Source organism: Vitis vinifera, chromosome 1 (assembly GCF_030704535.1).
Source record: "Vitis vinifera cultivar Pinot Noir 40024 chromosome 1, ASM3070453v1".
Lineage (NCBI taxonomy): Eukaryota > Viridiplantae > Streptophyta > Magnoliopsida > Vitales > Vitaceae > Vitis > Vitis vinifera.
In genome coordinates, this window is record NC_081805.1 from 8,685,982 (window position 1) to 8,758,070 (window position 72,089).

Sequence of the window (72,089 nt, forward strand, 5' to 3'; positions counted from 1 at the left end):
ATTTTATTTTATGAAAAAAAATATTTATTTTGTTATACAATTAAATTTTATGGTTAAAAATAATTACTCAGGAATTTATAACAATAAACTCACCACAAATTATTTTTTATGAAAAAAAAAAAATCTTCTACCACAAAATACTATTTTCTTAACCACAAAATAATTTATGGCAAAAACATATATTTACTATAGTGTATCCATGTCATTTACTGGTCACAGACTCGCAGCTTCGATCAAAGTAAAACTGTAGGGGCTTAGGAATTTTCGGTGACAATGGAAATAAATTTTCCTGAAATATTTGTAGACTATTAAAGTCTTGCATCCTTTTTAAGGTATTAAAGAATTTTCATAAATTGACTTGAAAAATACAAAAGAAAAAGGGGGTCCTACAGTGGTTAAAAAATATTATAAAATTAATGCACTTGCATAATTAAAATCAATGCTCCCAAAATGCCCTTCTTACTCGCTCGTAGAAAAAAGGAAGACATGTTTAACCATAAATGTTACAAAGAATATTCGGATTCATAAAAAATCCATCAATAATGAATCTCCAAAGATGGATTAAAAAAACAAAGTAAAACAAAGAAATGATAATGGACCGCCAAAGAATGGCTATTGGACAATAAGAAGGGAAGGAGAACATATGGAGTAACATGTGCTACTATGACAAAATAAAAGGTCTACAATTCTTAAGGATGTACTTATTTTTCTTAATGATGAATTTGGGGTTTCCAAGTCCATTTCGAGGTGGAGGATGACCTCCAATCACTTCTTAAGGGTTCCTAAATGAACACATAACCATAATAAGGGATATGAAGGTTTCGGTTTCTCTAGGAATGAATGTACTTATTTTTCTTAAAAATGTACTGATGCTCTAAAGTCTGTTCTGGGGTGGGATATGACCTCCAATCACTTTTCAAGGGTTCCCAAAAGAATGTATAGATCATGATAAGAGAGATAGAGGTCTTGGTTCCCTTAGGAATAAATGTACTTATTTTTCTTAAAGATGTACTTAAGGTTCCAAAGTTCGTTCTAAGGTGGGGGGATGGCCTTTAATCACTTCCCAAGAAACCCTAAAGGAATATTTAGACCATGATAAGGGAGATAAGAGTCCTTGTTCCCCTACAAATAAATGTACTTATTTTTCTTAAGAATGTACTTGGGATTTCAAAGTCTGTTCTGAGGTAGGATACAATTTACAATCACTTCCTAAGGAACCCCAAAAAAATATATAGACCATGATAAGGGAGATAAGAATCCTAGTTCCCCTAGAAATGAATGTATTTATTTTTCTTAAGGATATTCTTAGGTATCCAAAGTTCGTTCTAGGGTGGAGGACAACCTCCAATCACTTTTTAAGGGTTCCCAAAGGAATATATAGACCATGAATAGAGAGATAGGGGTCTCGGTTCTTCTAAGAATGGATATATTTATTTTTCTTAAAGATGTACATGGGGTTCCAAAGTCCTCTTTAATGTAGAGGAACACTTCAAATCACTTCTTGAGGATTCTTAAAGGAATATATTGGTCATAATAAGGGTGATTGGGGTCTTGCTTTCCCTTAGAAAAAATGTACGTATTTTTGTGAAGAATATACTTATTTTTGTTAAGAATCTACGTGAGGTTCTAAAGTCCATTTTGGGGTAGCAGAAAGCTTCAAATTACTTATCGAAAGTCTCTAAAGGAATATATAGGTCAAAATAAGAGTGAATGGGTTTTGGTTCCCCTTAAAGAGAATGTACTTATTTTTCTTAAGGATATATACTAAAAATCCATTCAGGTCGAGGAAATGCCTTAAACCATTTCCCAAGGGTCCCTAAAGGAACATATAGGTTATAAGGGTTATTGGGGTTATGGTTCCCTTGTAAAAAATGTACTTATTTTTCTTGTGGATATATGTGGGGTTCCGAACTCTTTTTCAAGGTAAGGAAACACCTCAAATCACTTTTCAAGGGTTTCCAAAGGAATATGTAGGTCATAATAAAGGTGATTGGGTTCTCAATTCCTTTTGGAAAAAAATGTATGTGTTTTTGTAAAGAATATACTTATTTTTCTTAAGGAATGTACATATTTTTCTTCAGTATGTGGAGTTCAAAATTTGATTTTAGAGTGGGGTGAGGTCACAAATCACTTCTTGAAGCCCCCTAAATGACTATTTAGGACATAATAAGGGTTATTAGGGTCACGATTCACCCTAAAAATAAATTGTACATATTTTTTTTTTTTTTATGTAGGTATTTTTCTTAAGAATGTGTTTGAGGTTAGAAATTGGATTTCGAGGTGGGGTAAGTTTGTAAACCACTTCCCAAAGTCCCCAAAATTTTTATTTAGGACATAATAAGGGTAATTGGGGCTCCGACTCACCCTAAATATATATTTTTCTTAAGGATGTACATGTGGTTCAAAATTTTTGTTTTAGGGTGGGGCAAACTCACAAATCACTTCTCAAGGTCCCCAAATTACTTTTTAGGCATAATAAGTGTGATTAGGGTCTCAATTCGTCTTAAAAATATGTACATGAGGTTCCAAATTTAATTTCGAGGTGTGGGAAGGTCGCTAATCACTTCTCGAGGTCTCATTAATGACTATTTAGGACATAATAAGTGTGATTGGGTCCTAGTTTGCCCTTAAAAAATATACATATTTTTGTGAAGAATATACGTATTTTCGTGAAGAATTTACGTATTTTTCTTAAGGATGTATGTAAGGTTCCAAATTTAATTTTGGGGTGGGGGAAGGTCTCAAATCGCTTCCCATGGTCTCCCAAATGACTATTTAGAATACAATAAGGGTCACTAGGGTCTTGGTTCACCCTAAAAAGAACTTATGTATTTTTTTTTTTTTTTTTAAGAATGTATGTGAGGTTTGAAATTTGATTTCAGAGTGGGGTAAAGTTGCAAATCTTAAGGTTCCCAAATGACTATTTAGGACATAATAAGGGTGAGTAGAGTCTTGGTTTGCTCTAAAAAAATGTACATAATTTTGTGAAGAGTATACGTATTTTGATGAAGAATGTATAAATTTGTTTTAAGGATGTACGTAGGTTTGATATTGGATTTAGTGACAAGATCATGCAAAATTTAATATTTTTTTGAATATTTTATTTCATGAAGGTGTATGATGAACTTTATTAATATATTACATCTAAATTTATATTGAGATAATAATTATATTAAATAAAAATATATTATACAACATAAAAAATTTCATTGCCATTGAATCTAAAAAACTTAGAAGCTATATCTTACATGTATTTTAATTATCACTAAGAGATTATGACAAATATACATGACTTGTAAAATTTAAAATAATAATAATAGAAAGAAATTTGACAACAAGAAATATAATTTATAGATTACATAAAAAAAAAAAGGAAGGAAAATAAAATATTATTTTTAATCATAAAAATTAACAAAAATACTTGTTTTTCAATAAAAAAAATTATTATTATCTTTTTACTCTAGAGTATTTATATACTCTTTTATTCTTAAAAATTTTAAATTGAATTTTTAGAAGAAAAAAATTGTATTTTAGGTTATATTTTATTTATTTTCAATAATTATTTATTATATGGTATCATTTAGTATTCAATGTGTTCAATAAAATGATTAGAACCAATAAATATGAAAAGATAAAACATTAAAAAAGTTTAAGAAGGAAAACTGTGGTGACTTTGATATGTTTTAAAAAATATATTAAAACGGATATGGAGGAAAAAATAAAAAAGAAAAAAAGAAAAAAAAGAAAAAGAAAATGATGTTAAATGTTAAAAAAAAAAAAATGTTATTCAAAGTAAAGGTGGCGTGAAGGAGTTGTGATTCTTTGACATTTTTTTAATTTAAAAAAATGGTACCTTCTTTAGTGTTTTGTTAAAGGGCAATTGTGAAACTCTTATTATATATAAATACTTGCATGTTAAAAGAATAATTTTTGTCATTGTACACTTGACATGAAAAGTAAAAATTGGAGTTATTAAAAACCTCATATTTTTTTCTTAGTATATGAAAGCATGATTTTCCCTAAGTTAAATATGTCTATCTCAAAAAAAAAAAAAAAAAACACCATTTGGTTTAATTGTAGGGACCAATTTAAAATTGTTATGGTTAACTTATTCCATATATATGAAAAAAAATAAAATAATAACCGATATACACCAGTACGCATGCATGAATAGGATGTAAGGACCTACAACCCGCAAAAAGGTATTGCTTGTCAACGGGAGGATTTGTCTGCTCTTGCTGCCAAGTTCAACATTATGATAATTGGTAGGTTAGAATTGAAAAGGCTGAGACTGTCCTGAACGCCAGATCTTAAAATTTTGTCCGCATTCATGTCAATTTCTTCCAGAGCAGTGGCAGACAAGAATGCTTGCCATAGTTGACACTTTGGTGTCCTTTACATGGTGTGCGTTGTTGGGTATCAAATTGCATGACCTCTTGTCAAAGTCCATGGAAAATTGTGGAACTAGCTGTTAAGTTGGTGGGGTTGGAGTTACACAAAGCAGAACATATGCATAAAAGTCTTATTAATAAATCCATAAAGTTTAAATAGAATGATACAACCCTCGTGATATTCCTATTGGTAGACATCCAATTTTTCCAGTTGGTGGGGTTGGAGTTACACAAAGCATAGGCATAAAAGTCTTATTAATAGATCCAATAGATTGATATAACTCTTGTGATATTTGTATTATTACATATCTAATTTTTCTAGAAGTTTAAAGATAGGGTTTGGTCTCATACATTCCAAACCCCCCCACACACCGTTACCCGAACTCTTTTTTGTCATGTTTGATTGATCGATATATATGAAAAAGAATAAAAGATGGGATGTTATATCATATTTCATATTTTGTTGATGATTAAATAAAATAAGTTATTTCATCATTTATCATATCTTATATTCAACCAAAGATAAGTGGTGAGATATGTTATTCAACCTCTTTTTTTATACATTCTATAGGGGATAAATATATCTTATGTTAAGATATGAGATATGTATATTTCATATATCATAATTTTATTTTTTATTTTTTTATATATTCATTTTATAAAATAAATTTTTTGTATTATAAATTAAATTTATTGTTAAAAAATAAAAAATAAAAAATAATTATAAAAAATATTAATATATGAAATATAAATTATTTTTATATATTAAATAACATAATATGAAAAAATTATTTGTAAAGTTTAAATATTTTAATAATGAATATTTTTAAATATAAAAAAAATTATTTTTTAAATAGAAAATATTGAAATGTGATATAATTTTTATTTAATTTAAATATTGAAAATAATATATATTAATTCATATTATTTTTTTATTTCTTTCATAAATATAAATATAAATATAAATATAAATATAACATAACATATGTTATTAGATATGCTATCTTAAAATATCATATCCATAAGATATATATCCAACGACATTATATAATTAAAAATCATATATTAGTATACGTGTTTTCTATCCAATAAGATATAATATCTTAAAATATACATATCCTATCATATTTTATACTGCCAACTAAACATAGCTTTTAAGTTTACCGGTGGGTTTGATAAAATGGAGCCCACTCCTCATTTTCCACATTTCTTCAACTCTAAATTTTATTCTTATCATTCCCCTTCAATAGCCCACTCATCTATTAATTATAAAATAAATGATTAAATTCATTGAAACCCCTAAGGTTTGACATAAACACACTAAATCACCATTGGTTTAAAATTTCCTCAATTAGCACTCCTATTATATTAATTTATTTTGTTTACCAAATTTAATTTTTAGAGAGATTTTAAGCAAAAATATTTTAAATAGAAGCGTTTAACAGTTTTCAAAAAACTAAATTTTATTCTTTAAAAAATAAAATTTATATATAAAACATACTTATAGGGATGCTAATTGACTAAATTTGAATCCTGGCTTAATGTATTTATACAAAGCCTTTGGGGTCACAACGAAATTAGCCATAAAATAAAATGATGAATTATAGCTTGTGTGCTTGCTTATAATTGATCCAAAGATAAATTGGGTATATGTAACTAAAAGTTACATTAGCAACAGTTAGTATATGTCATGTGCTTGCTATTGCTTGCTTAGGTTCTTTGTGTACCAAGAGAATACACAGCAAAATTAATTATTAAGTTTCATTTATTTATCTCGAGATATCAATTCAAATATATTTTCTTTTCTTCAGTCCCCATTCTGTAGCAAATAGACCCTAACCTGTTACGCACGATAAATTAGAAACTTCAGCCTTTGATGGAATTGGGTGCGGTTGGGGAGCTCCCGACAAATTGCATGACCTCTTGTCAAAGTCCATGGAAAATTGTGGAACTAGCTGTTAAGTTGGTGGGGTTCGAGTTACACAAAGCAAAACATATGCATAAAAGTCTTCTTAATAAATCCATAAAGTTTAAATAGAATGATACAACCCTCGTGATATTCCTATTGGTAGACATCCAATTTTTCCAGTTGGTGGGGTTGGAGTTACACAACATAGGCATAAAAGTCTTTGGAGTTACACAAAGCATAGGCATAAAAGTCTTATTAATAGATCCAATAGATTGATATAACTCTTGTGATATTTGTATTATTACATATCTAATTTTTCTAGAAGTTTAAAGATAGGGTTTGGTCTCATACATTCCAAAACCCCCACACACCGTTACCCGAACTCTTTTTTGTCATGTTTGATTGATCGATATATATATGAAAAAGAATAAAAAATAGGATATTATATCATATTTCATATTTGGTTAATGATGAAATGAAATAAGTTATTTCATCATTTATCATATCTTATGTTAAACTATATGTTCTATAGGGGATAAATATATTTTATGTTAAAATATGAAATATGTATATTTCATATATTATAAATTTATTTTTTATTTATTTTATATATTCATTTTGTAAAATAAAATTTTTTATTATAAATTAAATTTATGGTTAAAAAATAAAAAATATTTATAAAATAATATTAATATATGAAATATAAATTATTTTTATATATTAAATAACATAATATGAAAAAATTATTTATAAAGTTTAAATATTTTAATCATGAATATTGTTAAATATAAAAAAATTATTTTTTCAAATAGAAAATATTGGAATGTGATATAATTTTTATTTAATTTAAATATTGAAAATAATATATATTAATTCATATTATTTTTTATTTATTTCATAAATTAAATATAAATATAAATATAAATATAATATAACATAGTTATTAGATATGGTACCTTAAAATATCATATCCATAAGATATATATATATAATGATATTATATCATTGAAAATCATATATTAGTATATATGTTTTCTATCCAATGAGATATGATATCTTAAAATATACATATCCTATCATATTTTATACTGCCAACTAAACATAGCCTTTAACTTTACCGGTGGGTTTGATAAAATGGAACCCACAATCAATCTCCTCATTTTCCACATTTCATCAACTCTAAATTTTATTCTTATCATTCCCCTTCAATAGCCCACTCATCTATTAATTATAAAATAAATGATTAAATTCATTAAAGCCCCTAAATTTTGACGTAAATATACTAAATCACCATTGGTTTAAAATTTCCTCAATTAACACCCTTGTTTATCAAATTTAATTTTTAGAGAGATTTTAAGTAAAAATATTTTAAATAGAAGTGTTTAACAGTTTTTAGAAAACTAAATTTTATTCTTTAAAAAATAAATTTTATATATGAAACATACTTATAAGGATGCTAATTGACTAAATTTGAAACCTGGCTTAATGTATTTATACAAAGCCTTTGGGGGTCACAACGAAATTAGCCATAAAATAAAATGATGAATTATAGCTTGTGTGCTTGCTTATAATTGATCCAAAGGAAAATTGGGTATATGTAACTAAACGTTACATTAGCATTATCTTTATTTCAAACTTTAAAATTTTGAAAACATAACATCTTAAGTTTGACTCGTAACCTTCTCTTATTGGTTGGCTCTATATACTTTTTATTACAGCATACCAGATACGGGTATTTAGCTGCTTTCCATGCATTTTCATGCAAAGCCAACTTACTTCTACCCTTAGATGCCATCAAGATGTAACTGACTCCCCAGGAAATTACATGCAAACCTCACCATGACTTTGAAAATATGTTGATTCCAATATTATATATATTTAAAATATATATATATATATATATATATATATATATATATATGCATATTCGTAGAACTGGATGTTGAGATATTAAGAATGCTTTCCTTATATCATTCTTTTCTTATATCATTTAGTGTTGAGATATTAGGAATGTTTAGATATTAGGAAAGTTGAGATATTATGAATATTGAGATATTAGGATATTAGTTGTTATTTCCTTATATCATTCTTTCCTTGTATCATTCTTTCCCATTCTTAGAATGGTGATTACCCTCTATATATACTCTGTACATGAACGAATGAAAGTATGAATGAAAAAAACCTACCATTTATCAATTTGAAGATGGTATCAGAGCCATGGAACTGAAATCCTGGATATTTTATTGCTATGGTAGTCCGACAGCGATCAACCATCCTAAGACAAGCCCTAATATTGATAAGTCAACCTTCAAATGCACTCACTTCAATAAGACTGGTCCCACCAGTTTGGATATCCCACAATTTCAAAGCAACGACTCTTGGTATGACCAGGAAAACAATAAGGAACCGAGGGTTTGAACCATGGACCTTTAGATCATGTTTAGGCTATCAACACTTTGTTATTAATTATAATAATCGCGATCAACGGAAGAAGGATCCCAAGAAAACCTCGACTGCAACTGTTGTCGAAATAAAAACAGAGGCTAATGTTGCTGAGAAAACCTCTGCATTGGTAGCCGCTACTGATCATGGTGGTAAGTTTTTAAATACTTGTACACCTGTTATTAATAGTGCATGGATAATTGATTCTGGTGCTACAGATCATATGACTTTTGATTCTAGACAGGTTTCACCCCTTAAACCTTCCTCACAAAAAATTGTTTCCACAGCCAATGGTAACACAACCCCAGTCATTGGGGAAGGATCCTTAACTCTTACTGATACTTTGAATTTGGATTCTGTTTTAGTTGTTCCATCTTTAGATTACAATCTTTTGTCAGTTTCTCAAATCACTACAGCCTTATCTTGTATTGTCATTTTTTGGCCTGAATTTTGTGTGATTAAGGACATCCAAATAAGACAGACGATTGGTTGTGGTATTAAACGGGGAAAACTCTATTACTTGGACTTGCAATCAAAGGATTCAAATAAGTTGCAACAAGCCTTGATGGCAGATGGATCTGAAGAGGAGAAGAAAAAGTCTGAAATTTGGTTGTGGCATCGACGTCTGGGACATGCTTCCTTTGGTTATTTAAAAAAATTGTTTCCTAGTTTGTTTGCAAATAGTGATATTTCTGGTTTCCGTTGTGATATTTGTGAATTGGCTAAAAGCCATCGTGCTTCGTTTCCGTTAATTTTGAATAAAAGTCCGTTTCCTTTTATGGTTATACATTCTGATGTTTAGAGCTCATCCAAAGTCCCAACTTTGAGTGGTTCATGTTGGTTTGTTACTTTTATTGATGATTGTACCAGAATGACATGGTTATGCTTGATGAAGTGAACTTGTTGTTTCAAAAATTTCATAAAATGATTGAAACTCAATACAATGCAAAGGTTCGGGTTCTGTGTAGTGATAATGGTGGAGAATATCAAAGTTCTGATCTTCAAAAGTATTTGGAAGGACATGGCATCATTCATCAGACTACTTGTTCCAATACACCCCAGCAAAATGGAGTCGCTGAACGAAAAAATCGACACTTGTTAGAAGTTGTACGTGCTTCCTTGATAGCAGCAAAAACACCGATATCTTATTGGGGAGAAGCAATCACATCTGCCGCATACTTGATCAATCGGGTACCTTCTAGCTCAATTAACTTTCAAACATCTCTCCAAGCTCTTACTAATGTCGTAGTTGCCCCAACTGTCCAAAATCTACCTCCTCGTGTTTTTGGTTGCGTGGCATTTGTGCATCTACACAAGCACTAACGCACCAAGTTAACTTCCCATGCATTGCAATGTGTGTTTGTTGGATATGCATTGCACAAAAAGGGATATCAATGTTACCATCCTCCAACTCGACAAATATATATTACAATGGATGTGGTGTTTCATGAAGATTCAATGTATTTTTCATCTGAGTCTGAACTTCAAGGGGAGTACCATAAGGAAATTCAGACTCTCGATTATGATTATCATATCTCTGAGGAAGATGAATCTGGATAATCTGAACTAGTGAACCAGGAAGTGGGTGAGTTGGATATGAGTGGTCAACAATTTGGGTCCGAAGATGTCTTCACTGAAATACCAAACCAATCGTCGTCTGTTGAGGGTGTTCTTAATTTGGAACCTGATTCATTCATGAAACGGTTACCATATCGTCATAATAGAGGTATTCCTAAACCCACATATGAACCTGAATTGTCTACTAAAGTCAAATATCCCATGAGCAACTATGTGTTTATCCATCATTTGTCTGAGTCAAATAAGTCATTTGTAAATCAATTATCTACTGTATCTATTCCTAACAGTGTGCAGGAAGCCTTAGCTGATCCAAGGTGGAAAGCAGCTATGAATGAAGAAATGAAATCATTGCAGAAGAATGAAACATGGGAACTCGTAGAATGTCCACCAGGAAAGAAGCCAGTTGGGTGTCGTTGGATCTATATTGTGAAGTACAAGGCAGATGGTAGTATTGAACGATTTAAAGCAAGACTGGTAGCAAAAGGGTACACTCAAACTTATGAAATTGACTACACAGAGACATTTGCACTTGTAGCTAAGATCAACACAATTCGAGTATTATTGTCTTTAGCTGCAAACCTAGATTGGCCATTATAACAATTCGATGTGAAAAATGTCTTTCTGCATGGTGAGTTATCTGAAGAAGTATATATGGATCTTCCACTAAGATGCATGGTGTCAGAAAAGCAATGTCAGAAGGTGTGCAAATTGAAGAAGTCATTGTATGGGTTGAAGCAATCCCCGAGAGCATGGTTTGGAAGGTTCACAAAGTCAATGAGAGCTTTTGGCTATCGTCAAAGTAATTCAGATCACACTTTATTCCTAAAAAAACAACATGGTAAGATTACAGCACTCATCGTATATGTGGATGACATGATAGTTACAGGAAATGATCCTGAAGAAATAAAAGCTCTGCAAAATTATCTATCTAGAGAATTCGAAATGAAAGATCTAGGTCCTCTGAAATACTTTATTGGGATTGAAGTTTCTCGATCAAGTGAAGGAATTTTTCTGTCTCAAAGAAAGTATGCCTTAGATCTTTTACAGGAGACTAGAATGTCGGGATGTCAACCTGTTAATACACCAATAGAAGAAGGTTTGAAATTGTGTGTTGAGCCTAATCAAGTATCAACCGATAAGGGAAGATACCAGAGACTTGTGGGGAGATTAATGTACCTAGTTCATACAAGACCAGATCTTGCTTATGCATTGAGTGTAGTGAGTCAATACATGCATAATCCTGGAGAGCAACATATGAATGCAGTCATGCGTATTTTGAGGTATTTGAAGAATGCTCTTGGGAAGGGAATTTTGTTCGCTAAAAATGTTGATCATCAGAATATAGAAGTATATACTGATGCTGATTAGGCCGGTGCAGTGGATGATAGGCGATCTACATCTGGTTACTTTACCTTTGTAGGTGGTAATCTTGTGACATGGAAAAGTAAGAAGCAGAATGTCGTCGCTCGTTCAAGTGCAGAAGCGGAATTTAGAGGTATGACTCTAGGACTTTGTGAGGCATTATGGTTAAGACTCCTCTTACAGGATTTAGGTTACCTATCTAGGCAACCAATTCGATTGTTTTGTGACAATAAAGCCGCATGTGACATTGCTCATAATCCAGTACAACATGATCGTACAAAGCATGTCAAGGTGGATAGATTCTTCATTAAGGAAAAGTTGGATGATAAGATTGTGGAATTGCCTAAGATTCGATCAGAAGATCAATTGGCCGATATCCTTACCAAAGCTGTCTCAAGTCAAGTGTTCTCAAAATTTTTAGACAAGTTGGGCATGTGTGACATCTATGCACCAACTTGAGGGGGAGTGTTGAAATATTAAGAATGCTTTCCTTATATCATTTAGTGTTGAGATATTATGAATGTTTAGATATTAGGAAAGTTGAGATATTATGAATATTGACATATTAGGAATATTGAGATATTAGGAATATTGAGATATTAGGAATATTGAGATATTAAGAAAGTTGAGATATTAGGATATTAGTTGTTATTTTCTTATATCATTCTTTCCTTATATCATTTTTTCCCATTCTTAGAATGGTGATTACCCCCTATATATACTCTGTACATGAACGAATGAAAGTATGAATTAAAAAAACTACCATTTATCAATTTGAAGACTGGACTACCCAGTATCGTCAATTTAAAATTTCAGTTTCCTAATTAATTGAAATACAATATAAATTTAGGATATGTGTGAGACCCACATAGAGGGTCAGAACGCCATATCCGGCAATTTCCCATCATCTTCAAAGCATTTGGAACAAGTAAAGATAGTGTTGCAGTGCATTTTTCTCATGGCCCTGCAGTCAGCCTCTTCAATCTTTCATGCACCCTTGAAGAGTCTATGCCGATTCTAGAACAAACCGCCTGCAAAAATCAATCAAATGACATTAATACTAAACAAAGACTGGCAATGGAATCAATCTGTTCTATTGCATCTGTCTACCTGTGAATTAATTATATAGTGGATCTTATCGCCAACACGGGAGTAGCTAACAGCTACAACAGGAGCTGCTTCCTCCTCAAGAACATCTAGAACCCGGGTCAGGATGAACTTGTCATTTGACCTGCTAATCAAACATACCTCTATCGCAGAATCCAATTCTGTCACTGTGAAAACAGTTGACATCGAGCCCCTCATGCCTGCAGTCTCATCAGTGCTGCCTTCAAGTTGTTGCTTCCTTTTCTCCAGCATCTCTACCCTTTGTTCCAATTGCTTCACATGAGCGGTGGCTTGATCCAGCACATCAAGTGACTTCCACTATATATGTATGCATGCATGCATGTATGCAGTAACTTCATTAGTTCACAATAAAGAGAAAAGTGACCGACGACGGTGTTAGTACTTACCTTGGGTGCCTGTGGGGTAGGATTAATTAGAGAAGCAAGCTTGGAAAGGAGATCTTTTGTGAACATTCTTCGGTTTCTTTCTAACACCTTTCGACTGAGCGTAGCTACCTTACTCCCCCGGGGGGGCATCTTTTCTTTGCCGAAAAGCAGACGGAAATCCTAAACCAAGATAAAGAATGATACGAATTAAGAAGTATTCGGCTAGTCGGCCATATACAGTGGTGAATATATATGTCCCGTGAGAGGGACAGAACTAGCTCAGAAATGTGAACTGACAGGTTTTCTGCCGCACAACATTCTAATTGATTCTAGTTCTACGTATGAGGGCTAGAAAATGAATAATTAATTAATTATACCCCACTTTATCTCAATATGTCCCGTGAGAGGGACAGAACTAGCTCAGAAATGTGAACTGACAGGTTTTCTGCCGCACAACATTCTAATTGATTCTAGTTCTACGTATGAGGGCTAGAAAATGAATAATTATACCCCACTTTATCTCAATTCTTAAATGATCTCCAGGCCAGCCCAGCTAGTGACTCAGATGGGCGTAAGCGATCACGCATTGCTACGACTCCTATGCCTAATAAAACAAAATTTTAAGTCCCGGTCACTGACGTACTGTTATTTTGAAAACGGAAAGCATGTCATAACTTCATAGCAACATTTCATAAATTTTCATTTTAAAATTTTGTTTTCAAAACATAGGTTGATTTTCAAATAATTTTAAGGCTTTTTTTCCTAATATTCTTAAAAAAAAAAAAAAAAAAAAAAGCATAAAATAAAACTATACTTCTTTTGCATTTATAAAACAAAAACAAACAAACTATATTGATTCAATAAAACCTTATTCTGAACCGCGTTTAACATCAAAAGTTTAATATAAAAGGTAGAAGCTGATTTCTATTAGGGTCTCTTTGAGGAATTATATTTTTAAAATAGTTTAATTAAATACAAATATGTAAAGAAATCATAAAAAGAAATTAAATGAAGAAATCATACATGAAAACAAAAAAAAAGTATTTTTGAAGCTTTACCTTATTATTACGAAAAAGAAAAGTGTGCATACGTTTCTCATACGACGTTGTCCTTCGTGTTCGTTTGCCAGGTTGAGGGGAAACACCCACTTTCGGCTTCAGAATCGTGCCAGATTCAACTTTATGCTTTAGAATACAATACGTAATTTTTCAAAAAATGCTATATACCATATAGTCTTCAGTACGCGTACGCCGAAAAACAGGTTCATCCGGATACATGAACCACATTTTACAAAGACTTTTCATGCTACGTGATTTGCGTGTGCCAAGATATTGACACTACATAGGCTTACAGCCTATTGGCGGAGCCACGTCATGCCCAGGGAGTGTTGAGATTGCCCTAGCCATTTTGATAAAAATATTGGCAGATAAATGAGACTTGGGATATTTGTTTTTTTTATTTAATTCTAAATAAAAATTAAAACTAAATAGCACTATTAAGTATTAGAGATGGTTTGTTTTTATAATATTTCATTCATTTTAAGTATTAAAAAGTAAAAAAACTAATATATTATTTTTTTATATAAAAAATTAAATAGTTTGATATTTTCTATTCAGTTAAAATTCATAATAAGTCCTAAAAAAGTAAAATAACAAAAATTTAAAATCTAAAAATAAATTATTTTCAATAAAAAGTTAAAAAAAACAAACACCCTCTTAATCCTAGACTTATTTTATAAAAATAAGGATGTTATACATATTGTTTTAATAAAAAAAAAATTCAAATAAGTTGCTTTTAAATATAATTTATTATTTTAGATTTATAGATTCAATTTATATAATACAAATTAAATTTAATTTAAGTCTTATTAAAAATAAAAAATAGTTTTGTAATTAAAAATAAATCATTTCTATGTGAGAAACTTAAGGATGTTAACATTTGCATAATTCTTTTTTTTTGGGTTAAAGATGAATAATAATAATTTTAACAAATTTTATTTAAAATTAATAATATATTAAGTTTAACTTTTTTAATATGTAAATGAGTCAAGTACATATTTAGTATTAAATTACAAACATAATATTTAAATATTTTTAATTTAATATGCAATTAATTGAATCAATTTTTTGAATCCAAAATTATTCTTAAAAAATAAAATAAAAAATCATTAAAGAATTTAAATTACTAATTATATCTTACTTAATTTATCATTTATTTATCTAAATTAAATAATATATATAATTGTGTGGATAAGAGAAACAATAAAATTATGAGTCATAATATAATAGTTTTGATTTATTATTTTTTTTTTAATGATTAGATCTATTTTTGAGTTTCAAATTGTTTTTAAAAATTGTTAAGCCTATTAATAAATTCAATACAAAGTGTTATTTAGTTTGAAATTCATTTTTATAGTGAGAAAATTTATAAAAAAAAATATCATTATGAGCAAAAAAAAAATAATAGTCATTATGAGCCATTTTTTATTGATAAATTTCTAGTATGAATGAGTTTATTATTTGAGTTTCAAATTATTTTTTGAAATTTCTTAATTTGTTAATAAATCTAACACATTAAGTCTTATTTAATTTTAAATTTATTTACTTAGTGAAAAAAAATAGAAAAATAATGAATTTATGTTCGTTGAAAAGAAACAATAGAGTCATTTTAAACAATTTTTTTGTATTGATTGAATCATTATTTAAATTTTAAGTTATTTTTAAAAATTGTTAGACTTATTAATAAACCAAATACAATAAGTCTTACTTAATTTGGAATTCATTGGTCTAATTAAAAAAATTGAAAAATAATGTATATATATATATATATATATATATATATATATATATATATATATATATATATATATATTTGTAAAGAAACTAATTCAAGTACTTAAAATAAATTATGGTGTATGACTTTCTATATTTTCTTTAGCCTAACTTTTTTTTTTTTTTTTAATCTTTCCTTAATACTTTTTTCTGAATCATAGCCTTAATACTTTCCAAGGATGTTACTTGCATGTACTCAACTTCCCGCTTTAGAGGAATAATTTCTTATGATCTTTCAGGCGTGCATATGGGAGGAGAAGTAGGGGGTGCTAGACGTATGCTTTAGAAAGATACACGAAATTTGAGAAGTAGTTCCCTTAAATTACATTCAAATGGAGTGGAAATAAAGTTATACAAGCCATTTTACCATTTCTAATCATCTAATAGGCATTTAAATAAAAAAGAACAATTTGCTGTGTCCAACCAATCTTTGTAAAAGGATGGTCTAGGTAATCAGTTCCTTCAATCTTTCTTGTACCCTTGAAGCGTTTTCCATACATTATCCAGATACTTGACTAAGGTGGTGTTTGTTTTTTTAGTTTTTTTGCTGAAAACCATTTAATTTTAGAATTTAGATTGTTTATTTTTTTACTTTTTCATTACTTATTATAAACTTTTTACTAAATAAAAAAAGTCAGAATATATGACTTTTTCTAAATAGAAAAAATAACACAATGATTTTTTTTACTTTTTAATACTTAATAGAAATAAAATACTATAAAAACAAATAACCTAATATTTAATACTATTAAATATCAAAGTTCTATTTAGAATTAAATAAAAAAACAAACGCCACCAAACTCTTTAGTTTCTTAACATTGATATCCGGGTCAACATGTGGGCTATCATTGTCACCTTCCCTGCCTCATCTTCACCTCACCTCACCTCACCTAAATCATGCTGTATGCATATATGCTAGAGACAAAGGCGAAATCCTCATCGAAACTATTGATTTTGGGTAAAACACTGATCAAGTTAGATATAAGTTTCTCAAATGAAGCACCAACGTTGTGATCTTCTCATAGATTTTCAAAATCCTGGTGTTTTCCAGGAAAAAAAAAAAAGAAAAAAAAAAGTCACCTGCGAAAGCATTGGACGCAGGGGGCCAGGTCTGGTAATGTAAGGGGAGAGTTACCAATTCAAGAAGAAACAAAAAGATGGTTGATCTTTTCTGCTGTCTACGAATGGCACATTTGGATGCCGATCGAAAACCGTTCAAAAATGGCGGAGATTACTTCTGAACCCTGCAATTCTCCAAGCGTCGGTGCTTTAATAGGTTGTGTCATAATCTGGGTCCTTTTCACAGTGTGAATCATTTGATTTTAATTGCAACTACGTCTAGCGTGTCATCTTCTCTGTTTGAAAGTTGCGGAATTGAGGGCTGGAGACTTGGAGTCAAAATAAGAGAGGATGAAAATTCTTTCCACAATTCATTTGTGGCAGGTTTACTTTGGAGGAAGGCCACACAAACTCATTAACGAGGAATGTCCTTCCTCTCGTATTGGCGAGGAACATGATATTTGGAAAGGCAATGATAAGAAATGGACTATTTTAACCCTATACTAAACAATTGTTAAATATTTGAATATTTAAAAATAAATAATTATAAATATAATTAAATAATTGTATATTTGAATATGTAAAATTAATAAAATTATTTAAATGTTTTAAATTATTAAAAATACTATATATTTGTTAAACATACAAATCATGTATTTTTCTAATCTATAGTTATAATATCTCAAATTTAATAACTGAAAACCCTTTTGATTCAAATTTTTGCTCGAGAATAATAAATTTAACATTCTAAAATTAGTGTTGTGTCCAATTAATCCCCACATAATTATTTTCAATTTAAAAAATCAATTTCATAAATTAAACTAATGATTTTTTTTTTTAAATGCAAATGATAAAAATAAAATTTATTCATTGTTAAATTCATTTAAATAAGATTTTTTAATATTTAATAATAATGGTGAAAATTATGAGCATAAAGAAAGAGTGATAAAGTCATACACTTCAAAAATTACCATATTTATTGGATTCTTTTTCCTATCTTGCATGTCCACACTTCAATAGAATTCTTGATTTGGAATTCATTATCTAACATTCTTTTTCTTTTTCTCAAATTCTCTTTTTATTAGAGTTCTTATATTGAAGTGGTGCCTAAAGTGGGTATTATAGTAAATATAACTGGCTAAAGGCTATCCATTTTGAGATACCACCATGAGTTAACTTATGATAACTAGGTTGTTTAGAACACAATTAATAGGTCGTGTTATAAAGAACACAAACTCTTAATCGTGTTCTTAAGAATATGATCATTAAATCGTATTCATAAGAATACTATGACCATACTCTTATGAATATGGCAATATAGTTTTAAAGAATATTATTTTATTACTAACAGTTATAATTTTAATAAATTAGTAGATGATATGTAAACACATAATAAAAGATAAAAACTAAGGAGTGTTCTATAACAACCTTGACAACGGTGCCCATATGACTTACTTAAATACTTATATGCCTCGTCTTGGTTGCTTCCTTACATATGCTAACCATTTTACCTTTAATATTTCTTTTCCTACTTCTACCAAGACAATTGATGCACTTGAAGTTCTCTACAACTTCCGTTAATGTACTTGGAAATAAAAGTTCAAGCTTTTCCTTTTTCTACAACTCATTCTTCTAGCAACTACGAGCTAAGATGTGAATTAAAACTTTCAGCTTGGGTTGAGATTGCTTGAAATTCAAAGATCAACTCACCCAAATTGTAGCTCTAGGTATTAAAATATACATGAGGAGTTAACTTCCTAGAGTTTCGTTTGTTTAATTATTTACCAATATTATCGTTATCATTATTCTTACTTTATTATATGAAACTTCAAATTTCAAATAAAACATTTCAATTTAATTGATCACCATGTCTTATGTTAAACAGCTAGCAGAGATTTATGTACCCAACCAGAGCTTCATGTAGGCTAGCTGTACGTGTACCCTTTAGCTTTAGCGTTCTGTAGGGTACACAAGCAAGCGAAGGCAACTCACTGCCAGCTTCAAGTTGCATTCAGACATTGTTTAGCGCCACATGAGAACACATGCAGACATCACCTTCAAATTTCAAGCTCTTGGTAGAGACAACTTTACTGAGATTTTATTCATAAACGCCAGACATGCACATTGTATGTAAAAATTTGGAGGATTGAAGTTATTTTGCCCTATATGTACTTGGAGGTGCATTTCTTCCGCACTTGCATCATCATTTCTTATTAACAGGTATAAATTTGTATGGGAAAGTAAGAGGGAACAAAAGAAATATAGGGCCTTATTATTCTTACCCTATCATTATTAACATTCCGTTATATTTGATTTCTGAAAATTTTGAAAAAAAATTAAATTCAGTAAATTATTTTTTACCTAACTTTAAAACTCATTTCATTTATTTTCTACCTATTAAATAATTTTAAAATACATAAAACTTTAAATAATATTTGATTTTTTATATACATTTTTATAATAAAATTAATATGAGAAAATGATTTTTTTTAATTTTTTTTTTTCTTAATACTCTCCGATATCATAGCCTTAATACCTTCCAAGAGTGTCAAAAGCATTTACTCAACTTCCTGCTTTAGATGAATAATTTCTTATGATCTTTCACACGTGCATGTGGTGGGAGAAGTAGAGGATGCATGATGTTATTCAAATGAATGCTTCAGAAAGACACACGAAATTTGTGAACTAGTTCCCTTAAATTACATCCAAATGGAGTGGAAATGAAACTACACAAGCCATTTTACCATTTCTAATAATCTAATAAGCATTAAAAAAAAAAAAGAACAATTTGCTGCGTCCATCCTTTCTTTGGAAAAGGATGTCTAGGTGAGCGGCGCTGATCCGAATACTTCAAAAAATCAGTTCCTTCAATCTCTCATGCACCCTTGAAGCGTCTACTCCAATTCTAGAGCTAACAGCCTGCAAAAATGAATTAACCAGGCATAATTATGCATATTTATGAAAGAAAGACTGAGGCGATGGAATGAAATAATGTATTCCAAAGCGTTAGTCAGACGATGCAGAAGGTTTTTTATTAACTTCGACATACCTCGGAATGTATACTATAGCAGATCCTATCCCCCACTATGCATTGGTTAACAGTTACAACTTGAGCTGCTTCTTCCTCCAGAACACTGATAACTTCATGCAACCTGAACTTCTTATTTGACCCGCTAATCAGAAGTAGCTCTAAACTAGAACCCATATCTCTTACAGTGATCACTGGTGACCTGGAGGCGCCACTCATCTGACATCTTACACCTCCAGTCTCATCAGTGCTGCCTTGAAGTAGTTGCTTCGTTTGCTTCAGCGTCTCTATCCTTTTCTGCAATTGCTTTATATAAGTGGTGGCATGATCCAACGACACATGTAAAGAGGACTGCAAATGTATCCACGCATGCAATACTTACATTAGTTCACAATGATGAGAGAGAGAGGAGCGATATTCACCCGTAGTGATGTTGGTGGGAGTACATACCTTGGATGGTCGAGTAGGAACAAGAAAAGCAAGCCTGGAAAAAAGATCTTTCATATGCATTCTTCTGTTTCGTTCTACTGCACTTCGATCAAGTTTAGATAAGTTACTGCGTTGGCGGGGCATACTTTCTTCCTTGACTAGTTTTGCTCCGAAGTTCCTAACTGGAGTTCTGTTTGCAGCGATAATCGAGAGGCGCATTCTCTTTATGAATGAGTCTGCTCCTATGGAAGAGACGGTGGGAGCTCAGAAATGGGAAAATTGTTCGGGTTTGAGTGCTCCGTATTCCCTACGCATGACAGCATGAGACAACTAGTGTACGCACGCCATGACTTCATGAAATGAGCGAATGAAGGCCTCAGTCCATGTCATTTACTGGTCAGAGGTTCACAAATATTATAAAATTAATGCACTAACATAATTAAAATCAGTGCTCCCAAAGTGCCCTTTGTAACGAGTTTTAAAAAATGCACTGGCTAGTCATGTCTGAATCTCTGATAGCCTCTTTCATGAATGTCAAGAAAATGTTTTTCTTTCGTAAATGATTTTGTTTGTGATATAGAAGATGCACGTTATTTCAATTTCTATGGAAAAGCTTAAATCATGGAATGAAAGTTTGGGTTGTTAAGATGTCGAAGTCAAAGGGCGGTGATCTTGACATTCGGGGCCTTTTAAGTCTGGCCCAGTGCAAAATGGCAGATTCTTGATCGGATAACGAAAGTGACCACACAATAAAGTCAGTTTTTTTTTATTTTTAAATTGAAGCACGGATGGTTGGAAACAGACTTATCCCTTTATTCTCGAAATAAAAACACATTATAATATTTTCATTTTCTTTGGTTTAACAAAAAGAGTATTTCTTTATATTTATTACATGAAAGACCTTTTAACGAGCTTTTAAAAAATTCACTGCATTCTCGTATTTGATGGACTCTTTTGTCAATTTGAAAAACAAAAAATTAATACAAAAATGTTCGTTATTTCAAATTTAACAATTAAATTTAAATCATAAAAAAGGGATTAATCGGTTAAAATGATAAAGAAAAAATCACATTTATGAATTTAAGTTTTTTTATAATTTTTTTTGAAGGGATAACTTACTTTTTATATAAATATTTTAATTATTGACATAAATATTTTTATTATTTCAAGTATTTAAAAAATTATTTCTTTTTATTTTTGTAAATTGTGGTAAATCCTTTTAATCAAATAACCGTAAAACGAATGCTGGGTTGTAAAGATGTTAAAAAGTCAAAAGGTGGTAAGATGACCCAGAGATCGTGGACGAGTGACTGGGCCAGCTCAGCAGCCGCACAGCGAGAGACTCCCGGCTTAATTGTGTTGGACTTTACGGGCAGGCGTGCGAGAAGACCTCTGACAAGCCAACCCATTCCCTAGTCCTTCTCCACTCGCATTTGTCCAAGTCATATGGCCCTTTTATTCAGGCATTTTTATCTTCAGGCCAAATTCTTCCTGTTCTCCGGTCCCACCCCGACTAACAAGACATATGAAATAAATTTTTCATTCCCGCTCTCAATTTTACGTTCTAAAGTCAGTCTAATAATAGTAATAATAAATTGTTTTCAGTTTCTAATTCTTATTTGTTTTAGTCCACAACGTAAATTTTCTAATATTCTGAATCAGTTGCAACATCCAGGAAATGCCACGCTGCATTAATATTTGGAAACAAACACCCATCAGACTTTGAAATTCTAAAACATTGAGGGAACAACCAAAATTGAGGGCCTACAGGAACACGAGACGCTCCTGAACACAAGCAGTCATGAAACTTTCAGCGCAAAAACAAATTATCGCGTGGAGGCATCACTGGCGTAGACGTGGGCATCTCCCTTCTCAAATTTTAATTTTAAAGAGGAGTCAAAATCGTTAAAATAATTTAAAAAGTTTCACGCGGAGGCTATGAGATATATTTTTCACGTGTGTTCTCACTCGTTTTTAAATTGAAAAATTTTAAGGTTTCAATCATCATTTATTTTATTCTTTAAAAAAAAAAAAAAAGAGTAATTAGTAAGAGTGACTTCTAATTATTATTATTATTATTTAAAAAAAAAATAAGTTTATGAACTGAGAATTGATTCGGAGTTAGGTCACTTATAGATACAACGATATGACGTAACATCTCTCTAAATCCATTATGATCACTAATAAGAAAGTATTGAAAACTTTTATTTGAATTAATTAATTAATAGATACAATTTTAATAATAAGAAAAATAAAATAGGTGTCTTTAAATTATATGGTTTTATTTATCTAAATAAGATCTCATTAACAATTTTAAGAAGTTGGTTTTAATTACACAAATATAATTACGCATAAATTAAAAATATTATCAAATTGATTCATGAGATGAATTTTACTTTAACCTCATAAAATGATTTAATAATAGAATAATAATAAATAAATAAAATAATAATAAGATAAAAATATCGGTAAGATTTTCATCAACACATTCTTAATATACAATAATAATAATAATAAAATTCTACTTTAATGCACATATTTACAAAGTTCATAAAACACATATTCTTTGCATCATTAAATTTAATACATATGACAATGGTAATAAATTTGATTCGAATTATGCACAAACTTAATTTAATAGAATAATTTTTTTTAACAATTTCATCATAAAAAAATACAATATGTCCCAAATCTAATCTTAATCTTCATAAACTTATAAAAGTAATTCACAAAACGATTTTTTAATTAATATTGATATAAAAAAATTGATTCAATTCATATGAGTGTACAAAAAATGATGTTTCTTATTAGTATTAATACAATTATAAAAACAATGATTTGGTTAACATTAGTGATTCAATTTACTTTCCTTATTTTATTAATGTTAATGGATAAAAACAACTCAATTCATGTAATCACACAAAATTACTTTAAGAGGAACAATTTTTTTTAACGTAAATATACAAAAGTCACCCCAATTCATACAACCTTACAAAATTTATTTAAAATGTTTTTTTTTTGTTTTATTACTGTTAAAAAAAATGTTTCTTTGATTTTATTGACAATTACTGTGAGCAATGATTTCAATTTGCAATAGTTTACAACATTAATTAAGAAAAATGATTTTACAAGTTTTATTTATATTAATAGATAGCAATGACTCAATTCATACAATCACACATAATTAATTAATTTAAAAATAAAAAAATCTTAATATAAATATACTACAATAAATAAATATATCAATAAAATAAAGTAATAATATTCGAATTTAAAAATTTATGGTACAAGAAATTTTGAACTATCCAAGCCCAATCTGGTTAATATAAACAACATCATACAACTCATCACATTTTCTAATTTAATTACAATATAAACAACAAAGATGAATAAATAAGCAAAAATAAAAATAAAAATAAAATAAACAAACAAACAAATAAAAAAAAATATTGTACCTTTCTTAGATTCATCTCGAATCTTCTATCACAAAAATATTTTTTTCTTCGTTTTTCTCTCTCTCCGCTTTTTTCTTTCCCTTCTCTCTCATCCTTTTTCTTCTATTCTCTATCTCTTTATTTTTCCTTTTCTTTTTTTGGCACCCCCACATTTTCTTTCTTTTGACGACCCCTCTCGTTTTCCTTTTTTGGTGGGCCCCCCTTTTTGTCCTGTGAGAAAAAAAAAAGGGAGAATTGTGTTTTGGGCCCAGCTGGGCCCAAAAATTAATAAAAGATCCTCCAAACACCTATAATTGATTGTAAGGATATGAGGTTGGAATAGACAAAAATATCCCTTTTTACTTACACCCATCATTTTGTCTTTATACCACCACTCTTTACATGCCCTATCCATAAAATTCTCCTTTATTTAATCTTTTTTTTTTTTATTTTTTTTTTTAAACTCCTTTAAAAATAATTGAAAAATCAACATTATTTTCTATTTTTAAATTATAAATAAATAAAAATTATATTAATGATTCAAAAATTATTTTGGAACATACTTTTGAAAAAAATATTAATTTAAATGAATAAAAATTATTTTTTACATTTTACAAGTAAATAATTTAATGATTAAAACACTATTTAAAATAAATATATTTACTATTTTTTTTCTTTTATACTAAAAAGTATTTTAAAGTTTATTTTTTTTATTATTATAAAATAAAAAGTTTAAAGTTTTTTTTTTAATCTTTTTCTTTCCATAGTTTAATAATTTTTTGAACATAGACTTTTGTAATAAGTTATATGAATGTTCCAAATTTGTTTATTAAGGAATTTTTTTAATGATTTGAATTAATTGAAAATTTATTGAAATGAGAAAAAAGAAAAAGAGAGAAAGAGGATAGATGAAGAGTTTTTATTTTAAATATCCAACTAAAATGTTTTCGTATTTAGAAATGGATTATATCAATACATAGTATAGTAGAGATTGATTTTTTTCTCATACAAAATGGTTAAATGATATGTTTACTCATTTTAAATAAAAACAAGTAGTTAAAAATTATATAGATTATGTTTGAGATTGGTTTTAAAATATTTTTTCTAGTTTTTATTATTTTTTTATTTTTAAAAATTAATTTTATTTTCTATATTGTCTCTTTTTGAAAATACATTTAATTAAAAAAATGAAAAATATTTTTAAAAATGAAAATTGAAGACCTTGTTTAATACTAAGATAATAAAAAGAATTAAATTTCATTTATTAATTATTCTTTTTTATTTTTAAAATATAATATGTTCACAATTAAATAAAGAAATTGGTCAATTGTATATTTTTTCACAAAAATGTAATATGTTCATAAAAAAATTGGATTGAAGTTTTTCATCATTTTTTTAATCAAACTACTAGAATCATGTTTAATACAAATATAGGCATATATGCACTACGGGAATATGAAATTTGTGTCACTATATAAGAGTATTTACTAACTGTATAAGAGAAATATATTAAGTGTACAAGCAGTGTATAAGATTATCATTTATAAAAGATTTCAATCTATTTTGAACCACTCCTTTATTTTCCTTGTCACCCACAAATTGCATACTCATGTCATGCACTTTATTTAACTCCCATATGGAAATTCCGATACTTTCCCCAATAATGATGTTTGGGAAAAAAAAAAAAACTAACCCTAATTCATCCATCCTTTTATTAGTTAAACCATTAGAAATATGGTTAACACACCTACATGGACATATTACTTAGGATATATATATTGTACAATGGTATTACATTAATTGTACAAGGGAAATGTACTAAGTGTACAAGGAAAATGTACTAAGTGTACAAGGGTGTACAAGACTACCATCTATAAAAAAATTTAATTGATTTTGAATCACTTTTTCATTTTCCTTGTCACCCATAGATTGCATACCTATGTCATGCAATTTATTTAACTTTCACATGGAATTTCGATACTTTTCTTAGTAATAATGTTTGGGGAAAAAAAAATTAATCCTAATTCATCCACCATTTTGTTAGTCAAACCATTAGAAATAAGATTAATATACCTACATGGACACACAACTTAAGAGGGATATATTGCACCATTGTACAATGATGTTACACTAACTGTACAAGGGAAATGTACTAAATGTACAAGGGAAATATACTAAGTGTACAAGGGTATACAAGGTTACCATTTGTGAAAGATTTTAGTTAATTTTGAATCATTTCTTTATTTTCTTTGTTACCCATAAATTATTTATGAAATTTGCACTATTATATAAGGGTGTTACACTAACTATAAAAGAGTATTCCAAAATTAAAGTGTTTATTACAAGTAAACCAAATAAAATATATATTTTTACTATTTTATCTTTATAAACATAATGTTAGTAGATATTAAAAAAAAATCATATTTAAATAGAATTAAAAAGGATAAAAAATTATCTTTGTAACATTTGTAATTTTTTTTTATAAAAAATCATTAATTTAAATTATCAAGTTAATTTAAAATAATTTTTTTGTTGAAATTATAATTTTGAAGATTCTACTATTTTTATATTATTACTTTTAATTTATTTTCTTTGATTTTTTATTTTAAATTTCATCTAAACTTGTTTTTTCTTACATTTATATGTTTTCTATTATATCCTTATTTAAAGTGATTTTCATCTAATTTGTGTTCCATTATATTCTCTTTTCAATTTTAATGTGTTGTTATGCCTCTTTACATAACAAAAGATTTTGTTATTTTTCATCTACAAAACTTTATACAAAATATATCATGTACAAGGAAAAAAAAATAAAAAAAAGAGAAAATTATGATATAATTTACATACACATCTCTTAATATGATACATTTGCTTAACTTAATGACATCATGCTTTAATAATTTAAACCATGTCAAGTCCACATCTATTTTAGATTTAAAAGGGCATTTGAATATTTTTCAAATTATTAAGTTATAATACATTATTCAATTAAAAATTAATTATCACCATTAGTTAAAAAATGATAATGTTACAAAATAATATATTAAGATAATATCAATGTATTGTCCAAAAAATAGAGAAAATATTCAAATAATTGTCTACAACCTTAAAGATATTTATATATATATTGGATAAAAAAGAATAATAATATTTTTTAAGGTGTTTAAAAAATATTTATTATATATTTTGTAAGTTTAAAAAAAAATTATGAGGTATTTAAAAAATATTTACTTTAAAAATATAGTAATAATCATTTTCAACCATTGATTTCCAATATTTAATTTATTAGGCATGGTTTTTGGGAGAAAAATAATTGATGAAAATAGTAACACTTTTCTATAAAAGAATTAATTTACATGTCCCACCAATTAATATGTGAGAGAAAAGATAAGGTGAATGATGAAAGAGAGAGGGAAAAAAGAATGAAAGAGAGTGGGAAGTTAGTTGTTTTCTTTTTCTTGTTGACAATAAAGGGCATTTTCGGAAAATTGAATGTTTCATATCCTTCTTTTCAATTTGTAAACTTTCTTTAGGTGTTGGGCTTAAATATGGAACTTATGAAGATCTTTTATTAATTTTTGGGCCCAGCTGGGCCCAAAACACAATTCTCCCAAAAAAAAAACCCTCAAATAAAGGAAGAAGCCTCCCTTATAAATAAAAGAAGCCCCTTTTCCCAAAATCCACCCAAGCCCTTTCCAAAATTGGATTTTTTTTTCAAAAAATAAAATAAAATAAATGATTCTCACTCTCAAAATCTTGATCTTCTATTAAAAAAAAATGATTTTCACTCAAAATTTTTTATTTTACCCTAAAAAAAAATCTAATTATCTATTTAAAATTTTTTATTTTCTCTCAAAAACTATAATTTTCTCCCAAAAAAATTATGACTTTCCATTTAATAATTATAATTTTCAGTCAAAAATTCTGATTTTACCCTTAAAAAAATTTGATTTTCTATTTTTTAAAAATTGTGATCTTCTTTGAAAAAACTATAATTTTACCATAAAAAAAATTATGAGTTTCTCTTTTTCTAATCCTATCTTTTCCTTAAAAAAAAATGGTGTAAAATAAAACAAAACAAGAAATAAAATAAATATAAAAAGTCTATGGGTCAAAAGTAAGAGGGTAAAAATATTTCTAATCAATAGGCTTAAAAATCTTTGAATAAAAATTGGGTCTAAAACTTTGGATAAAAAGACTCTAGGATAAAGTTTGAAGTTTACAAATATGTTTTTCTTTAGTAAAGTGTGCACGAATGTAAGGACTGTGTATGCTAAAATGAGATGAAAGCGTGAAAAGTGATGGAAACTGTATCGAAGAATAAGAAAGGTCACAAAAATTGTCTTAGCAGACTCACTCAAATCATAATATGTGCTCAAGTGTCACCAAAAAAGAAGATGAAATATCTTCATGAAACTCTGGGATGGCTCTATTAAGGAAAGTTTAGAGCAGTGTTTACAAAGAAAGTCTATGAAGACTATGCTATCAAAATAATGAATGAATGGTTGAACGGGATAGAGGAAAAGAAATAAGAGGAAACTAATAACTGAAAGCATGACTCGAAACCAAAGGCACAACTCAAAGCCAAACAGACTCGAAACTAAAGGTGCAACTCGAAATTTTTAAACTTTGATAATGTAAAGGTGTGGCCTCAAGCCAAACAAAATTGTTACTAAAGGTTCAACTTGAAGCTAAGCCAACCCGATACTAAAGTTGTGACTCAAAGTTGAACACACTTAATACTAAAAATGTGGCTCAAAATTGAACAAACTCTAAACTAAAGTCACAACATGAAATAATAAAGAAAACCTAGGACGTGATCGCAATGACTGGAAAAGAATGATAAAGAAAATATAGGATGTGGTCACAATGATTGAAATCAAAGGATAAAAAGGAAATCTTAGGACTTAGTCACAATAACTGAAATCAAAGAATAATAAGAAAATCTAGGACGCGGTTGCAATGATTGAAATAAAAGGATAAAAAAGAAAATCTAAGGTGTAGTCGCTGTAACTGAAATCAAAGGATAATAAGGAAAACCTAGGACATAGTCGTGATCATCGAAATCAAAGGATGATAAAGAGAACCTAGGATGTGCCCGCAATGACTAAAATCAAAGGATAATATAGAAAACCTAGGATGTAAAGGATAACAAAGGAAACGTAGGATGTGATCATGATAACCAAAATCAAAGGATAATAAAAGAAACCTAGGACACAATCATGATGATTGAAATTGAAGGATAATAAAGACATCCTAAGACGCGGTGATGTTAATCAAAATCCAAGGATAATAAAAAAATCTAGGACGCGGTAGCAATGGCCTAAATCACCTGAAAAATAAAACTAATATTTATTTTATGTATGTGTGTAGGTTATAGGATTAGAAGATAAGTACTTCAAAGTGTTGCAAAGCATTCTCTTAGTTTAGTTTTAATTGAAAGTTAATGTCTGTTATGTAAACTCCTTTATGAGAATACAGGTGCGTTTATGTAACAATGTTTTGTCTCAAACTTGCCAAAGGGCGAGATTGTTAGGATATTAAGTCTTGTTTATATGTTGGTAATTTTGTTTCAATTTATGTTTGACGATAGAAGTCTTTTTAGATGGTGACTTCCTCTTCATTGAAGATTACAAGTTGTTGTTCGTCTAACCGGGAAATCACAAGTATATCTAAAAAGGTTTGACTTATGGCATATCAAGGCTTATTTGAGGTATAAAAGGTTCGGTATCATTTGTTTTAGCTTAAAAAGTTTTTAAAATGTTTTTTCAAAAAGTAGGAACTACTCAAGTGATTAATCCTACTCAAATGGTTAGAGCGTTTAAGCGGTCATGACAGTCCTGTCGAGTTTAGAAACCTATTTTGAATGAATTTCAATCCAACTCTAATTTGGAAACCTAAGATACCGAAATCCTTATGGTTTTTGCCTATAAATACCTCTCTTGTAACTCTTTGAGTGTTAGAGATTCAGGCCAAGAGATTGGAGATTAGAAAGATCATAAAGGTCTTGGAGGTTGTTGGAGACCTCTTATTCTTTAGAAGTACTCTTTGGTGAGAAAAACCTTATTGCCACACCATTCATGTTGTCTTATTCAAGGATTCGATTATTTGAGTTATTGGTTGAAGGCCATAAACCCTTCGGAGGGACCGAGAGATCTACTAGGGAGCAACAAGTAGTTGTTGTGTCACGGACATGGATCAAGTTATAGGTACTAGAGAATTGATGCGACTCATGGTAGCTTAGCTTTAAAGGCGTATCAACAAAATTTATACCTTAAATACTATTACTAAAGTAGCCAAGCTACTATAGCATAGTGGTTCTAGGATCGTTCACTGGGAAGGGTTTTCGCAAACACAAGTGATATTCAAATTAGGAAAATAGGTGATTTTCTTATGGATGTTAGCTTTAAAAGAAGATGTAAATGTTTTAGAAAGATTTAAACTAATCTAAGCTAATATTAAAGACTAAAATGAAAGGGTGTAAAAACAAGTTTCTCAAAGATAGGATAGCTATGCTCTGACTCTTATGCAAATTGGAAATCTCAAGATAGGCTCCTCGCGTTGGGGTTGCAACTATGGTGATGTTTGCTTCCCGAACCGGTATGGATTTAGCAAATTAAGTTTTAATCCTTTAAAATGGCAAAATAGATGATAGTGAATTTCATCAATGGTTATTCACCTTAGACTTCCTTTGAATGGCTCGTAAGAGATAACTAATGGTCTAAAGCCAAAAGCTTACCAAATATTGGCAACTCAAAGTCATTCCAGGTGATAAACTCACCTTTCAATGGCCATTGAAATTGGTTCTAACGGATTAATGCAAAACTTGGAATTGAAAACCTCACCTTCCAATAGCTCGTAGGAGATAACTAATGGATAGAAATCCAAAAGCTTATCAAGTATTGGCCGTTGGAAGTTGTCTAAAGGAAATAAAAACCAAACTTTGCATTAATGAACCATTAATGAAAAACGACTACCTTACCTTCCAAGTGCAAGAAATTTCCATGGGATTGCATCCAAGCCATCACATAACATCCATACTTTGAGAAACTAAAAGTTTTAGCCAATCATCCTCTGAGGAAAGCCCTTAGAGGCTGTTTGGCTACTAAGAAAATAGAAATGGGGAAGAACAGGAGAAGAGAGAAAAACAGAGCTTTATATATTTCTAAGTTAATGTACAGAGGATCGATCCCCCAATATCCCATCCAATATCTTTTGGAGGTGTTGTGCACCTCTATATATAGAAAAATTACAAGATAAAGCCTTATGTCAGCTGCATACAAGGTTACAACAGGAATTTACACGAGAAAATATCAAGCTAAAAATATCTGGGAAGTCGGTGGTGCGTGTGTGGAGAAACAGAGGAAATTTGGCAAGGTAAAAGGCACCTTGCGAAATTTTCGCAAGGTGAATTACTCATGATGCGAAGTGCCATATTTTCGCATCATGAGTTAATTCACCTTGCGAAATTTCGCAAGGTGGGTCTTCATGGTGCGAAATGGCCAAATTTCGCACCATGAAGAAAATCTCCTTGCGAAATGGTGTTCCCATGGCTTGATGCAGTTGTCTTACGAAGGTCATATCTTCCTCATTTCAGCTCCAAATCGTACACGGTTTAAATCTTTGGATTCTTGACTTCCTGAGCTTTGAAATGGTATATAGAATGTAGAAAATGGACTTCGGGAAGTGCTCCAAAAGTGTGAAGGAAGACTGCAGCTATTGTCCTCTGTTTTCTTCACTTTGCTTGATTTTCCTCTTTGCTTCTCTTTGCTTCTCTCCTTTGCTTGGCTTGTCTTAATGATCCAAAAAGCTGTCAAAATACTAAAACTAGCCACAAATATGATTAGAAGTCATTGCTAGGTCCTTAACATGCCAATTGGAATAAAGATGGAGAACTACTATACAAAAGTGCTTAAAACATAATGAATTAAAGGTGTAAAATAGCACTTTTTAGGTAGTAATCAAGAATAAGTCTTTAGGGTAAAACAATTAGGTAAATTTGTGTGACTTGATTTCAAATGATGGATTTATATTGATAGGTCTTAGACCTCATGGTTTTTTATCCCATAGTTTGTTGGGGCTTTCCACATAAAAATCTCGTGTCTCATTGTCTATCTCTTTATATTTGATATTACGTTTGAATTGCCTAGAATAGGTTTTTTTTTTTTTAACCTAATATCTTGCAGGGCTATTTTAGAAGGTTCATTTTTATTCCTGCATATATTCTAGCTGAATATATTAAATATATTAGATTGGTTAGTTAATTGGTTATTGAGTTAGTTGAATTGGTTATCTTGTGGTGGTTATACTTATAACCAATTATTGATTTGTTGGGATTATTGTTGAGTTTGTTAAGTTGGTCATTTTGGTAGTGATTATTATTATCTCTAACATTCTTCAACATATATTGTTAATCATTGATATCAATTAACCATGAAAATCAATTTTTAAGTGATTATAATTTATAAATATTATTTTTAAAATTTTTTAAATTCTATTGGACTTTTGATTATTCAAGTGTTATTCAAAGCAACACCGATTTTTTTCACAATTTAATTCTCATTTAAATTATTTGAGTTTAGGGATATTTGGACAATAATACTTTGGTTGATGTGTTAGTTTTAAAGTTGGAAATTTAAGATTATAGAATTTATTTATTTTACTACTTTGAACAGGAATTTAGTAATTGGAAACCATCCAATTACAAGATGAATGTTTGTGTCATTCTACTTTGAGTCTTCGAGCTTGAGGTATGAAATGACTGTCATACCCTTGGAGTAGGTTTTAGGGTGTGATAGAGCAATATCAGAGCATCAGGTTATGATCTTGTTGGGAACTTAATTTAGTTTAGTTTCGAGATATATGAGTGGCGCATTAGTTTAAGTTTAAGTTTCATGGGGTATAAATTCCAATTTATTCTTTTATTCTAAATTGTCCAATTGGTTTCTCGATGACTAATTCAAGCTCAACACGTTTTTTTATATTTTAGTATCTTTTGTTGGTTTGCTAGGTATGCTTATTACTAGTATAAACTTTGATTTGATTGTTGCTACTCCTTTAGGACGTTCTATTGTGGATAATATAATGTTTAGAGGTTGTCTTGTAATGATTGGTTATATGGAGATGTTAGTTTACTTAGTACTCCTTGACCTTCAAGATTTTAATGTGATTTTGGGGATGGATTGGTTAGTTTCCTACTATTTGATTGTTTTAAGAAAATGGTGACTTTCCACATTTTTAGTTAATTTGAGTTTAGTTTGAGGAAAAACATGGGGATAAACTGTTGCATATGATCTCAGCCTTGCAAGCTAGTTCTTTGCTTAAGAAAGATTATCAAGGGTTTTGGCCTATGTGGTCTATGTGATTAAAAATATACTGCATCTTACTCTTGTCAAGTTAGTAAAGTTCTAGTGGAACAATCTTAGTATTTGAGAGGCTACTTGGGAATTGGAGGAGGAGATAAGAGAAAAGTGTTGAGACATTGAGTCATATTTATATCTTGGAAATTTTGCTCATTTTAAAGTTTGGTAATGTAATTCTTTTTAAATAGTGACTTGATCACCATTGAAGATCAAAAGTGGTTCATTCAACCGAGAAATCACAAATACGTCTAAAAAGGTTTGACTTGTGGCAATTTAGGTTTTATTGAGGTGTTAAGAGGATTGGTAATTGTTTTGAACTTATAATTAATTTTTATAAAGATTTTGAAAAACAAAGGATGCTATAGTGGCGAGTAGCGCTTAGTGCCCCACACCACTCGAGTGCCTGAAACGCTCAAACCACCAAAGTAGGCTAGTAATGATCATGAATTTCCAACCGAGATTCTTTCATACAAATTTGATTTAGAATCTTCTAAAGCCAAACCTCTTTGAGATTTACCCCTATAAATACCTCAGTGTAACCCCTTGAGGGTTAGAGATTGGAAGGAGATCGTATAGAGCTTAAGGAGATTTCAAAAAGGGTTTCTTAAATAGAAAGCTTAAAGTGCCACACTATTCTCGATCTCTCATTCAAGGTTTCGATATTTGAATCTTTGGTTGAAGACCTTCATCATTTCAGTGAGTCTGGAGTGATCTATTGAAGAAATTGAAGGTTGTTGCATCGCGGTCATGAATCAAGTTGTAGGTATTAAAGAGTAAGTCTTTAGGGTAAAACGAATAAGTAAATCTATGCAAATTGATTTCGTATGGTATATTTAGATTAGTAAGTATTAGATCTCATAGTTTTTTATCTCCACAATTAGTGAAGGGGCTTTCCACTTAAAAATCTCATGCCCATTACATATCTCTTAATTTTTTTTTGTTATATCATTGAATAATTTATTATCATTGTTATCCTTAACATCTCATAGGTTATCCTTAGAAGATAATGTGAAACCAAGGTTTGGTTAATCTTGGTTTTTATGAAAACAAAATAAGGTTTAGAACTAATTATTATATTTCAAGTGTGTTTAGGCAAGACGATTTCCAAAGTGGCAATCATAAAGATAAATCAAGCCAAAGAGAAATCATTAAGAAGAAGAAAACCTCAAAGAGAAGTGTTTTTCAAGACCTAAACTTCATAAGACCTCTTTGTAAGGTTGGTGCACTAGGATTTTCATGCATTACATTATTTACTTATGCATCAAAATCATCTAAAAGTTATTTTGTTTTAAATATTTTAAAATTGGATGATTTCATGTTTTCAACTAAAACCTTGTGTCAAATGTTTTCCAAACTTATTTAAAAGGTTTTAAGTTGAAAAAGTTGGTTGTTGAGCCAAAAACGGCTCAACCGGTTGAACGAAATGAGGAACCGGTCGACCCTCAGCTCAATAGATCGACCTCTAGCTCAACCGGTCGAGAAGTGCAAAAAAAAAAAACCTTATCTCTCTTCTAGAACGGTTGTTCAACCGGTCAAGGTTGAACAGGAACCAGTCAAGGTTGAACAGGAATCAGTCGACCCCCACCTCAACTGATCGAGGTCCAATCAAAGGGTGGTCGAGGTCCAACGGTCACCTGCCAAGCATTAAATGCTAACGGCTAGTCAACCGGTCAACCCCCAGCTCGATCGATCAAATCCCCAACGGTTAGTTTGATTTTTTTCCTTTATAAAAAAAGCTCAAATCTTCATTGTTTCCAGAGCTTAACCTTCCCAAACCTTTCTTGAATATATTTGAGCATTGGAATAGTGTTTTTTTAAGTCCACCATTATTCTAAAACTTGCATATCTTTAGTGCACCATTCAATCCTAGTTTTCTTGTATCATTTGAGTCTAAAGTTTTGTACTAGGATTTTGTGAAATCATTTGTAAATCTTTGAGAAGAAAATTCTAAGTGTGAGGTATCACTTAGGGATTCTCAATTGAGGAGTATCACTTAAGGGGTTGTTCAAGAGTGGGGTATCTCTTGAGAAGTGTAAAGGATGCTTGGAGCCAAAAATCCAAGATGGTGGATTGGAACTATAATCCAATTGTATTGTTTGAAGGCTTGGTTTGAAAGCCTTGAAATAGTGGAACCTCAAGCTTGGGATTGAAGCTAGAGGAGAGTGGATGTAGGTCTGGTTGTGTCGAACCACTATAAAATCTTGTGTTTGCATTCTTTCTTCCCTACTTTTTTACTTTATATGCAATTGTCTTTATAATGTTTTATTATATACTTGCATATAATTGTCTCTTACATTCACATAAAATTTAAATTTGCAAAAAGAGACCATCACCCTTTTCACCCCCCTATAGGGTGATTACCTTAGGTTGGATTAGCCTGATTTTTCTAACAGATAAAAATCACATTTTTATACTTAAAGATTTCAAGTATAGCCCATTTGGTTATACAGGATATCCCTAGTATCTCTTAGAATAAATATTGGGGATAATACATATAAATCTTTATTTTCAATTTTATATTCATCCATCTTCTAGGTCTTTCCTATTGGACTTTAAGTTTTTCAATTGGTAGAAGAGCAGGATAAAAAAATTGATATTTTATCGTATTGATTAAAAATCTAATTTTTATTGATCATATTGATTAAAAATCAAATTTTTATTGATTATATAGGATAAAATCAATTGCTCTTGTAAGTCAATATGGAACAATCTAAAAGAGGTGTCCCTTTGAATAGTCCACCCTACTTTGATGAGAATAATTATTCCCATTGGAAAGCTCAAATGATGTTTTCCCTTATAATGCAAGGCGAAAGGGTATGAAATTCAATAAAAATGGATGAGGACCCTCATTGATCCTTGATGCTCAAGGAAGATCAACAAGAGAACTTAAACCTAAACATGAATGAAACAATAGTGAAGCCAATGCTAGGGCTTTATTTAGTATTTTTAACGAGTTTGTCCAAATAAGTTTTGCAGGATAGCAAATTGCAAATATGTAAAGAAAGCATAGGATATTTTTCAAGTCACTCATGAAGGTACGTCTGTTGTAAAGATCTTTAAATTGAGAATATTTGCCACTAAATTTGAGAATATTAGGATGCTTGAAAATTATAACTTTTCTTCCTTCTATTTTGAATTAAGCGATATTGTGAACTTTTGTTTTAACCTTAGAGAACCTATTTTGGATTCTAAGGTAGTAAGAAAAATATTGAGATCTCTACTCGAAAGATTTAGACCTAAAGTTACTAACACAGAGAAGAGCAATAACATCAATTCATTAAGTGTTGATGAACTTGTTGGTTCCATTCAGACATATGAGATGACACTCCCTAAATTCTCAAAAGCCTAAAGACTTTGTCTTTAAGGCTTTTGAGAATGAGGAAAAAGATATTGAAATGGCATATAACATAACTACAGATGAATTGTCTTATATGGTTAAAATAATTAAAAAGGTCATGAAATTCAACAAAAGATTTTACAAAAATCAAGAATCTAGAAAAGGAAAGAGACCTAATGAACAATCATCCAAAGAAAATGATAAAGGTTCTTCCAAATGTAAGAAAATAGAATGCTTTAATTGTAGAAGTTTGAGACACTTTGCTACTGATTGTCCTATCCCCAAAGATATCAAAAAGTCTATGCAGGCAACATAGAGTGACACAAACTCTGAAGAGAGTGCTTCCACAACTTTTGAAGTTACAAAGTATGATCAAAATAACATTTTAACTTTTATTGCATCTGTGGAATATGTGCATGATAGTGATTGTGATAGTGATAGTGATGATAAGTTTACTAATGATCAAAATGATGAATTCTTGAGTAATCTTATTGTTGAGCATGAAAAGCTAATTAAGAACTATTTAAAAGATCATGATATTCTTGAAATGAATAAAATCAAGATTGGCATGCTTAATGTATAAAAACTAATTTACTTGAGAAAATTAGATTTCTTGAGTCTGAACATCATTCTCTCATTGAGAAGAATAATGTTCTCACTCGAGAAATAAAGAGTAATAAATCTTCTTTATTTGTGAATGAGATTTTTCACCTTGGAACTAAAGTTCTTAATGAAATTCTTAATAAATGCAAAACCCATGGTGATAAATGAGGTTTAGGGTGCATTAATAAAGATGAAACTCCTTCTAGTGGAGAAACTATGTTTTTCAAAGGAAAAAAATGAAACCCCTAACCAAGCAGCATCTCCTAAAAATTCTTCACTATGCACATATTGTAAGAAAATAAGACACACTTAGTATAGATGCTACACTAAGTTCCTAAAGAGATTTGAATCTCAAATGAGTAGGCTAATGAATGATTTTAACTCCCTTAAAATAACATCTTGAATAATGGGAAAAGGAATAAAACTAATTAGAAGCCTAAAAGTCAACCAAGTTTCTCTAAGTCACCACTTGGGATTAAACAAATCTGGATGAGAAAATATAAAGCTAATTGTCAACTAGTCTTCACTGCACTTAAAGTTAGATCTTCTAGTGAGTGGTACTTAATAGTGGTTGCTCTAGACATATGACAGGAGACAAGTCATTTTTCATTTCTCTTGCAGATTATAAAGGTGGGACAATTACTTTTGGAGATGAGAGCTTAGCTCGTGTGAAAGGTAAATGAAGTATATCTATCCCTAGTTGTTCTAAGTTAGTTGAGTTCTCTATGTAGATGGACTTAAGGCAAACCTCCTAAGTATTAGTTAGATATGTGACAAAGATCATAGGGTGAACTTTTGCTAAGACTTATGCGAGGTAGTTAATGAAAATGTAAAGGTCATTATCACAAGACATAGGACAATTGACAATTGTTATGCAATAAATCCTAACTCTAGAACACCTTTTGTGTGTAGTAAGGCAAAGCTAGATCCTATTGAACTCTAGCATAGAAGGCTAGGTCACACAAACTATAGAGACCTTGGGCACTTAGTGAAAAATGAAAAAGTTAGAGGTATCTTTAAACTTAGTGGTGAACCTAAACCCATTTGTGGAGAGTGCATAAAAAGTAAATAAACTAAAAGTTCTCACAAAAAGGTTAAGGAAATTAGGACCATTTGACTGTTAGACTTTTTTTATATGGATCTTAGGGGTCTTATGTGTATTGAGAGTAGAGGTGGTAAGAGATGTGTTTTTGTGGTTGTGAATGATTTTTTGAGATACTCCTTTATGAGTTTTCTTAGAGAGAAGTCTAAAACCGTGGAGTACTTGAAATCTTTGTTCAACATAATACAAGAGGAAATAGGTCATCTAATTGTAAGGATTTGGAGTGATAGGAGGAAAAAGTTTGACAATGACGATGTGGACCTCTTTTGTGAATCAAAATGTATAAAACATGAATTTTCAGCCCTTAGAACTCCTCAAAAAAATGAAGTGACTATAAAAAAATAAAAAAAATAAAAAATCTTGGAAGAAATGGCTAGGTAATGATTAATATGCATAATGCCTCTATGCAATTTTGGGCAAAAGCAATGAATACAACATGTTATATTGCCAATAGAATTTTTCTTAGGCCTAGAACAAAGAAAACATCTTATGAATTATGGACTGGGAGAAAAAAAAACAAAGAAAACATCTTACAAATTATAGACTGAGAGAAACTTAATCTTAAGTACTTTAGGATATTTGGTAGTGAGTGTTATATTCTCAAGGATGGGGAGAATCTTGGGAAGTTTGATATTAAATCTGATATGGGTATTTTCCTAGGCTATTCTACTACTAGTAAAACCTATAGGGTTTATAATCAAAATTCATAGATTTTCCAAGAAATCCTCTAATATGGTTATAAGTGATATTGGGTATGATCAAAATATAATTGAAAGTCAAATTTTAACCTAGGAATCAATTGGGGATAACCTTGAAAATGTGGAGACCATAGGAAATAACTCTAATAATATCCCTAAAAGAGACATTGATCCCAATAAAGATGAGATTATACCTCTAGATGACACATTTGAAGAAACTAGGAATAAGCATAGATCTAGAATACCCAAGAACCACCTAATCTCAAAATTTATAGGTAATGTAAATGAACAAGTGGTTACAAGAAGACAATCAAGGTTAAATGAGATATGTCTTGTATGTTATACCTTCCAATTGCCGAAGAATATGGAGGAAGTTTTAAGTGATAAGTCTTGGACAACCACACTCCAAGAAGAGCTAAATCAATTCACTAGGAATGATGTGTGGTACTTAGTGCCCATGCCTAAAAATAAGCATGTCATGGGTACAAAATGGATATTTAAGAACAAATAAGATGAAAATGGGGTCATTATGAGGAATAAAGCAAGATTAGTTGCCCAATGATACTCACAGATAAAAGAAATTGATTATGAAAAGACATATGCACCCGTAGCTAGACTAGAATCAATCAGGATACTTTTGGAAATAACATGCTCCTTGAGGATAAAGGTTTACCAAATGGATGTCAAGATTGCTTTTCTGAATGGGATTTTGAGTGGAGAGGTTTATGTTGAGCAATCTAAGGGTTTCTAGGACCTGAAATTCCCCAATCATGTCTATAGGTTGAAGAAAGCCCTTTATGGAATAAAGTAAGCTATAAAGCTTAGTATGAGAGGCTTATAACCTATCTTTTGGAGAAAAAGTTTGAGAAGGAGTTAACAAAACCTTGTTTATATATGGATGAGTTATTAGTGGCTCAAATTTAAGTAGATGATATGGTTTTTGGAGTAACCTCTAGTGACTTTACCCTTAGTTTTACTGAGGAAATGAAGACTGAATTTGAAATGAGCATGGTAGGTGAACTAACCTTCTTCATAGGATTGTAGATTAGACAATTAAAATATGAAATCTTTCTTTCTCAAACCAAGTATGCAAGGGAGTTAGCGAAGAAATTCAGTTTAGAATCTTTTAAACACTCTAGGACACCTATGAGAACTACCACTAAGCTTAGCAAGGATACATCTAGAAAAGATATTGAGCAAAAACTTTATAGAAGCATGATAAGAAGCTTATTATGCTACACAATGAGTCGTCCAAACATATCTTTTAGTGTTGGAGCTTATATTAGGTACCAAGAAAATCCAAAAAAGTCATACTTAATATCTATTAAAAGAATTATACGTTATTTACCTTTTAAGGTTAATTAACTTCGTATTTCTCATTTATATTCACATAGTATTGTCCTACCTTTTGTTTTTAGTATTCCTACTGATTTAGCTTTTCTATATATTTTTGTTAGTTTTACCTGTTATTTGTGTCATTTCATATTTCATAATCTTTATGGCTAGTCATAGACATTAAAGAGAAGTGACCTTTCCTAGGTCACTAAAGCCCGTCTAGGGTCTTTTCGACCTAGGAGCTTTTTTAGTTGAGTACTCTCACTATTTGGAGGCACAAGACATATACTATGCCTTTTTTGTGGTTGAAACATAGAAATTAAGTGTGTCGTAGACTTTTGAGCTTTCCAAGACACTCCTATCCCTGCCATCACCAAAAAGCAAGGTTGGAAGACTTTGTTCTCTCTTAATGGGACTTACTACCCCCATTTTGTTCGCATGTTCTAAGTAAACATGCATTCGTTTGTGGTCGGAGTCATCTTTCGGGTGACTATGTATGGTCAATCATTGTTTGTCTTTTCTCGTTCCATCTAGTATGTTCTTAGCATGTCGTGACTTGAGGCTCACATTCCATCATTCTCTTTGGAGGTACATGCTCTTACTAGAAGGGAGCTTGATATCATTCCAACTTCAGTTTTTGGCACTTTCCTTCCCCTTCCATCTTATATTTTGATTGTTAGCTTAGAGGTTGTTTGCTATTTTTTTTACCTACTTCTTCTACCTTTCTAGTCATCGAACCCAGATCCGTAGGTCGTTTGCTCGATTTATTCATGTTATACTATCCGACCAATAGTTTGATATTAGTTAGGTGATCTTAGATACGATGAATTTTCTCTATGATCCATCTTTGCGAGGAGACATTCTTCTTTTCACCCTCCTCATCTCTTACATCTTGGAGGATGTAGGATTCGAGATTAACCCTACACTAGGGGTCTAAGCTACCCATGCCCTTTTGGATGAGAGCTCTTAGGCTAAGCATTATAGCCACATGTGTGGACCGATGACTCTTCAAGCTCACCATGGTTCATAGGATACAACCCAATTGACAGATCATGAGGTAGTAGCTGAGAAGGATGAGCTCCGAGATATGGAGTAGGACATAGTGCCTAAGGTAGATTATCCTGAGCTTGCTCTGAGGGCTCATTTTAGTCAAGCTCGTGTAAGTTCTTCACGAGCTACTCATGAGGCATCTTCTTTTGTTGACCCGATTGCTTAAGAGACTTAAGATTCCATGGCCTGTCTCCATCCATAGATAGACTCACATGATCTTCAACTTTATGAGATTCAAGGATAGGTTGATTACATCATATCCTAGATCCATTCTGAGGCACTTTGAGTTCTATTCCTTCACCTCTACCAGATGCTTAGATGTTTATTATTTATATATTGTTTTGTATATTTGATCTGGATTGATTCATTGTTGCATATCTTATATATCTAGAATCATTTTATATATATATATGATGATCTTATTTCCCTTTATCTATTGTGTTTTTCAGTGTTAATAATTAATATGTTTTGCCATTTTGTGACGAAAATGAGGGAAATCATTGGACATATTTCACTCAGTTAAATAAGAGGAGCATATGCATTGAGATAATAGAGAAAAGATAAAGAAAATCCTTGACAAATAGGGGAGTTAATAATTTTTTAATTATTTATTTAATTTATTTTTTTATTCATTTAATTCTTAAGGAAAATTAATTGAAATATTGGAGGAAATTAAACTTGAGACATTGGAGGAAATTAAATCAACCTTTGAAAGCAAAACTTAGAATTATAAGAGAGATACCTAACACAAATGTTTCCTACAAGATACTTCTATTTGAATTATTTATCTCCGTAGAACTATTCTGAGTCACAAAAGCTTATTTTCATGGTTTTCACTTTCTATTTTCTGGTTGGAAATAGACCTCTAAGCCTCATAGTTGAGTTTTGTGTCTTATCAAGCTTCTATTATATTTGGTTGATTTACATACATTTATATTCTTCTCGAGCTTAGTTTTATACCTTAGTGTCGCTACAAGGATTTGTTTCCCTTACATGTTTTCACAATTCATCAAGAAAAATCTCCAACTATCCTGTTTTGTTGTTTTGATCATATCTTATCTCACATTGTTTTACTTTTGGTATAGTTTTTTGTATGTGTACAAGTTACAGGGTTGGAAGATAAGTACTACAAGATGATGTAAAACATTCCCTTAATTTATTTTTAATTAAACGTTAATGTGCGTTATGTTAACTCCATTATGGATTTCAAGTGGGTTTATGTAACGATGTTTTGTCATAAAATTGCCAAATAAGGAGATTGTTAAGACATTGAGTCTTATTTATATGTTGGCAATTTTGTTCCATTTAAAGTTTGGTCATAGAAGTCTTTTTAGATAGTAACTTACTTTCCATTGAAGATCAACAATTGTAGTTCGTCCAACCAAAAAGTCACAGGTACATCTAAAAAGGTTTGACTTATGACAATTTAGGTTCTATTAAGGTATTAAGAGGATTTGTAATTGTTTCGAACTTAAAATTAATTTTTATAAATTTTTGAAAAACAGATGATGCTTAAGCAAGGAGCGACGGTTAAGCAGTTACCGCTCAAGCACCTTAGACTGCTAGAGCGCCCGAAGTGCTCAAGCCACCAAAGTAAGCTCGAGCGGTCATGAATTTCCAACCAAGATTCTTTTATGCAAATCTGATTTGGAAGTCTTCTAAAGCTAAACATCTTCGAGATTTACTCCTATAAATACCTCATTATAATTCCTTAAGGGTCAGAGAAGAAGATCGTATAAAGTTTGAGGAAATTTAAAAAAAGAGTCTCATAGAGAGAGCCTAAAGTGCCACACCATTCCCGATCTCTCATTTATGGATTTGATTTTTGAATCTTGAGTTGAAGACCTTCATCCCTTCAGCGAGATTGAAATAATCCACTAGAGCAATTGAAGGTTGTCATGTTGTAGATGTGAATTAAGTTGTACGTACTGGAGAGTAAGTATTTAAGGTAAAACGGTCAAGTAAATTTGTACAACTTAATTTCATATGATGGATTTAGTTTAGTAGGTCTTAGACCTCGTGGTTTTTTTTATCTCCATAATTAGTGTGGGGGTTTTCCAAGTAAAAATCTCATGCCATTGCATATTTCTTAATTTCATTGTTATATCAATGAATAATTGATTATAATTGTTATATTTAACAACTTGCAAGTTATCCCTAGAAGATAAAAATCATATTTTTATACTTAAAAGATTTCAAGTATAGTCTATTTGGTCATACAGGGTATCTTTAGTATATTTCAAGATAAAAATTGGGGATAATACATATAAATCTCTATTTTAAATTTTAAAATCACCCATTCAAACCCCCCATTGCCTCTCCTCTCCTCTCCTCTCCCCTCTCCCCTCCCTCATTCCCTCCTCTAGGTGTTCCCTATTGGACTTTCGGTTTTTCTAAAAGCATCCTCATTTATTTCAAGACTCATGTATGTCAAGTTTAAAGAACTAAACTTTTGTTAAAGAGGGAAGGGTGTGACACTTCAAACTCAATTTAGGGGTAGAATCGTAATTTAGAAAAAGTAATTAATTTAATTTAATAAGGGTAAAAAAGTCTTTTCGCATTTAAAAGCATTAGGTATAAATTAGATTTTTCTTATCTTCTATATTTAGAAAACCCTATTACATAAAAATCAGAGAGATAAGAGAATATAAGGCAATGTAGGGCTGAAGATTTAGAGGTTTAGAGTTGAAGATCGGTTTTCTAGGTAAGATTTACATTAGTATTTTAGATTTGTTAATTAGTATGAACACTTTAGATATTTTTTGAAAAATCTCAATCTGTATTAGAGTTTGTTAATTTAATTTTTAAATAAAAAGATTGAAAATTTATGAACAAAAGTAAAGTTATTATTAAAGATTGAAATTTTTTTAATATTCAAATTAACAAAGCTAGAAAAAAGAAAAGAAAATAAATTATAGTTTTGGATGTGGAAAAAAATATTAATATTAATAAATAAATAAAAATTGTGAGTATGGAGGCTAAGAGATTTGAGAGTTGAAAACAAAGAAAAAACAAAAGAGTGAGGTTTTGTGGTTGTACATGCCTACTTAGTGAAAAAAATAAAAATTACAAGGTTGCTTATAATAGGGTATGAGAAAAAAAATTGGTTAGAGGTTGATTTTTTGTGTGGAAAAAAAAAAGTTGGGTAACGCGGGAGAGAAATAGGTAGCACTAGTAGAGTTGGAATGGGTAGCACTGGTGGAGTTGTTGTAAAAGCTCATGGGAGTAATTGTTAGGTAGTAGTAGGGTATGAGATTAATTGTTAGGTAATATTAGGACTTGGAAATAATAATAATTGTTTTTAGTAGAAGGTTTAATTTAATTTGGGTATATAAAAACATGGTTAAGGTAATATTTGGAAGGAATAGCAATGTTATAAAAATTTGGAAACTCATTGAATATGAATTTTATAAAAATTTGGAAACTTGTTAATTTAAATTATTATTGTGAAGTTGAATATAATATTAAGGATAATAATGGGAAAAGATATTTGTTTAACTAAAATGAATAGGAATAAGTTTTGGAGAAATTTATATTAAACAAATAAGTAAATATGGAATATTTTCGAAACAAGAATCTTATGTAAATTAGAAATTTAGAAAAACTAATTAATCAAATTGAAATTAAATAATAATAATAACTTAATGTAATGAATAGAAAGAACATATTTTTGAGAGATTTAGTTAAAAATAATGATGATAATAATAATAATAATAATAAGGCAAGAGAATGTTGAAGATGACGTAATGAGCAAAAAGAAAATTTATTCTTAATTAAAATGATAAAAAAGTTTAATGTATATAAATATTCTTACGAGATTTAATTTAGATAAATAAAAAAAGAGAAATAAATTCTTGAAAATAGATTTTGGAATGAATCCAACTTTTGAAAAAAAATAAATTAGAAACTCATTAATTAAATTATTATTGGTTAGAAAGTTGAAAATAATATTAGTGTTAATAATATTAACATAAGAAATTATTAGGATTATCAAACCTATAATTTTAGATAAATAATCATCAATAATAATTATTCATTTTTTGTTAGGTGAAGAGTCGATTCTTGAGGAATAATTTCTTTTTAAAAGGTTTTTTTAGTACTTTTGAGGTAAATATATATATATATATATATATATATATATATATATATATATATATATATATATATATATATATATATATATATATATATATATATATATATATATATTACATGAAAAATATGTTAGAGCTTTTATTTTCTTTATACTAGAAAAATATAGAGATATATGATTTTGTAAGTTTAAATAAATAAAATAAAATATTTGATTTTGGTTTGTTTAACCTTAGTAAATAAGTTATAATTGTTGATATTTTCGATTTTAGTCAATGGGTTATAATAGTTAATCTTATAACTCTAGTTAACGAATTATAATTGTTGGCCTTTGGTTTTATCTATATTAAAAGAAACAAATTTGAGGCTAGTAATTTATTTGTAAAGTCTCACCTAGTTAGGTATCATTTGTTATTTAATATCCAAAGTAAAAATATTTAAAATGTATTTGATTTGAATTTGATATGAAATTGTTTTGAAATGGATACGAGAATGTTTGATTGAAAATTTTTAAATGTGTTAACATGTTTAAATTCAAAAAATTTTATGAAAAAAAAAATCATACATTGTACCTTTTATTTGCAATCATAATTAAACATGTGTGATTTATGAAAATGTATTAATATTTTTCTTATTAGGCTTTGAATTCATTTTTCCTTTATTGATAAATTTTTAGATGTTTTTAATTTGAATGAGAAGTGATAACTAGGCTGAATTTTTTTTTTATTAGGATTTAGTTAAACTTTATTTTTGTCATTATTTTGATATTAAAATTCAATTTTCGCTTAAATTATTTAAGCTTGAGGTTATTTGAAAAATAATACTTTGATTTATGCAGTAGTTATAAAGTTGAAAATTCAGGACTATAAAATTTATTTATTTTACTACTGAATTTACTGATTGAAAATCATGATGTCGTTGGAATGGGTGTTGGGCGTCACAGCTATTATATTCACATGATAAACTTGTCTAAATTTCTCTTATTTTTCGCAATTGTGTTGGATCCAGGTGTCAATCATCAAGAAGTTAGAGGGTTAATGCTGTGACACAAATTTGTGGGTTGTCCATTGACCTGATTGGCTGTAAGATGCAGAAGAGGGGTCGGAGACTGAGCCTAAGCATGTGCCTCATTATTTGGGCGCGTGCTTGAGCCCTACGATTTACAGGTAGACTAGATTGCCCCTGAATTCTTTCCACGCTTCGTACCTCTCTCATAAGTCATAACAGTGGTCACTGTCTCCTACTCATGATTCACCCCATAAAAATCAGTACAAAAACAGGGAGAATTGTGTTTTGGGCCGAGTAGGACCCAAAAATTAATAAAAGATCCTCCAAATACTTATAATTGATTGTAAAGATATAAAATTAGAATAGACAAAAATACCCCTTTTTACTTACACCCATCATTGATTACCAATATTTAATTTATTAGGCATGATTTTTGGGAGAAAAATAATTGATGAAAATAGTAATACCTTTCTAGAAAAGAATTAATTTACATGTCCCACCGATTAATATGTGAGAGAAAAAGATAAGGTAAATGATAAAAGAGAGAGGGAAAAAAAGAATGAAAGAGAGTGGGAAGTTAGTTGTTTTCTTTTTCTTTTTGACAATAAAGGGCATTTTTGAAAAATTAAATGTTTCATATCCTTCTTTTCAATTTGTAGACTTTCTTTAGGTGTTGGGTTTAAATATGAAACTTATGATGATCTTTTTATCAATTTTTGGGCCCAGCTGGGCCCAAAACACAATTCTCCCCTTTTATTATCTATCTAAGTCATGGGCAAAGTCAAGGAGACGCCAAAAGACGAACCATTTTCACATCTGTCAGCTATCCGTCTCTCACTCAGGGACAGGCGCCCGTATATTTCAAACAAAGGATGGACCTCCTTTACTATCATTGCATCTCTTCATTAAGGTTTTTCCGGTTCCCTCTTCCATAAGTTCGTAATGGCTCTGCTGGAAGCTGAAGATTCATTAGAGAAACAAGGTATAAAGAAACTAGCCAAGAAAGGTAGTATGACCCGTCGGGCCAGTAACTCACCTAAACTGCATCGAAATGAGATAGAAAAAAACCGAAGAATGAGTATGAAAGATCTGTATGCTAGGCTTGCTTTTCAGATTCCTACTGCACCATCCAAGGTACGTCCCACTACCATCACTAATATTAACTACTCTTCTGTTTCTTTTCTCAACCGTTAACTGATGAAATGCTGCATGCATGGACACAGTCCTCTTTACATCTGTTGTTGGAACATGCCACCACTCATGTAAAGAGATTGCAGCAAAGGTTAAAGATGCTGAAGCAAAAGAAGCAACTACTTGAGGGCAGAACTCATCATATAACTGGCAGCTCAAGGTCACCAGTGATAATAGTAAGAGAAATGGGTTCGACTTTAGAGGTATTTTTGACGAGCGGATTAAATAAGAATTTCTTCCTGTATGAAGTTATCAGCGTTCTGGAGGAAGAAGCAGCTCAAGTTGTAACTGCTAACCAATCCACTGTGGGGGACAGGATCATCTATAGCATATGTTCTCAGGCAAGTCGAACTTATGCACGTTCAAATCAATTAATGTTATCGAATTTTTTTATTCCGTTCCATCGACCCAGGCAGTCTTCTTTGGTATTAATATTACTTTATTCATTGACTTTTGTAGGCTGTTAGTTCTAGAATTGGTATAGAGACTTCGAGGGTGCGTGAACGATTGCAGGAACTGATATCTTGAAGTACTCAGATCAGCGTCGCTTGCGAAGTACTGATATCTTGAACCTATATGCCTTCGTGGAATATAGGATGCAATTACTAAATCCTTGTTCTTAATGCCATTTAGATGATCTGAAGTTGTAGAACATCTTTGTTATATACCCTCTACGTGGGTCTCCAAATCCTATGAGTTAATATTTTATTTCACTACTTATGAATGAAATTAAGAGATTAGTTCTCGGGTTTAATATTTTCTGAAGCATTACCCATTCCTACCTCACTCATGGATAAAAAATTATAAGAGATATTAACATAAAGTAGGAAGTTAAGTAAATAGTACTCCTGCACTATTGCTTTTCTTATATAAAGTTTAAACTTTTATTAAGTGTTGATGTAGCACATGCTGAGCAATTTCAGTGCTTCTCCGAATGCACAAATGGTAAAATTTAATTCCTTAATCTTGCAAATATTTACATGCAAAGCTATTGTGCGTAAACCAGAGATGAAAATATTGGGATATCATTGATATATCGATAAGCTCCACGATACATGCATAAGAAATTAATATCGGAGCTTTTGTGACATCCCACATTGGATAGGGGGGAAAGTTCATGATGTTATATCAGTATAGACTCCTCTTAACCCTGTAGACGTATTTTAAAGTCATGAAAGTTCATTTAAACTTAGAGCGAATAATATTTATACGATTAAATGCAAGTCATTTTAAATAGTATTAAAACCGATCCTCAACCTTGGTGTAGAGGCTTATTTGGCTCCATATGGGATGTTTGTCTATTTGGTCTTACAATCTCATAGAATATAATAAGGACATTATGTTTACATGGGGGGTGTTTGTGACATCTCACATTGAATATGGGAGAAAGTTCCTAGCGCTATATAAATATAAACTTCTCTTAACCTTATAAAAGTATTTTAAAAACCGTGAAAACAATATCTATAAGGTTGGGTGCAAGTCGTTATAAATGGATATTTCCAATAAAATCGTTATTTTCCGTTGATATATCGACAATACACCAACGATACACCGACTCCTCTTAACCTTGTAAAAGTATTTTAAAAATCGTGAGGGCAATATCTACACAGTTGGATGTGAGTCGTTATAAATGGATATTTCCAATAAAATCGCCATTTTTTCACCAATATTTTCATGATACTTTGATGCCGATCACCCTGGTTCCCCCCACCCCACATACCTTTTGTGATGTGGGATTCCATGAACCCCCCATATACCTTTTGTGATGTGGGATGCTTTTGTCGATTAAATATATATATATATATATATATATATATATACACTATAAATTAATCACAATAAATTTAATATAAATAAATTAAAATAAATATTAATTTTTGAATAAAATTATCAAAATTTTGAAATAAAAAATACTTATACAAATTATCATTATTTTTTATGTCATTAAGTACATCTAAATTAGATGAATATGCATAAAATATGTTTTCAAGTTATAAATATTATTATTAAATATCACAACTGTATATGCATCATTATTTATTTTATATCATTTAATATAATTGAAATAAAAGAATCATAATTTTGATATTAAATATATTTTTAAATTAGACATATTATAATTAAATATCATAACGATGTATTCTTAATATATCCATAAAATCGAAATATTGATATATCTATAATTATCGATATTTTCATCCTTGATGTAAACTCGATAGTTGAGCCGTAACTTAAGGCTAACATTAAGTATGCACTTTGCATGAAAAATTCACGCAGGGCTATATTTCTCTTTTACTGTATTAAACGCTATCATCAGAGGGTATAGAGGTTTTGGTTGCATCTATTTATTAATCTGGATATAGCGGTAGCATATAATGCTGAGATGGCTATTAGTTGGGAGCTCAACCAATCTGGACCCAAGTATCAAAGACGTAAAGCCTTAAGAATCCACCCAACCAACTCCTGCTCCAAATCTCTCAAATTCCATGCATAGTTTAAGCAGGTTAAAGCGTATTTGCCACAAGATATGGCACAGAGATAAAAGATAATTTGCAATCGTTCTTTCCTTAATCGATTTCCTTCTTTTAAAAAAATTAAAAATTAATCAATATATGACTTATATTAATATTAAAATGTAATGATCCACATCAAAATTTTGATACATTCATTACTATAGAATTTTCACCATATCATCATTAATGCAGCTTCTAGGCAATTGCTCTTTAGACTAATTAATACTAAGGAAACCCACTTTGGAATTGTTTGAGATGCTGATAGGATTGTTGTGCCTCGAGCTATATAATGACCCATTCTAATAGATAATGACAAACCAGGGGTCATATAATTTAGATGATCAAACAATTAACAGAATTTCAATGGAGGTAGACGCCAATGTAGAATGCTCACAAGTCAAAACTTGCAATGGGGGAAACGGACTGACGATCTCATATGCTCTTTGAACAGGACTTCAGCTCTAAACGTAACGTACAAGGACAAAGCAAGAACAAGACCAGTCATCCTTTTGTTCCTCTTTTTCTTGGTCGTCCTATTTCTTAACAACTTTCCCTTGCATACAATGCTTTTCGCGAGTTTTACTTTTTTGTTGCCTTCCAGGAAACTTCATTTTCGTTACCAACCCGGCAACAACTGTCTGAATTGACTGGTCTGCATGTGGACCAATTCTTTATTTATCTCGGTCAACTTGGGGCTGACTTGATGGGCTCATATTTACATTTTGGAGAATTGTGTGGTCTCAAAATTTACCCATGTTCCATATGTCTCTTTTAATTGATTTTAAGGATATAAAATAACGATGAACTAAAATAACAATTAATTATTCATATAAATTTTTTGGGTTTTTATTACACCAATGTTTACACAACCAGAATAATTATATTTTAACTATTTGAATTTTTCATTATTTTTTAAAACTTTTTTTTTATAAATAATTAAAAATTAGCATTATTTTCTATTTTAAATCATAAATAAAGAAAAATTACATTCAAAAACTATTTTTAAAAATACTTTCTAAAAAAAATATGGTAATATGATTTTTATTTTTAATATTTTCTTTTTGAAATAACGTTTAATTAAAAAAAATGAAAACTATTTTTAAAAATAAAATTGAAAACCTTAGTACTATTTTTTATATAAAAATAAAAAAAAAATTAAATTTCATTCTTTGATTATCTATTTTTATTTTTTCCATTAGTTATTTTAATAATATATATATATATATATATATATAGTATGTTTACAATTAAACAAAGGAATTGGTCAATTGTGTATTTTTTTTTTTTTTGTGACTATCTTTTACATGAAAAATAATTAAATAACTAAATTATATATATTTATTACTCTTTTTAATTTTATTTTCTCTATTTTTTGTGTAAAATTTTAATATATCCATAATTAACAAAGTAATAAATTAATTGTGCATATTTTGATCTATTAAAATAAATTAATTTCTAATTTAAATAAATAAAATGAATTAAGTAAATAAATTTGCGGTTATTTCTATTTTCTAACATATCTTAGATTAATATTTTTTTTTACTGTTAAATAAATTTATTATTATTTTTTCTTTAATTCCAAAAATAAAATGAAATAAATAAATAAATTTGGTATGTTCAAACTAATACTATATTTATATTTCTTATGGTTAAATAATTTTTTTATTCTTTTTTCTTTATTTCCAAAAATAAAAGGAAATAAATAAATAAATTTGGTTTAAATAATAATTTTTAAGTAATTTCTTTATCTTATTTTTAATTACATTTTGCATTGACAATAAAATAAAATAACATTTTATTTGTTTTAATTATTTTAAATGTCAAACCATTGGAAATAAAGTTTATACACTCATGTGAACATAATTTATGCATATATATAAAATTTATACCATTATACAAGGTTATTACACTAATTGTATAAGGAAAATATACCAATCGTACAATGGGTGTATAAGACTGTACATTTTGAACAACTTTTTTTTTCTTGTCATATAAGGATTATACACTCTCTCCTACCACAAATTCTTTCATTTCATATACTTTATTTAACTCACATATGACAATTCAAATACTTACCTCAATAATGATGTTTGAGGAAAAATTTTGTTTTTACATTTTATATCATTTTCTAAATCAAATCATTAAAAACATGATTCACACATCATATGTGGACACATAATGTATGCATGTGGATGAAATTTGTATCATTGTATAAGGGTGTTATACTAACTATACAAGGTAAATATTCTAATTGGACTTGACAAATGCTCTAACTATATAAGGCAAATGTTTTAATTATACAAGGGGTGTACAAGGCTATCATTTATAAAGGATTTCAATCGATTTTGGACAACTTTTTTTTTTTTTTTTTTTATCTTGTCATCTAAGGATTGCACACTCTCATGGCACAAATTCTTCTATCATACATTCATCTTATGCACTTTATTTAACTCACATATGAAAAATTCACTAATGATGTTTGAGGGAAAATTTTGTTTTTTCATCTTCCATTATTTTTTTAACCAAACCAATGGAAACATGATTAACCTACATATGGGCACACATTGAGTAGGGGGTATATGGAATTTGCGTCACTATATAAAATATTTACACTAAGTGTACATGACAAATATACTAATTGTACAAGGATGTACAAAATTATCATTTATAAAGGATTTTAAGTGATTCGTTGTTTATTTCCCCTAACCGATGATAGATGATATTCCTTATATACATTCATCTCATGTACTTTATTTAACTTGCATATGGTTAGTTGAATAGGTACCTCGCTTTTGATAATTGTAGAACAAAAGTATACAACGATTTTTCGTCTTCTTTTAAACCAAACCAATGCAAACATGGTTAACTAACCTACAGTCAGATATTCATGAGACGATGTATGAAATTTGAGTTACTATACAAATGTATTACATTAGTTGTACAAGACAAATTTACTAACTATAAAAGCATGTACAAGACTACTTTTTGTTAAGGATTTCAAGCAAGGATGAAAATATCAGTAATCACGGATATATCAGTACTTCGATTTTATGGATATATCAGATATATCGGGGATATATCAACAGATATTTTGGAAAAAAATATCAATAAGCTTAAAATTGACCAAAATTTATAAAAATATAAAAAAAAAACTTTATAAAAATGTAATTAAAAGTATAATAATATATTAAGTTGTTTTATTAAATAATTTGATATATATATAATATGATTTATCATATTTGATAATAATATTATATGCATCGATAAAAATATGAATTTTATAAGTGTAAATTTATTATTAAATTACATATAATATTATGATATTTGATTATAATATGTATAATTTTAAAATATATATTAATATTAAAATTATGATCTATTTAATTCAATTGTATTAAATAATATAAAATAAATTATGATATATGTACAATTTTTAATATTTAATTAATTATTAATGATATTAAAAGCACTATAAAAAAAATTATATAATTTTTATATTTTTGGTAATCAATTAAAAGAAAATTTTGCATTTAATTATAAAATAATTATAATTAATTTTCTCTTTAAAATATTTTTTTAACATTTTCTTTATATAATGAGTTTAACTATATATAGGTTTAGTGCATATTATTTAATAAAGGGCAAGTTTGCCTGGATGGTAATTGGTTTGAACCCCAAACCTTTTGAAAGGCCATTTTAGGGGGACTGTTCATTGTAGCGTGTTTAACCCATTGACCTCGCGTTAACCAGGTGATGTATCGGGGAAAATCCAATATATCGCGAGATATCGCCGATTTTCGGGGATTTCTCTTGAAATTTCGCCAAAATATTTCTCTATGAAATATCATACCCGCCAACACACCAATATTTGGCGATATTTTCTTTCCTATTTCAAGTGATTTTGAAAAATTTTCCAATTTTTTTTCACCCAAGGATTTTTCCCCACTCAAATTCTCTCACTTAAGAATTGTTTGGAATTTTTTTTTTAAATTTCATCATCAAAATTTTGTAATTGCATATTTTGTTTTTGTAGTTTTAACAATGTTCTTTCTTTCCACCATTTTTTTTGGTGAAATTTTATCTAAATGAATCTATATTTAAAATCATATTTATTAAATTTTTTTACTAAGATTATATTTAATTCTTTTAATATATTTATACTCATTTATTTAAAAAATGAAAAACTAATGTTTTTTTTTTGTAAACATGTTTTATTACCTTTCAAGTAAAAAATTAAATAAGTTTGAAAGTCAATAAAAAAAATTAAATACCACTTTCAATCATTTTTAAATAAAAATTTATATAACATATTTTATTTAAAATTTAATTTCTAAAGTTTCACTAAAAAATTGTATTAACAATTTTCTTACTGTAAATCAAAATACTTTGTATTATTTTATCTAGATAAGAATAATTATTAATATAATATTAGAACTTCATATCATACTTATTTTTTCAATAAATTTATCCTTTTAAAAATTTTAAAATAAAAATATTAAAAATTAAAAAACTAAAAGGATAATATATATATATATATATATATATATATAATAAGAGTGAAGTGATAGTTAATTTTTTAATTTTTTAAAATATGGTTAATGTGGAAATTATAAAAAATAAGAGAAGAATATAAATAAAATGGTGATGTAAATTTAAAATAAAAAAATGAAAATTAAACCAAAAGTTAAATACAAAAAGATAAAAAAATATTTGAAAGAAAAATCTCAACAAAAAAAAATTATCATTGCTTATAATAAGAGTAAAAGAATTCCATACTTTTAAAAATGAAAAGAAAAAAAATATTATTGTTTTTTATTTGATATAAAATGGAAATATAGATTAGAAGAAAAAGAAAAAGAAAAAGTTAGAAATGGATGGGAATAGAAAAGGGAATAAAAGATTTTAAAAAGAAAATAAAATTTACACTCATATATCGTGTTTATATGAAGGTGAAGGGTATTTGAGAAATTCATAAAAAATAATATTTTTTAACTTAATTTTTAAGTTTTATTTAAATATTAGGCTTAAAAGGAGAACGGCCAATTTTAAATTTTACTGCACATCTCACCCCAAAACAGAATTCTCCCTCTATATTTTTGTGGGAGAATTGTGTTTTGGGCCCAGCTGGGCCCAAAAATTGATAAAAGATCCTCATAAGTTTCATATTTAAACCCAACACCTAAAGAAAGTCTACAAATTGAAAAGAAGGATATGAAACATTTAATTTTCCGAAAATGCCCTTTATTGTCAAAAAGAAAAAGAAAACAACTAACTTCCCACTCTTTTTCATTCTTTTTTTCCCTCTCTCTTTCATCATTCACCTTATCTTTTTCTCTCACATATTAATCGGTGGGACATATAAATTAATTCTTTTCTAGAAAGGTGTTACTATTTTCACCAATTATTTTTCTCCCAAAAACCATGCCTAATAAATTAAATATTGGTAATCAATGGTTGGAAAGGATTATTACTATATTTTTAAAGTAAAATTTTTTTAAATACCTCATAATTTTTTTTTAAGCTTACAAAATATATAATAAATAATTTTTAAACACCTTAAAAAATATTATTATTCTTTTTTATCCAATATATATATATAAATACCTTTAAGGTTGTAGACAATTATTTGAATATTTTCTCTATTTTTTGGACAATACATTGATATTTTTTTAATATATTATTTTGTAACATGATCATCTTTTAACTAATGGTGATAATTAATTTTTAATTGAATAATGTATTATAACTTAATAATTTGAAAAATATTCAAATGTTTTTTTAAATCTAAAATAGATGTGGACTTGACATGATTTAAATTATTAAAGCATGATGTCATTAAGTCAAGCAAATGTATCATATTAAGAGATGTGTATGTAAATTATATCATAATTTTCTCTTTTTTTTTTTATTTTTTTTCCTCGTACATGATATCTTTTGTATAAAGTTTTGTAGATGAAAAATAATAAAATCTTTTGTTATGTAAAGAGGTATAACAACACATTAAAATTGAAAAGAGAATATAATGGAATACAAATTAGATGAAAATCACTTTAAATAAGGATATAATAGAAAACATATAAATGTAAGAAAAAACCATTATTTATATGTACGAAAAACATATAAATATAATAGAAACATATAAATTTTGGTAGAGAATATCTAAATGACATAGTTTGGTAAAAAAATATTCATAATTTTTCCTCAACAATTATTATATGTTGTTTATATTGTCTTAAGTTATTTGAAACAATGACATTAATGTGTTATCCATTTATATTAATTTGATTTCACAAAAAAAAAAAAAAAAAAAGGTAATACCTAAATATTATGGTTAATTTTCCTTTATATAGGATGTAAATGTTGTAAGAAAAAATATTGTTAAAACTACTTAAATGAAATATGCAATTACAAATTTTGGATGATGAAATTTAAAATTTAAAATTAAAACAATTTTTAGGTGAAGGAATGTGTGGGGGAAAAGTGTTCAATCCTTATGTGACAAGAAAAAAAAAAGTTCAGAATTGATTAAAATCTTGCATAAAAGATAACATTGTACACTCTTGTATAATTAGTACATTTACCCCATACAGTTAGTACATTGCCTTACACAGTGAGTGGAATACTCTTTTATAGTTAGTGTAACACCCTTATATAATAGTGAAAATTTCATAAACAATTTATGGGTAACAAAAAAAATAAAGAAATGATTCAAAATCAACTAAAATCTTTCACAAATGGTAGCCTTGTACACCCTTGTACACTTAGTACATTTTCCTTGTACAATTAGTGTAACATCATTGTACAATGGTGCAATATATCCCTCTTAAGTTGTGTGTCCACGTAGATATATTAATCTTATTTCTAATGGTTTGGCTAACAAAATGGTGGATGAATTATGATTAAATTTCTTTTCCCCAAACATTATTACTAAGAAAAGTATCAAAATTTTCATGTGAAAGTTAAATAAATTGCATGACGTAGGTATGCAATCTATGGGTGACAAGGAAAATGAAAAAGTGATTCAAAATCGATTAAATTTTTTTATAGATGGTAGTCTTGTACACCCTTGTACACTTAGTACATTTTCCTTATACACTTAGTACATTTCCCTTGTACAATTAGTGTAATACCATTGTACAATATATCTATCCTAAGTAATATGTCCATGTAGGAGTGTTAACCATATTTCTAGTGGTTTAACTAATAAAAGGATGGATGAATTAGGGTTAGTTTTTTTTTTTTCCCAAACATCATTATTGGGGAAAGTATCGGAATTTCCATATGGGAGTTAAATAAAGTGCATGACATGAGTATGCAATTTGTGGGTGACAAGGAAAATAAAGGAGTGGTTCAAAATAGATTGAAATCTTTTATAAATGGTAATCTTATACACTGTTTGTACACTTAGTACATTTCCCTTATACAGTTAGTAAATACTCTTGTATAGTGACACAAATTTCATATTCCCGTAGTGCATATATGCCTATATTTGTATTAAACATGATTCTAGTAGTTTGATTAAAAAAATGATGAAAAACTTCAATCCAATTTTTTTATGAATATATTACATTTTTGTGAAAAAAATATACAATTGACCAATTCCTTTATTTAATTGTGAACATATTATATTTTAAAAATAAAAAAGAATAATTAATAAATGAAATTTAATTCTTTTTATTATCTTAGTATTAAACAAGGTCTTCAATTTTCATTTTTAAAAATATTTTTCATTTTTTTAATTAAATGTATTTTCAAAAAGAGACAATATAGAAAATAAAATTAATTTTTAAAAATAAAAAAATAATAAAAACTAGAAAAAATATTTTAAAACCAAACTCAAACATAATCTATATAATTTTTAACTACTTGTTTTTATTTAAAATGAGTAAACATATCATTTAACCATTTTGTATGAGAAAAAAATCAATCTCTACTATACTATGTATTGATATAATTCATTTCTAAATACGAAAACATTTTAGTTGGATATTTAAAATAAAAACTCTTCATCTATCCTCTTTCTCTCTTTTTCTTTTTTCTCATTTCAATAAATTTTCAATTAATTCAAATCATTAACAAAATTCCTTAATAAACAAATTTGGAACATTCATATAACTTATTACAAAAGTCTATGTTCAAAAAATTATTAAACTATGGAAAGAAAAAGATTAAAAAAAAAAAACTTTAAACTTTTTATTTTATAATAATAAAAAAAATAAACTTTAAAATACTTTTTAGTATAAAAGAAAAAAAAAATAGTAAATATATTTATTTTAAATAGTGTTTTAATCATTAAATTATTTACTTGTAAAATGTAAAAAATAATTTTTATTCATTTAAATTAATATTTTTTTCAAAAGTATGTTCCAAAATAATTTTTGAATCATTAATATAATTTTTATTTATTTATAATTTAAAAATAGAAAATAATGTTGATTTTTCAATTATTTTTAAAGGAGTTTAAAAAATAATAAAAAAATAAAAAAATGATTAAATAAAGGAGAATTTTATGGATGAGGCATGTAAAGAGTGGTGGTATAAAGACAAAATGATGAGTGTAAGTAAAAAATGGTATTTTTGTCTATTCCAATTTTATATCCTTACAATCGATTATAGGTGTTTGAAGGATCATTTATTAATTTTTGGGCCTAGCTTGCCCAAAACACAATTCCCCCTTATAAAAGCCCATCATCAATGCCTCCTTTTTGACTTTGCCAGTCATGAATAGTAACATCAATCAATATCATGAAGGATTGAAAATCTCACCCAAAATCCGCAATTTTATATCGGATGGCCACAGATGAGAAACGATCATGAGCGTGAGATAATACCACGGTTGAGGATAATTTTCGCGGCAACTTCCTTTTTTATTATTATTTTTATTTTTGACTATTTTTTTTAAAATGAACGATAATGATTTTTTATTTAAATTTGTATTATTATTTTATTTTATTTTATTTTATTTTATTTTTATAATTTTTAAAAACTGTAAAAACGAAACCTTTGTCTTAAGTTTTTTTTATTAGATTTAACACAATAATTTTCTTATTTATGAAAAATTATAAAGTTAGCTAGCAAATAACTAAAATATCAAAAAATTAATAAAACAATTGTTTTTAAATATTTTATAAGATACAACTATTAAATGACATTGATAAGATAAATTATAAATGTAATTTTCAATAATTTTAGTAATTTAAATAAAATATTATTTAAAAATTTTGGAAGATCTAATTTATTTGTTTAGAGTATAAAATGCGATTGAGCTGGCAATATGATTGGCATGAAATAAATACATTCAGTCTCACGCAATCACATCATTTTGGCATCGACCAAGCACCCAATTATCTAACTTAATGGAGTTATTTATCACAAGGTGTCCCTACTTGTGTAAGTTTTGTAGGTGAATCAAGCTTCTTTCTAACCCATTTTCTCACCCGTTTCTTTTCCTTTTCCTTTTCCTTTTTCAGCGCCTTTCCGTCATGACCGAGCACGCAAGGTCGGCTCAAGGGAGAGACCCCCTCGTCTATGCAAGTTGACATTTCACAACCTTAAGCAAGCCATTTCAGAAAGGTCTAAGATTTGCACCATGCAAGGTGACATCCAAGCCACCTGAAATCTGTAGGGAATGGAAGCAACACTTCATAGGCATGAAGGTACACTTCTGTAAAAGAGATTAGGATAAAAATCTTGAGGAGACTCCTCACCTATGAATAGCCATGTCCTTTGGCAACAATCAACGTCTTGGTGGTTCAAAAGCTTTTTACAATAGCTTAGCTTAATTTAGCATAGGAATAAAGCATGTGTTTTCTTCGGGTTTACCACCTGACCCTCTTCTATATAACCTAGTATTTGTGTTCATGTTTGAATTTTGAACCTATGGTTTTAATTTTATGAAAACTTCGTTTAGTTGTCAAATTTATCTTCTCTTATTTCTTTTAAATTTTAAAATTATAATGCTATCCGTTTGAGGCTTAAGGAGGGAAGTAAGTTTGCATTTACCAGTAGCTAGTAGTTTAGGAATCAATCTCCTCCTTCTTTGGTTGAGCTAAAGCTTGCTAAGGCAAGGAATCATGCTCAGCCTGCTATCATTGCAATTCCTTATTGCTTGAAATGTCTTGAACAAGAATTGACGATGAAGTAAGTCTCATAAGAAAGCCTCTCATAGGTCGGTCTTAGCCAGCTAATAAAGTAAGGACTTAAAAATGCAATACCCATTCAAGATATGGATTACACCATGCATGAGAAGACTCCCACAAGCAATAACAGAGTTTAATTATTTTCCTTGTTAATCTCATTTATTTCTGGTTATTAATTGCTTTATTATCTGAGTTACTACTCCCCCCTTAAATTCAATGGTTATTTAATGCTTCCATTTACATTTTGATTTAATAGCATTCACTACCAACATTCCAAAGAAACATCATCATTTCCAACATTGACGCACTGCAATTTAGCTTTCATTAAAAATACATGTTTGGTAGCTACTTGTTAGAATAGACCCTTAAAAGCAATCATATATATAACTGTGGAACTTTCATTTTTTCCCTTTAACATATATTTTTAAGTTTACTTCCAGTGCTCTATAATAGTTATTTGATAACCCAGTACTACTCGTATAACTTACCTTTTTTAAGCCACTTTGAAGATTTTGGTTGAGGGGTTTATCCGGTTCTACATTATGACCTTAGTTGCCCTTCAAGTTTATATTAGACTTCATTTTGGTGCACTTTAGGTTAGACTTAGTTAGGCTCACCTAGTCTTACCCTTGGCCCGTATAGGTATATCTGACCCATTTAGACACCTTAAACCCATCTAGATTCACTTAGGCCTATTTAGACACACTTGACCCATTAGATATTTTTAATGTGACTAGTAAAGTTGCATAACTCATTGATATCATTTACTTATTTATTTATTTTTATTTTTATTATTATTATCAATCACTTTTATTTAATCATTTATTATATTTTAATTTATTTTTATTCTTATCAATCACTTTTATTTATTTATAGTTATTTTATTATCTTTTATTTATTTGTTTGTTATTATTTTATCATTCTCCGATTTATTTATTTATTTTTATTCATTTATTTAATTTAATAATCTAAAGTTTTTATGGAAAAATCTACCAATGGAAAAGTTTTATAGAAAAGGTAAGACTTGATATGCATGGATTTATCTTTCAAATTTAAAAAGAATTTTTCTGGTGGATGAGACATAAAATCGTAGAAGGGCTGCCAACTACTATAAAAGCACAAACAGATGGGTTTTTTAAGGGGATTTGGGAGATTGTTTTTCAGAGGGAGAAAATAAAAGAGAGCATAGAGGGAAATATAGGAAAAGAGGGAGGGTTTTGGAGATTGTTTTTATAGACGAAGAGAGATAGAGAAAAAAATGAGGTCTTTTTCAAAATGGACTTTCAGCACGACAGAGAAGGGAGGGGAGGCTGCTCCAGGTATGTTTGCTATGGGTTTCTGCTCGTTTTCATGATCTTTGTTCTTCATCTTCTCTTTTTATTACTGGTATATAATTTACTGGTGGGGTGCCCATGATGTTTGAGAATTGTAGGGTGTTGTCGCCAAACTATAGGATTAGGTGGACGGTGAGTGCTGATGAGGATTCAATTGATTTTGGCTTGGAGGTAGCAATTGGGTTAATGAATTGCACGATGTTCGAATGGGCAGACCCAAAGTCAACTTACTCACCCATGCAAAGGGGCATCATGTGACAGCACACAACTGCCAATTCGTGCACATTACCACGTATTCTCAAGGGGATTCCATGTAGCCAATAAGGTGGACCACCATACAGCTCACACGCATGTTGCTTTGAAAGGGAAGTCCTCCAATGCACCACCCAAAGGGGCCAAGTGTTAAATACTTGTTTTCCATAAAAATTCCAATTCCCAAATAATTTTCCAAAATCCCAATTCTTAAATTTATTTATTTTTCTAAAAAAAAAAAATCCATTTTCAAATAATTTTTAAACATGCCAATTTTCAAATTTAATTTTTAAAACTTTAATCTTCAAATAATTTTCCAAAATTCCAATTCTTAAATTTAATTCTTCTAAAAAAAATTCAATTCTCAAATAATTTTTCAATATGCCAATTTTCAAATTTAATTTTCAAAACTTTAATCTTCAAATAATTTTCCAAAACTCCTACTTTTGAATTTAATTCTTAAAACTTCCATTCCCAACTAATTCTTTAAAATACCAATTTTCAAAACTTCTATTTTCGAATAATTTTCCGTTTTCCTTGATTTTTAATAAGCACGAATAAATCTCATGGTTCCAAATAATGAGACTGATTGAATCAATTCGTGCAAAAGCAATCTGGACCTTGGTGGGGGGTTTGACATTCTTGATATCTTATTTGATATTGATTCAAATGAGGGGATTGTTCGATATTTGGCTGATTTTAATTGTTCTCTATGATATATATGAGAATTGTTTATATTTGTTATTGAACTAACATTGTTTTCCATAGAGGTGTTATGCATGCTATCCAGGTACGCTCTCTATCACTTACTTTTCCGGAATTTTATGAACATGCATGTTGTTGTAAGTTATATCTATGTCTGATTCCATTCTTGGGTGCTTAGATGTATGTTAGATTTGCTTGGACAAAATACATGTTTTGTACTATATTTCTATGCTAACTTTGATGTTTTATGATAACGCTTGATAAATAGTCCATGTACACACTTTGACTCTCTTTTGTGATCATGATTTGACTTTTTGGTTTGACATGTTAATTCTGAAATCACCTTAGTCTACCAAGGTATCTTCAATTAATTAATTAATTGTCACATTCTCATCAACTTAGTTAGTAGAGACCTCTTTAGGGCTTAGAGGGGTGCTACCTCTTAGAAGTACCTTCCCAATAAGTAACTTGATCCCCGGACTTAGACTCGGGTTTTTCAAAGACACATTTTTCCAAAAACTATGGAATAATTTCTTTAGGGTTTTCTTTCTTATTTTATTTTCCCTTTAAAATAAAAATAAAATAAGTGACGACTCTGACTTTTCCAAAACTAATTTTTCACCAAATAAAAGCAAGTCTCGTCGATTGAGTGGGAACGCATGTGAAAAATGCAGGTCCACAATAACGTAATATTTTGATTTCATTTTATACAATATTAATTTTATTTTACTATCCTATCATATATTATGGGACATTTAAGCATTTTGGTTTGATGACTTGTATTTTATATGATTTGATTACCTTAGGGGTTGCCCAAATAAAAAACTTTCGAATCCAAACAACTTCCTTTGTTACTTGAAAAGTAGCAATATCCTCTACTTCCACAACGAAGTCAACAACATAAGATTTTATGGACCCATATTTTTCACATTTGTTCCTACTCAACAATGAAACTCATTTTTTATTGTGAAAAAACTAATTTTTTGAAAAAGTTAGAGTCACAACTTATTTTTGCTATCTTTTAAAAGGAAAACAAAATAAAAAAATAAAACCTTAAGAGTGTCTACAATAACCAACTCTGAGTTTAGGGGTCAAGTTACTTATTAGTAAGATACCATAGGATAACATCCTTCTAAGCTTTAAAGAGGTCTTTATTAAACAAGTGGAGGGAACTAAGGTAATTGATTAACAACAATAATAAAACTAGGCAATGGTGATGGAGAGCAAAAGATAACAATTACTCATAGTGTGACATGCATATCAAAGGAATAAATCAAGAAAATGGGAAAACACGCCTCAACAATGCTTAAAATAGGACAGTGTTTACATAGAAAAACAGGGTTAGTTCATAAGTAAAATGAGTATACAATATCAAAACATGAGTCACTCAATATAAACAACATATACATAATCAAAATAAGAATCAAAAGGTGACTAATTTAACATCAAAGTAAGCTAAGATATACTAAATATGCACAGGGGTTAAATCAACACAACAAGCATGCAATTACAAAATAAATCCAAATAAAAAACTAAAAGGGAAATTGTGCTATAAGGGTAGGCTTAACTAACATGTACAAGATGTCTACAATACAAATCAATGGTAAAAGAAAGTCAAAAGCATGCAAAAGGATACTAAATTAGCAAGTTTATATAAAATAGACATAAACTGAACAACAAGCAAGTCAGTACAAAATAAATCAAAACAAAATAGTTAAAGATAAGTTAAAATAAAAGAAGAATTCTAAAAAAAAATTCAAAATATCTACAATATAGCCCAAAAGTCCAAAGTGAATAAATATGCACAAATCATCCTAGATTTAATCAAACATATTATTGCTCAGAAATAGGGCTGAACAATACATCATGTAAAAACGGAATTATTTGTCAAACCTAGAAGTGAGATAAAATCAAACCAAAAAATGTACAACATATTTAAAGTGTTTAGAACATGGAAAAAATATTTATGAGACTAAAAAAATGCACCAATTATCCCATATTTTAAGGAAATCTTACAACTTCTTATTTAGGTTAACACAATAGCAAGGAAAGATGAAATTAATTCTTAGGGTTGAAAAATGATTTTTGAGTGAAACCAAATCCTAAACCTTATTCAAGTAGTCTAAAATACATGAAAAGTATAAAAAATAATTAAGAACTCACGAGCTAATACATAATTTCAAAAATATTTTAAAAGTAAAAAAACATGGTCAAATCTAGACATTTGGAAAAATTAATTTATTTCACAAGCTTAGAGAAAACTTTTTTTAACAAAACAAATATTCTTTAATACATTTAAGAAGTCCAAAACATCTTTCAATCATAAAAAAATATTTTAGAATAAGACAAAAAGTCTAAATTTATAAAAATATTTTGTGCTTAAAAAATAGGGTTGGAAGTGGGTGAATTTTGAAAATAAAATTATGTGGCCTTTCCCATAAGCCTCAATTAATTTTCATGGTCTAATCCACATCCCAACCATCTAATGATCATGAAAAGAATCTCATATGGGCTAGAGATTATCCCATTAAATTGAGATTTACAAGATTAAGCCATGTTTCCAAAAATCAATAAAATCTTAAAATCATAAGTTTGAAAAATGAATCATATAGGCCAAAAGAATAAGTCATGGACCAATCCACAGGCTAATACTCCTTCCCAACCCTCAAATGAGTATTAAATGAATCTTACAAGAGTTATGGAGGGCCAAATTAGTACTCAAGCATGGAAAAACAATGTTGAATTCACAAAAAAAAAAAAAAAAAAAAAAACCCCATAGATGAGGATATTTTCATGTGAAATCATGCATTATGTACTAATGAACATGACAACCATTAATGACTACAAAAACAACTATTATTTAAGTTCCAAATGACCATTGAAATAGATCAAAAGAACTAAAAATAGTTCATTAAAAATCAATTTGAAAAAGCCTTTAAAAAACACATAAAAATATGGGAGCAACTATTGATTTTATCATGATATTAAAGCCTATGGAAGGAGGCTTGATTTTGGCCACGAAAGAGACTATTAAAAATGCTTGAAATCTCAACTAAAGTGGCCTTTGAAAAAAGATTTTACAATCAGATTTGGAAGAAAAAAAAAAACAAAAGGCTAAAACAAACTTGAAAAAGTTTTTCTATTGAAAATCAATTTGAAAAATGAACAAACACCTTTGTGGCCCTCAAATTTATTTCAAAATCCATCAAAAAAAACTTTTCAAAATTAGTAAAAAAAAAAAAAAAGTTGGGAAAAGCTGAAACCCCTAAAGAGAAAAACTTCCAAAATCAAGCAAGGCCTCATTTTATGAATCATCAATGGACTTGAAAAGGGGTAAAAATACCCTAAATAGTCCAAAATCAAATCAAATGAACTCTCAAAATCTATTGTACAACAACTTATTCATAAGATTAAGCAATTTATTAAGCAAATAAAAATATCAAAGTGAATCAAAGAAGATGAAACTCATAGATGAAGAGAAAAATTCTAACAATCTAATGTGTGGCCTTCAATATCCACACCCAACATATTCATTTTCTCAACAGATAATAGATGAATGAAAAATGATTGAAAATAGGCATAAAAAATGAAGCCAACGAGCACTCGCCGTATGATCTCCTCACAAGCAAGGTTATTTGGCATCTAACAAGCTTTTCTTCTCCTCCAAGCTAAAAAAAAATCTTCAAATCTCCAAAGTCCCTCTTCTTTGGAAACTTCAGCAGTCTCCCTTCCAAAAACCAAGGCAAATCCCCTCCAAAATGAGCTCCCAAGGCCCTTTTTATAGGGTAAAGAAGGAAAGAGATTTGGACACTTGTCTTCATCTTACCCTTTACTCAAAACAATCAAAACCCACTTAAACCAAATTTAAATTCAAAGATCCTCTAAATCAAGTTTAAAGGTTACCAAAACACTCCTATGAATGTTAGGAATCTAATAAAAAAGAAAAAAGATGACATTCAAATCAGATTTAAAACGAGCCTAAAATAATAAAAATGGACAAACCGATCAAGGGAATTGGTTCAACTGATTAACCGGTTGGTTCAATTGGTTTAGCCAATTAAACCAATTGGTTCAATTGGTTTAACCAATTAAACCAATTGGTTTGACCTTGAAAAGGCCTAGAGTTGTCAAAGAAAACTCAATAGACCTCTAAATGCATTGAAACTTTAGGAGAATCTAGGGTATCGCTAAGATCATGCTATGGATCCAAAAACTCTCTCCAAAGGGTCTCCAAAAGTGACCCAGGTGTTAGTGCCAAACTGAGTAATAGGTGGACTACCAAGGAGTTATGAAGCCCTTAAAAGCATGTCATGATGTAATAGATTTGGAATTTGTTATTTATTTAATAATATTCCAATTTCACTTTTATCTATCCTTATCTCATGTATTGTATTTTTTGAGCATTCTTATATAACATATTTTGCATTGTACATTATTTAAGTGCATTAAGAGTTACACGAAAGATCTAAGTCATAGGTTTCTTGTAAATAGATGATTTGTTCACAATTGATTCATGGGTCTAGGCAAACCATTAAAAGTTGTAGTGTACCACCTCCTAATTAAAGGGATGATTGGTGTAGACTCTTCATTTTGTCCTCTTAGCACATGTTAAACTAAGTGTTTTCCTATTTTTCTCTCTTAACTCATAATTATCCCTTGGTGGCCTATTGACATTTATACAACATTTTTTGAGCCACCTTCGGGAACCTTATATTGAGGGATTCATCTAGACCCTCACTATGACCTTGGCTACCATTCGAGCTTAGGTTAGGTTTCACTTAGATATTTTTCACTTAGCTTACTCGAACACTTTCTTTGATTTAGGTCACTTAGACACCTTTCTAGGATAGGTCTTTTAGATGTTTTTATTGGTTCAACTAGGCACTTTTTGAGGATATGTTCACTTAGGTGCCTTTCCAAACATAGATCACTTAAACATCTTTTTGGGATAGATCACTTAGATACTTTTCTAGTCTTAGTTCACTTAGCTTCGTTCTTGAATTTGATTGCTTTGATTTTGAAATTGAGTGAGCATGTGGCTTGATTTGGATTTTTTGATTGCATAGGTTTTATATTTATGTTTATACATTTTTTTACTTTAGAAAACTAAATGAGATGAGAGCTTTTGAATTTTTTTTTTAAAATTGTACAAATTAATATTTTGATTTTTACATATATGCATTTGATTCTTTTATTTATTTTTCTATCCTATGATTCCTAATTTTAACTTTCATTTTATTATTGCATGAGTTTAGTAATCATATTCATTCCATTTTATTTATTTATTTATTTTATCTCATGGTTTCTAATTTTTTTTATTTGTTTTTTTCTTTTTGCATGAAAACTCGATGGACTAACATCATTGAGGGAGACAATTTTTCCTCTCCAAAGAAGTCTCCCATTCCACACACACAAAGAAAGGGAGTCACACTTTTTAAAGCATGTTAGGACATTAATTTTTGTTTTTATGTTGATAATTTTGTTTCAAAATGTTTGGTCATAGAAGTCCTTTTAGATAGTAACTTACTCTCCATTGAAGATCAAGGATTATTATTCATCTAATTGGGAAGTCACAAGTACATCTAAAAAGGTTTAACTTGTAGAAAGTTAGACTTCTAAGAGGTATAAAGAGGAGGGATATCTTTTTAATTAAAGAAAATTGATTTTTTATAACTATTGAAAGAAACAAGGAACGCTTAAACAAGCAACAACACTCAAGCATTATGATTGCTCAAACATTTAGCATCGCTCAAGCGCTCGAGGTGCTCATGTGGTGGTTAAGTGAGCTTGAGTGCTCATGAATTGTCTACTAAGATTTATAAGATATTTTTGAGATTTTCACGCAAATCTCATTTCGAAACCTATTGATACCGAACATCTTTGGAATTTTTGCCTATAAATACTTTTCTATAACCCTTATAGGGTAAGAGATCAAATATTATTAAAAAGGTTTCATTGAGGAAAAAGCCTAACGAACCACACCATTCCCGATTTTTCATTCAAATGATTCAAGCTTTGAATCTTTGAATTGAGCACCTTCATCCATTCAACAAGGCTAAAGTGTATTCACTACAATAATTGGAGGTTATTGCATCACAAATGTGGAATAAGTTATAAGTATTGGAAAGTAAGTCTTTAGTCTTTAGGTACTACATCAGTTTCATATTCTTATGGTCTTTAAGGACCTTATCCCAAGAATATATTGTGCTTCTTCCAAATCCTTCATTTGGAACTAAGTAGACAACCAAATCTTGATTGATGACAATACCCCTATGTTGGAATTGAGTACTAAAAAACATGACATGATGTAATAGATTGAGATTCATTTATAAATCTATTTATTCATGTTTCTTTGTTGCCCACTTATGATCTCATATCTTTTAATTGGTTATTCAAACATACATACTCATATCTCTTACATTATACATATAGGTGCATTAGGAGTTACACAGAGGATACAAGTCATGAGTTTCTTGTAAGTAGATAATTTATCTACTATTAGTTTATGAATTTGGGTAATTTAGTAAAGATTGTAGTGTACTACCTTTTAATTAAAATGATGACTTGTCTTGATCATAGGGATGATTTTCCTATGATGAGTGCACTAGTGTTTATAATGCACACTGGACAAGACTTACGGTAAATCATAACATAAGGTTATCAATTGTCATAATTTACCAAGTCACTTTATTGCATGGACTCCCAACCTTAAAGAAGGAATTACGTTTGTGCCAAAGTCAATTTAAGGTTTTAAACATTGTTAAATATTTGTGAATTTTGAGTTGAAAATTTGACTTTCTACAACCATTGATCGGAAAGAAACAAAGGAAAATCATTAAATAGATATCTTTTATTTTTTATTTTTCTATTTATCATTTTAATATTTTATTTTTAAAAGTTACAAAAATAATTACAAAACACTTTATTTTAAAATTTTATCGTATTTATTACTTAAATATTTTTATTTTAAAAGATAAAGTTATCATGAAATTGAAAAAAAAAAACTGAAATATAAAAAAATTAATAAACAATAATTGTTTTAACATTTTATTAAATATAAGTTTTAAATAAAAATTATTTTGATAACATAAATTATACATACAACTTCCAATAATGTCATTACTTTAAATACACTAGTAACAAGGAATTGACAAACAAATTTTTTAAAGAAAATTTTAAAATAAAATTTCAAATAAAATATTTTTATTAAAAAATTAATAAAAATGCTTCATTAAAACAAATCATTACACTAGTAGGTTTTGATTTTTTGAACATAAATAACTATGAATAAATTTAAAGGAATTTAAGGTAATTTTAATAGAAAGTTAGGTAAATATAGATCGATTAACAAAAGTTTGAGTAATTTTAATTAATTTAAAATTATTTATATTCTTCAATATTAAATGTAAATATATTTTATAAAATAATTTAAATTTTAGCCAAAAAATATCTAAATGTTAATATTCATTATTTTCCTTTTAGACTCATATTTGTTATTAATGCACATTATATTTTTTTTTTTATCAATTTTTTTGTCAAAAAATAGGTTAAAGAATTTTTACCAGAGCATATACTTTCAAAATTAATATTTTTTTTATCCTTGCATATTATATTATTACCTAACATCATCAATTTTATCATACATACATATATATATATATATATATATATATATATATATATATATATATATATATATATATATATATATATATATTGCTTATTTTATTTTCATGAGTTTTTTATTCATTTATGTAATGGATTTTTATTTTTATATTTTTATATAATATTTCCATAAAATCCAACTATAAATATTTTGTGAATATTTTAGATTTTCAATCAGTCATCCTAGCCAAAAATGTTATACTCTTTCAATTTTTTAGTTCATCGTTATGTAGCCTTGGGCTGAAGGTTTTTAATCTCTTCAGAGGTTTTCCATGCTATATTAGTCTTTTACTCTTGTGATTTTCCTTTCTGTAATTTGCTCTTATATTGATATCTTGTTAATTGCAATTAATGATAATTGATTAAAATTGGTCACATTAAGCTACAATCTTGAAAATTTATTGGTAAAGGTAGGTCTAATGTTGTTGATTATTTAATGATCTATTAATGTGCATGGAAATTCATTGTCAAGATGGAAATTATTGATTGTAAAGTGACTGCTTGTTGATTAATAAAAACAAGGGTTTGATAAAAAAAATTGGACCAACCTACTTAAAACCTTTATTGCTCCCAATCCCCACCCTCCCCGATAGGTGTTGAAACAAGCATCAAGAAGCCATTTAAAAAATAAAATAAAATGAAGTTAGTGGTTGGGACAAAAAATGGGACCAATCTATTTGTTACAAGTGTTTACCTTCTTTGGTGTTGTTTAAAGCACAAGGAAGGCACTTCCAATAAATAAAATGACCATAAAAAAGCAACTTTATATCATTGGGACAAGCATGCCTTTATGAGACATGATAGTCTACCTCTTATATATTTTATATTTACACCTAAATTTTATATATATATTTCAAAAGATAAATATTAATATAAAATTTTAATAAATTTATTAATTTTAATTATTTAATTCTGAATTCGATAAATTACCATTTTAATATTAAATATTTTCAAATTCTACCTATTTTTATAAAATATTATAAATTATATCATTTATATATCAATTTCTTATATAATTTCTAAAAGAATTTTTCAACATTTCTATTAATTTTGATTAATTTTATCCCCGCTACTATTTTTTATGTATCCGTAAAATCAAATTACTGATATATCTATCAAAACTTATATTTTAAAAAAATACAACAATTTTAAAAAATATTTATTAAAATGTAATAATTTTAAAATTATTTTCAAATCTACGCATTTTCAACAAATCTAATAGAAAGTTTTCTTTTGAAGAAAGAATTTTAATTGAATTTTAAAACTATTTTTGAAAAAATAACTCCCATACATAAATTAGAGTTATCTCTTCAAATTGATATTATAAACAATACAGAAAGTTTAGAATTAGTTTTAAAAGTGTAATATTTTAATAAATATTTTAAAAAAATATTGTAACTTTTTTCAAAAACCCCTCCAAACAGTCCATTTGCAAATGAGTTAACATTCTTTGATTCTAATAATGAAAACTTCAAGTAGTTTATTTAAAGTGTGTTTGGTATTTGAAAATAGGAATGAAAATAAGATAGGAATGAAATGGAATCATAGTACTAAATGGAAGAAATGAATCAAAACCCTAGTGAAAGTAGGATTTGATTTCTATAACAATGAATTTAATGCATTTTTTTTATTCAAATTCTCATTCTAAAAAACAATCCAAAAACATGAACCAATAGGAGATGGAATTGACTTGTCATTCTCATTTTCCAATCCAGTGTTCCAAACATGGCCTTGAGGTATTTTCTTT

At 29.0% G+C, this 72,089-nt stretch overlaps 3 protein-coding genes across 4 annotated transcripts; 1 reads left to right on the forward strand and 2 right to left on the reverse strand.

Moving 5' to 3' along the window:
• Positions 1-12,447: 12,447 nt before the first annotated feature.
• LOC100263706 (transcription factor bHLH168-like) lies at positions 12,448-13,397 on the reverse strand. Of its 2 annotated transcripts, none has more exons than XM_059736491.1 (3): positions 13,197-13,397; positions 12,931-13,107; positions 12,448-12,713 (listed from the first exon to the last, which is right to left on the reverse strand). In XM_059736491.1, the coding sequence occupies exons 1-3, from the start codon at positions 13,323-13,325 to the stop codon at positions 12,639-12,641; spliced, it is 381 nt and encodes a 126-aa protein (XP_059592474.1). In that variant the 5' UTR covers positions 13,326-13,397; the 3' UTR covers positions 12,448-12,638. The 2 variants fall into 2 exon arrangements, with proteins under 2 accessions (XP_059592474.1, XP_010651137.1); XM_010652835.3 differs by having other exon boundaries at positions 12,793-13,107.
• A 6,456-nt stretch (positions 13,398-19,853) lies between these two features.
• Positions 19,854-20,762, reverse strand: LOC104879556 (transcription factor bHLH168-like). Its single transcript, XM_010652781.3, has 3 exons — positions 20,544-20,762; positions 20,115-20,444; positions 19,854-19,984 (listed from the first exon to the last, which is right to left on the reverse strand). Exons 1-3 carry the CDS (start codon positions 20,739-20,741, stop codon positions 19,916-19,918), a joined length of 597 nt encoding a protein of 198 aa, XP_010651083.2. The 5' UTR covers positions 20,742-20,762; the 3' UTR covers positions 19,854-19,915.
• Positions 20,763-47,485: 26,723 nt separating this feature from the next.
• LOC100241449 (transcription factor bHLH167-like) lies at positions 47,486-48,262 on the forward strand. The gene is made up of 3 exons (XM_002263404.3): positions 47,486-47,677; positions 47,767-48,075; positions 48,194-48,262. Exons 1-3 carry the CDS (start codon positions 47,486-47,488, stop codon positions 48,260-48,262), a joined length of 570 nt encoding a protein of 189 aa, XP_002263440.1.
• The last annotated feature ends 23,827 nt before the right edge of the window (positions 48,263-72,089 follow it).

Bases quoted from the DNA above. Each gene is read 5' to 3' on its own strand.
- LOC100263706 (XM_010652835.3), bottom strand. From the start codon at position 13,325: ATGCCCCCCCGGGGGAGTAAGGTAGCTACGCTCAGTCGAAAGGTGTTA. The intron at 13,108-13,196 runs GTAAGTACTAAC...ATACATATATAG, and splicing joins CTACCCCACAGGCACCCAAG to TGGAAGTCACTTGATGTGCT. The intron at 12,714-12,792 runs GTAGACAGATGC...TGATTTTTGCAG, and splicing joins ACTATATAATTAATTCACAG to GCGGTTTGTTCTAGAATCGG.
- LOC104879556 (XM_010652781.3), bottom strand. From the start codon at position 20,741: ATGCGCCTCTCGATTATCGCTGCAAACAGAACTCCAGTTAGGAACTTC. The intron at 20,445-20,543 runs GTATGTACTCCC...ATACATTTGCAG, and splicing joins TTCCTACTCGACCATCCAAG to TCCTCTTTACATGTGTCGTT. The intron at 19,985-20,114 runs GTATGTCGAAGT...TCATTTTTGCAG, and splicing joins GCTATAGTATACATTCCGAG to GCTGTTAGCTCTAGAATTGG.
- LOC100241449 (XM_002263404.3), top strand. From the start codon at position 47,486: ATGGCTCTGCTGGAAGCTGAAGATTCATTAGAGAAACAAGGTATAAAG. The intron at 47,678-47,766 runs GTACGTCCCACT...GCATGGACACAG, and splicing joins TTCCTACTGCACCATCCAAG to TCCTCTTTACATCTGTTGTT. The intron at 48,076-48,193 runs GCAAGTCGAACT...TGACTTTTGTAG, and splicing joins TCTATAGCATATGTTCTCAG to GCTGTTAGTTCTAGAATTGG.